This window comes from Sphaerodactylus townsendi, linkage group LG03 (genome assembly GCF_021028975.2).
Source record: "Sphaerodactylus townsendi isolate TG3544 linkage group LG03, MPM_Stown_v2.3, whole genome shotgun sequence".
In the NCBI taxonomy this organism is placed as follows: domain Eukaryota; kingdom Metazoa; phylum Chordata; class Lepidosauria; order Squamata; family Sphaerodactylidae; genus Sphaerodactylus; species Sphaerodactylus townsendi.
In genome coordinates, this window is record NC_059427.1 from 8,368,228 (window position 1) to 8,433,834 (window position 65,607).

General features: G+C 72.4%; 3 protein-coding genes across 3 annotated transcripts; all 3 read right to left on the reverse strand.

Annotated features, from left to right (window-relative positions):
* Nucleotides 1–2,285: 2,285 nt before the first annotated feature.
* LOC125429803 (zinc finger and SCAN domain-containing protein 23-like) lies at nucleotides 2,286–8,476 on the reverse strand. The gene is made up of 5 exons (XM_048491287.1): nucleotides 8,358–8,476; nucleotides 6,243–7,092; nucleotides 3,293–3,413; nucleotides 2,447–2,647; nucleotides 2,286–2,311 (listed from the first exon to the last, which is right to left on the reverse strand). Exons 2-5 carry the CDS (start codon nucleotides 6,903–6,905, stop codon nucleotides 2,286–2,288), a joined length of 1,011 nt encoding a protein of 336 aa, XP_048347244.1. The 5' UTR covers nucleotides 6,906–7,092; nucleotides 8,358–8,476.
* A 4,541-nt stretch (nucleotides 8,477–13,017) lies between these two features.
* Nucleotides 13,018–20,660, reverse strand: LOC125429808 (zinc finger protein 436-like). The gene is made up of 5 exons (XM_048491302.1): nucleotides 20,601–20,660; nucleotides 17,045–17,889; nucleotides 16,558–16,678; nucleotides 15,557–15,817; nucleotides 13,018–14,201 (listed from the first exon to the last, which is right to left on the reverse strand). Exons 2-5 carry the CDS (start codon nucleotides 17,840–17,842, stop codon nucleotides 13,018–13,020), a joined length of 2,364 nt encoding a protein of 787 aa, XP_048347259.1. The 5' UTR covers nucleotides 17,843–17,889; nucleotides 20,601–20,660.
* A 1,805-nt stretch (nucleotides 20,661–22,465) lies between these two features.
* On the reverse strand, nucleotides 22,466–28,722 carry LOC125428800 (zinc finger protein 239-like). The gene is made up of 2 exons (XM_048489463.1): nucleotides 28,602–28,722; nucleotides 22,466–24,712 (listed from the first exon to the last, which is right to left on the reverse strand). The coding sequence occupies exons 1-2, from the start codon at nucleotides 28,720–28,722 to the stop codon at nucleotides 23,739–23,741; spliced, it is 1,095 nt and encodes a 364-aa protein (XP_048345420.1). The 3' UTR covers nucleotides 22,466–23,738.
* Nucleotides 28,723–65,607: the final 36,885 nt, after the last annotated feature.

The window sequence follows — 65,607 nt, forward strand, 5'->3', positions numbered from 1 at the left end:
GTGGCCTGAACATCTGGAGAGCCGCAGGTTCCCTACCCCTGGGCCAGAGCAAACCAAAAAGAGCAAACTTAACTATTAGTGGCCAGATGAAAGGTTTTCACTCCCTTTCAGCCAGTGTGGTATAGTGATTAAGAGCAGCAGACTCTAATCTGGAGAACTGGGTTTGATTTCTCACTCCTATACATGTGAAGGAGATTCTAATCTGGTGAACCAGATTTGTTTCCCCATTCCTATACATGAAGCCTGCTGGGTGACCATGGGCTAGCCACAGTTCTTCAGAACTCTCTCTGGGCCTCACCTATCTGTTGTGGGGAGAGGGAGTTTGTAAGCTACTTTGAGATTCTTGACCAGAGAGAAAAGCAGGATATAAATCCAAATGCTTCTTCTTCTTCCAAAACCACTACAGTGATGGAGCCAGGTGGATTTCTTAAAGGGAAGCTTCATTTTATTTATTTATTGGATTTTTAACCCACTCTCCCCTGTTACGACAGGCTCAGAGCAGCTGACATCAGCAACATTAGTTCCAATAAAATAAAGATAAGAGCAGCACCAGGAGCCTTAAAACAATATCCCATGAAAGAATAAATTAAAATTACAGTACCCTTCTAGTATACCCACATTAAACAGAACCCAATAAACAATAAAACCAGAGCAAAAGGGGTGGGAGAGAGGCCAGCCAAGATGGATAAAACTATTGCTGCCTTCAACCATAGGCCTTGTGGAATGGCTCCATCTTAACAGGCCCTGGGGAACTGAGATAAATTCCACAGGGCCTTGGTCTTGCTGGAGCATTCCTCAGCATCCCACCAGGCCAGGCCTGACTCTGGTTGAGGGCAGGGATTACCTGCAAGTTGTTATTTGCAAAGTGCAATGCTCTTTGGGGGGCATACTGGGAGAGGCAGTTTCCTTATTCCTACACATGGCTTTATTTTGAGTGCTTCTAAATCACTTCTCTCCTCTCTCATCGTGGACTCAAAGTGTCTAAACTGTCCAGAACGCCCCACCCCCCAATCCTGACAAAATAAAACCTAGGAAAAAGAAAGCTGTCACATTTCACAGATATTGCTTGCTACCACCAAGCTAATTCACAAAGCATGTGAGGTGGCACAGAAGCATCTCTGCCTTCAATCAATCGCCTCTCAAGTGGGTGGAGAGAACCACAAAGGATTGCTAAGAGCTCCAAGCGGACCTTTGATAAATTAGATGAGTGGGCTCAGAAATGGTGTAATGCAGTTCAATGTAGCAAAATGTAAAGTGATGCACATAGGGCAAAAAAAATCCAAACTTCACATACACGCTTACAGCAGGGTCAGTGCCACTCAGTCACAGACCAGAAAGGGATTTTAATGCCTTAGTTGGATAGTTCCGTGGGAACAAGTCAACTCAATGCATGGCAGCTGTGAAAAAGGCAAACTCTATGCTGGGGATCATTAGAAAAGGAATTGATAATAAAACTGCAAAGATTGTCATGCCCTTATATAAAGCAGTGGTGTGACTTCAAGCATTCTGAGTACTCTCGTGTCCAGTCTCTGGTCACCGCATCTCAAAAAGGATATTGAGGAGATAGAAAAAGTGCAGAGAAGGGCAACAAGGATGATTTGAGGGACTGGAGCACCTTCCCCATGAGGAGAGGAGTTGCAGCGCTTTGGGGACTTCTTTTAGTTTGGGAGAGGAGGTGGCTGGAGGGGGGATATGGATTGAAGTCTATAAAATTATGCATGGGGTAGAAAATGCTGACAGAGAGACATTTTTCTCTCTTTCTCACAATACTAGAACCAGGGGCATACATTGAAAATGCTGGGGAAGAATTAGGACTAATAAAAAGGAAACACTTCTTCACTTAACGCAGGATTGGTGTTTGGAATATGCTGCCACAGGAGGTGGTGATGGCCACTAACCTGGATAGCTTTAAAAGGGGCTTGGACAGATTTATGGAGGAGAAGTCGATTTATGGCTACCAATCTTAATCCTCCTTGATCTGAGATTGCAAATGCCTCAACAGACCAGGTGATCGGGAGCAACAGCCGCAGAAGGCCATTGCGTTCACATCCTACATGTGAGCTCCCAAAGGCACCTGGTGGGCCACTGCGAGTAGCAGAGAGCTGGACTAGATGGACTTTGGTCTGATCCAGCTGGCTTGTTCTTATGTTCTTATGTTCAAGTAGGCAGGCACTCACAAGATAACAGTGTCAAGCTCCACACTCACACCAATACTTCTGTCTCTCTCTCCTCCCCTAGAACCCAGGACAAATGGATCTTTCCTTTCTTTCAACCAAGAGAGGGCATCATCTTTTGAGGATCAAAGATCCTTCTACAGGAAGAACAAAAGTCAGAGATTCCTAGTGTTTCCAACCACAGATAATAACTGGATTTCTGTTGCTGGTAGCTTCAATAATTTCTAAGCATCCTAAAGAGATTTCATATGCTTTACTGTTATGTGTCTTACCAGCTTCAACTCCTGTTTGGACTGTGGTTTCAAAGACAATATTGTAAATGTCCCCACAAAAAGCAGGAACATTTTCCTGCTCACGACACTGGGAAACATTCTTTTCTACTTTCCACATTGACATTCCACCTGATTCTACTGATCTGTAATCTTTTGGCGCATATTCCTCTCCATCCTCAGTGGTCATCCAACCTCTGGCTTCTGGAGAAATAATAAGAAAAACTCTGGATTAGAGAGCACACCTTTCCCCTTATAACCATGCAATGAAAAGGGCTAAATACTTTATTTTAAAAAAAAATGAGACTCAGTACATTGAGGCAGTGCATTATTATACTACATGATCTAGCTGTTATAGCTTTTTTTAATTTAAAAAAATCTGAAAAGCCCAAGCAATAAGTTTGGGCAGGGGTTGAGGAGCAATGGCATCTATGGGCATGAGGAAAGAAAAATGGCGGCAGAATAAGTGTGCATCTTCCCATTCCCACAGGGTTCCCAGGTGCCTTGATTGTAATTTTTCCAAAAAAGGCTGTACCAAACAGAGTTTAGGAAATAATGAAGCAACCTGGGGGAAAACATGGAATTGGGCAGAGGATGACTTCATGTGGCGGCTGCCCCCCCCCCCCCCCCAAAAAAAAGAGCTGCTATAAGGAACACAAGAGAAACATCCATGTGGAAACAGCCCAAGATAGACTACAGATTTATGCATTTATTTTCTACATCCCAACACTTTTTCTTAGAAGACCACAGTTGTTGGATACTGCAAGGACAGACAATCCCCAAAGAGAAGGCATCATAGCCTAGATCTTTCCAGGAAGGAGAGACACAGATGCATTCTTCCCTCCTTACCCAGTGGGCAGGCCTCTCCATCCTCTTCTTCCTTGACAATCATCGATGGCTGCCTCCGCTCGTTCTCAGATAGATCCTGGCCTGCCTCTGGGACACTTCCAGAGGTTTCCTCCAAGGGCACCTGCAACAGCAGAGAGGGATGTGGTCACTTACACCCATGAACACCCATGAAACTGCCTGATACAGGGACAGATCTTTAGTCCACCAAAATCAGTCTTGTCTACTTTGACTGGCAATGGCTCCCCAGGGCCTTAGGTTGGTCTTTTCAACAGAAGATACCCCAAGAACTTCCCTTTGGCTGAGTTAAACCCTAGGTCAGGTGTGTTGAACCTTCCATTTGTACAATGAGGCTGATATAACATAATTGTGGGACTCTTGGTCAGGGCTGTAGGGCCCCGGCTGGTGGTGGTGGTGGTGGTGGTGGTGGTGGTGGTGGTGGTGGTGGTGGGTGGGGGCTGCCTTGGCTGGCAAGCTCCCAGCAGACTCCTCAGCCCACACTGGCACTGGGGATTGGTACCTCAGCTTGAAAGGGTTTATCAGGCCTGCAAGCCAGTTGAGACAACCCTCCCCTTTGAGAACAAGGATTGCCTGAGCTGGCTCATGGGGATGACAAGCCCTCTCAAAAGACCAAATCTGGTCCCCAGGGCCCCAAGTTTGTAACCCCTACCCTAGGCCTTCCTCATCTTTCAACTGGAGACCCTAGGGATTGAACCGGGGACCTTTTGCACACCAAGCCAAAGATCTGCCATTGAGCCATGACACCTTTCTCAATGAACCTGCCTTCTGCAGAATTAAACTACCTCCCTCACCCTTCCTTGTTCTCTTGTTTCCTTCCCTTCCCACTGTCCATTTTTCCCTCTTAGGCCAGTACAAGTGAACAAGTTTGGGGATTGTTTATTTGATCACCTGCCCTTAATTGGATTTTATGAAACACGTACTGCTGAAAATGTATACGTTATTGGTTTTATTAGTATTTTATCATGTTGTATGATGCCCTGAGTCGATACGGCGAAGGGCATGTCATAAATCGAACGAAATAAATAAACAAACTGGAAATGACGGGAATTGAACCAGGAACCTTATCCATACCAAGCAGATGTTCTGCCATTGAGCCACGATCCCTTCTCTGCATGAACCTGCCTTTAGGCGCATTTAGGCCCTGGGACTACTTCATCCTTTCACCAGGAGATGCTGGAGATTGAAACTGGGACCTTCTGCATGCCACGCAGAAGCTCTACTATTGAGCCATGGATCCTTTCCCAAATGAACTACTGCCTTTCACTGTTCCTACTTTATCTTTTCCACAGGAAAAGATGGGGATCAAACCTGGGACCTTGTGCATGCCAAGCAGATACTTTACCACTGAGCCACAAGCGCTGCTCTTCTCTTCCTCTTACAGGGGAGAAGGTTAGAGAAGCACTGCCCTTTTGGAGGTCTTGGGGAACATCGTGTTACAGGGATGACAATGGTATAATGTCTCTTTCCCGCCACCACATCTTTACATGGTCAGAGATCTCAGTCCCTTCACGGTAACTGAGCCTTGTGAGTCTTGAGGGGGGGGGGGGCATGGTGAGGAGGATGCCAGCACTCAGAAAGTGCTCATAGAATCATAGAGTTGGAACAGACCCTAAGGGCCATCCAGACCAACCCCCCACCCCCGCCATGCAGGAACACACAGTCAAAGCACTCCTGACAGATGGCCATCCAGCCTTTGTTTAAAAACCTCAAAAGAAGAAGACTCCATCACACTCTGAGGGAGCATTCCACTGTCAAACAGCCCTTACCATCAGAAAGCTCTTCCTAACGTTTAGGTGGAATTTCTATTCCTGTAGTATGAATCCATTACTCCTTGTCCTAGTCTCTGGAGCAGCAGAAAACAAGCTTGCTCCCTCTTCAACGTGACATCCCTTCAAATATTTACACATGGGTATCATGCCATCCCTTAACTCTCCTGCAGACTAAACATACCCAGCTTCCTAAGTGTCTCCTCACAGGCGATGGATTCCAGACTTTTTACCATTTTGGTCGCCCTCCTCTGGACTTGTTCCAGCTTGTCAATATCCTTTTCAAACTGTGGTGTCCAAGTGAGGGTGACAAACGCAGACTACAGTAGTACTATTACTTCCCTTGAGCTAGACACTATACTCAGTGGTGGGATTCAAAAAAGTTAACAACCGGTTCCGGTGGTGAGATTCAAATAATTTAACAACTGATTGTTTACAAGCACCATTTTAACAACCGGTTCTGCCGAAGTGGTGCGAACCTGCTGAATCCCACCACTGACTATACTCCTATTGATGCAGCCCAGAATCGCATTGGCTTTCTTAGCTGCCACACCACACTGCCAACACATGTTCAGCTTGTGGTTAAGATTCCCAGATCCCTTTTACATGTACTGCTGTCAAGCCAGGTGTCGCCTATATTATATCTGTGTATTTCATTTTTTTCTGCCTAGGTTCAGTACCTTACATTTCTCCCTGTTGAAATCCATTTTGTTATACTCTATCCCACCGAAAGATCTCAGGAGATTTTTTAATTTTTCCTGAACCATCTATGTTCTAGAGTGCTCCACTTGGGTCCCAGTGCTTACCTAGTTTGTCCCCAAGGAACTGGGACCCAAGAGGAGCATTCTAGAACATAGATGGTCCAGGCAATGGCAGATCAATTCACACATCTCCTGAGATCTTTCAGTGGGAAAGAATATAGTTTTGGCCCAGCTCTCTAATCTATCCAGGTCATTTTGAATTTATACCCTGTCCTCTGGAGTATTAGCTCACCAAAGGAAGAGATGGCCAATACCCCCTTTTCTTGCATGGTTCCAGATGGCAGCAGCACAGGAAAAGGCAATAGGTATACATTACTTAGGCAACCAAAAGATCTTGCCTGATCCACCCCCAGCACCCATTCAAGCCACAAGTTGCCAAGAACAGTGCAATAAAAACACTCCCACCTGCTTTTCCTGTCTCACTGGCTGCAGCCGTCTCACCAGGAACTCCTCGGCTAGGGCCACTGCCTGGGAGCATGTGTCCGGGCCACATTCCCTGACCCACCTCTGGATCTCTGGTGGGAGGACAGTCAGGAACCGCTCCAGGATCAAGAGTTCCAGGATCTGCTCCTTGGAGGGCTGCTCAACCTTCAGCCACCGACAGCAAAGCTCCTGGAGCTGGCTGTACGTCCCCCGTGGCCCCTCAGCCTCCCGGTAGCAGAAACACCGGAAGCATCGACGCAGCTTCTCTCTGAAGATGGCATCCCCTTGCAAGACAGCTGCCTTCACCTTTCCATAGTTCTCTCTGTCTCGGGCCTCCAGGCTGAAAAAGGCCAGTTCAACTTCTCCACTGAGGGCTGGCCGGAGTCGGGTCACCCACTCTTCCTGGGGCCACTGACAGGCTTCCGCCACTTGCTCAAAGGAGGCCAGGAAGGCCTTGGCGTCATCCCATGGGGTGGACTTCTCTGGCAGTTGTGGGACTGCCCAGCTGGAGTGAGGCGACTCTCCAGTTCCAAGGAATTCCTGCCATCGGGCTTCCCATCGCTCAGCCAAACCCTCCTCTGGCTCCTCCTTTATCTGGTGTGGAGATGCTCTGCAGAGGTATCCCACCGTACCGGCACACCACATTGCTTCAGGGGGATGTCTGCCTCCTTCCAAAGCTGTGCCGAGTCCTCAACGTATCAGGAGATTACAAATTCCCTTTCCAGTTACTTTTAAGGCCTCCTGTTGCGTCGGACCCGTTTTGTCTTTCATGCAGATGATCTCACAAAGATGACATCACACAACAGAAAACTCCGGAACACTGGACAGTCATCTAAACAGGAGAATAGACACAAGCCACATACTTTAATCTGTTTAATGTTACTCTTCTGCAAATGTGAGTGTCAAGTGCAATCAAGTTGCATAAGGTTTCCAAGACAAGAGACACACAGAAATGGTTTAGCCATTGCCTGCCCCTCTGCATCATGGCCCTGGTATTCCTTAGAGGTCTCCTGTCCAAATACTAGGGTTGACTGCCTTGGCCTCTGGGTTCTGACAAGAGGTCAAGTCACACATGTTTAGGCCAGAATACATCAGCCAGTCTCTACAGCTCCATAAAGTTCTTCTTAAAAGAAACATTTACTATAGTTAGGTGTCCAGAGCTGGTAGCTGTTTGGAGATGTCCCCACCTTTCTGTTTCCCCTTTTTGGACTGTGTATCCCAGAGCAAGCGTGGTGTAGTGGTTAAGGTATTGGACTAAGATCTGGAAAACGCAGGTTCAAATCCTCACTCATGCAGTGGAAGCTTGCTGGGTGACCTTGAGACAATCATATACTCTCAGCCCTGACCCTGGCAAGTATTTGGATGGGAGAACTCCAAGGAATACCAGGGTCCTAACAAGGAACCAGGCACTGGCAAACCACCTCCGAATGCCTCTTGCCTTTAAAACCTTACAGGGTTGCCATAAATCAGTTGATTTGATGGCCAAATAAACAAATTAATTAAAATCCCAGAACTGTTGGTTTGCAGTGGTTAGAGCATCAGACTGGGATCTGGGAGAACCAGGTTCGAATCCACACCCAGCTATGGAAGTTTGCTGGGTGATCTTGAGCCAAAGTCAGAAAAATCGGAGGACTGTCTGTTTTCTCTCTAGGCACAGCATCTGTTGTACCACCTCCCCTAATCCCCAAACGAGTGGACACCCTTTAGGCATTGTCTTCTTAACTGAGTTACAAAAGATACACTGCTCCTGCACCTGGAAGTTCCATTCTTAGCTCCCATGACAGTTATCTGGTTAGAGTGCTCCATGTGAGATGCATTTCAGCCCCGGCAGTGCAAAAAGATGAAAAACTAATTCTGAATTTTTGGAGGTAGATTGCAAATCTCCCAAGCCGCTTGATTCAGTGACCACAATGTTGTATCTTAGAACGGAGAGAAAGAATACTTTCCCCGATGTGGAACGCATTGAGTGGGAGGGACCCTGCCGGGAGTAGAGCAAGGAGTAAGGAATGAGGGAAGAAGCTGGGGGGGTCCTCCCCTCCCGCGCCCACGTGCTGTGGTTCCTGCTATGTACCCCGAATATACCCCCCCACAACTCACATGCACACCAGCACTCTTCCTTCGCCTCGCAAAAATTGCACAAAATAAACCTTCTCCTCCAAACAGGAAAACCAGCCTCAACAGTTTCAATACGCACCCCCCACCCTTCGTTCTGACTGGTCTGTCTAGGAGACACGTCTCTCTTTCGTTTTAACCCTTTAAATGGTTAAGAATTAGCTTGTGCGGGGAGGGGGGGGGGTGTGCTGATGGAAGTACCCAAGAATTTACCCGAGTCTTGAGATGTCTCAACCGATGCAAGTTTAGCAAAACTAAGGCCCCTTCTGCACATGCAGGGTAATGCACTTTCAATCCACTTTCAATGCACTTTGCAGCTGGATTTTACTGTGCGGAATAGCAAAGCCCACTTGCAAACAATTGTGAAAGTGGGTTGACAGTGCAGTATTCTGCGTGTGCGGGAGGGACCTAAGAATGAACTCTCAAAAACGAATATGTCACCACCGAATATGCTATTACAGGGGTCAGCAACCTTTACCATCCAAAGAGTCATTTGGACCCGTTTTCCCCAGCCCCGAAGATCTACCGAGCCGAAAGCCTCCAGTTTGGCCCCTCCACTCACCTTTCCTGGAGGGACAACGCCCATGCTATGCTCGGACCTCCAGGTCATGTGGAGCCACAGTATAAGGCTGAAAGAGCCGCATGCGGCTCCGGAGCCACAGGTTGCAGACCCCTGTGCTATTATCAGTATCAGTATATATGGGCTTTGTTGTCATGAATGGGGGGATTCGTTGAAGACGGGGTATTTCAGAGTATGTAGATTGTTAGCTGCAGAAAAGCAAAAGCTCCACTCACAGCAACCTCCCAGGTGGTGAAACCTGGAGATCCTTCACGGAATTAAACTGATCGGCTGGGACTATATAGGATCAGGGGCTCTTGTCTGGATGAAACAACTGCTGTGCAGGAAGAACTTTGTGGTATTATATCTCACCGAGGTTTCTGCTCTTCCCTAACCCTCAGGCTCTGCCCGCAGCCCTCCAGGAAGTTCCCAACCAGCAGATGGCAACCTTAGAGAAAGCAGATTATGATCCCCCCCCCCTCATTTTTTTATTTTTTTGAGAAAGAGCATTATCATGGCATAGGTGTTAGGACAGAGATGTATTTTATCTCTCTGTCTCTCCAATAACATACGATAAGGAAAACTAGACTAGATTTAGATGAAGATAGAGGAATGTTTACAATTCGAGATGTGCTGATGAACCCATATAACTGTCAAAGGCCCCTTCCGCACATGCAAAATAATGCATTTTCAAACCACTTTCACAGCTGTTTGCAAGTGGATTTTGCCATTCCGCGCAGCTTCAAAGAGCACTGAAAGCAGTTTGAAAGTGCATTATTCTGCATGTGCGGAATGAGCCAGAGAGATTCCTAAAACAGATGCCCTTAAAATATTTTCTGTTCCTCTTCTGTTTATGACATTTGAATCTCTGGCAGTTCTCTCTTAAACGAATCTTAACAGCATGCAATCATTTAATTTTAATTTGTTCCTTAGGAAGCATGCTCAGGACTCAGCTCTCTGTGTTACCGAAGCAGGTGCCATGAGAGTGATATGATATGAGATATATTAAGTGGTTAGTGGCGCCTTTAAGCATTCATCCAAGCTGCCAGTTACAACTCTGTATGATTCACCACTCAGTGGGAGGTTAGTGAATGCCTGGACTCCAGACCAGATCAGGAGCAAGGGTGTGTGTGTGTGGGATGGTTGCCTCAGCAGGCCTGAAAAACCCTCTCAGGGGGTCAAATCTGACTCCTAGGCTGCTTGTTTGACACCCCTGATCTGGAAATGTGACTGCTAAGTTTCTGAAGGGATAACTTAGCAGTTCAAAATGTGACTGCTAAGTTTCTGAAGGGTTAAGCTGGTAGGAACATATTGCACTCACTTTGTTAAATCTACTTTGGTTGCTAGCTCCTCTCTATCCTCAAAAAAAGAGAAGTTATGATAAAGTTCCAGACCCCATGATTTCAGAAACCACCTCCTCCCATGTCAACTCCTCCCACATCAAGAAGTGCTTACACTGTTTTAAGGACAGAGGGTGGGAAACGAAGGGAGAACTTCTATATGGTCTATCTACAGATATCATTGAACATTAAGATAGGAGTATTTTCCAAAACAAATACCTACACAGTTGCATGCATTTTCTTTAAAGTCTCAGTGATGGAGCAACAAAAGAAACTCTCCAGACATTCTTTTCTCTCCCAATCTCTCTTTTTGCACAGATTCAAGTTTTCTCTGGGAGGGAAGATGGCATGGTACAGCTCAATCTTACCAAATCTTGGAAGCTAAGCAGGGTTGGAACTTGGAAGGGAAATTCCAAAGGAAGACATAGAAGAGACAGAAATGGCACAACAACTCTGCTTCTCAGTTACTCTGAAAGCTCTTTGCTAGGGTTGCAAGGAGTCGAGGACTGTGAGTTGACATGACAGCATTATATACAAGCAAGGACACAAGTTTATCCACTAGTGGATATGTTCAGTTCATAGTATGAACTTTTGTCCCAATCAGAACATTTTTTGTGACTTTTGTGTTGTGAGAATACCTCCAGCTCCAAAAAGGTAGATGCCATCATTATTACAGGGAGAATGCTGTGGAATATGTTTGTGAGTTAGTGACACCTCATAAGCACTATTTTTTTCTCTCCAGAGTAATGAAACATACCACATGATGGTATACAGTTACTCAAATCTTGTCAGGTTGTCACTGAAAACTGTGTGAATTGTTGTCAGCTATTAGAATACAGTGGAACCTCGGTTTTCATAGGTTTCGGTTTTCATCGATCTTTTCAGTGAAAATTTTGTCTCGGTTTTCATTGATTTGCCTCGGTTTTCATCGATTTGCAGTAAAGTGCAGGGGTTTGTGGAGAAAAATCACCCGGACAAAGCTGTTGCAGGCCGTGTCTGGAACTTGTTTAATGACAATGTCTTGTCCCGTTTCAGACAAATCTAAAAGAGGCGTCAGAAACATACCTCTTTGGACAGCTTTCTGGTGTGACATTGGTCCACTGGCTCTGAAGCTGGTCCTAGTGTTATTGTTAGTTACTGTTTTCAGCATTAAACACTATGTTTATTCACCCCCAAAAATTGTTTTTAGTATATTTTTTGGAGTGCCTAGAATGGATTAATTGGATTTACACTGATTCCTATGGAAAAATTTGCCTCGGTTTTCATCGGTTTCAGTTTTTATTGATTCTTTTCAGATGGATTACCAACGAAAACTGAGGTTCCACTGTACATTTACCCATTGTGAATTAACTATGCTTTAAAGCACTTTTTGACTTTGTATTTATCCTCGTCTTTCTATGATTATTTGGGGGGGGGGGCGTGTTAGTTATGTATTCTTTATTTATTTACAAAATGTATATCCTGCCTTTTTTGCCTCTACAATGACCACCAAGTTTTCTCCACATAAACAATTTCATATGGATTTAGATATTCAGTCTAATGGAAGCTCTTTCCACACTTCAAGCATTTGCAGAATTGATTTTATTTATGAAAATTCTGAAGGAAGGCCAGATCAGGGATCCCCAAACATTTTGAGCTAGTGGACACCTGTGGAAATCTGACACAAGGTGCTGGGCGCAGCCACAAAATGACCGATGCACAAGGAAGAGCTGATCAGAAAATGTCTGGGAGTGAGGCAATGCAGAACTCTGTAGGTCTTCACCATTTGTGGCAGAAGCTCTGTTTTAACAGGATGCTTTTAAAAATGAACATATTGTTCAAAAATATTTTCTTATGTGAAGAAGAAGAAGGAGTAGTAGTTTGGATTTATACCCCCACCTTTCTCTCCTGTAAGGAGACTTGAGGTGGCTTACAAGCTCCTTTCCCTTCCTCTCCCCACAACAGACACCTGGTGAGGTAGGTGGGGCTGAGGGAGTTCTGAGAGAGTTGTGACTAGCCCAAGGTCACCCAGCAGGAATGTAGGAGTGCAGAAACACATCTGGTTCACCACCACTCAGGGGAATCAAACCCAGTTCTCCAGATTAGAATCTACCTGCTCTTAACCACTACACCATGCTACACACAAATGTACATATTTATCTAAGGAATACTCATTTGTCAGTATCTGGCAGATCTCCAGTGGCCAATAAGAAGCTCTGCTAGCTTCAAGTAACCCCCAACTTTCTAAAAAATACCTGGCTGACAAGCAAAAGTGTCAATGAGTGCCCTGGTGCCCATGGACACCACACTGGGGACTCCTGGCCTAGATAAAAAAAAACCCTCTCTCCATCATTACAACTATTAATTGAAACCATGCCACCAAAATCACAAATGAGTCATTAGACAGGGTGTTCCACTGAGAAAATGTAATCACTGAAAATAACATCAGCTGTAAATCACAATTGTTTATGCCACAATAAATTAACTGTTATGTTGCCCAAAGATCATTTACGGTTTTTGCTCCTTTAGCATCTTGGATATTTTGTGATAAATGTCTAGGAAAGTTCATGGGTGAATTCTCCCTTTCCCCACATACCAATTTCTTGATATGAAATAATTTTAATTGCTGCAATTCAAGCTCTTTCTGCATTCCAAGCATTTACATTGTTTCTTCCATTGTCATTCTCACAAGACCTGACTGATCAACACATAAATTCTTGCATACAGCCCTGTGCATTTATACTTGTTCTTCTCTGTATGTATCTTTTCATCCAAACTGAGGTGAGTGCTCTGACCAAAGGTTCTTTCCACATTCTGTGCATTTATATGGCTTTCCCCCTCTGTGTGTTACTTTATGTTTTAAAAGACTTGATAGAGCAAAGAAGCTCTTGCTACAGTCTGAGCATGTGTAGGGTCTCTCCCCTGTGTGAAGTCTTTGATGTCCACGAAGGCTTCCTCTATGACTGAACCTCTTTCCACATTCTGAGCATTTAAATGGTTTTTCCCCAGTATGAACTCTTTGATGCTGAATAAGACTTGCTTTATCATAGAATCTCTTGACACAGTAGGAGCAGCTATAAGGCTTCTCCCCTGTGTGGATTCTCGTATGCCTGACAAAGTTGGTACTCTTGTTGAAACTCTTTCCACATTCTGAGCAGTTAAACGGCTTCTCACCTGTGTGGATTCTCTGATGTTGAAGAAGGCTTGATTTATCACACAAGTTCTTCCCACAGTCTGGGCAGCTATATGCTTTATCTCCTGTATGCATTCTTTGATGTCTAGTAAAGTTTGCCCTCTGATTGAAGCTTTTTCCACATTCCAAGCACTTATATGGTTTTTCCCCAGTGTGGATACGCTGATGTTGAATAAGGCTTGATTTATCACTGAAACTCTTGCTACAGTATGAACAGCTATGCACTTTTTCCCCTGTGTGCATTCTTCGATGTCTAGTTAACTTTGAGCTCTGAATAAAGCTCTTTCCACACTCCAAGCACTTATATGGTTTTTCCCCTGTGTGGATTCGTTGATGTTGAATAAGGCTTGACTTATCACACAAACTCTTCCCACACTCCAAGCATTCAAAAGGTTTGTCCCCTGTGTGGAGTCGCTGATGGGACCTAAGTGTTGCACTGCGATTGAAGCTCTTCCCACATTCCATGCACTGATATGGTTTTTCTCCTGTGTCAAGCATTTCACATTCTGTAAGGTCCGTGTGGATTCTCCACTGAGCACTAAGGCAGAGTTCTGTCTGTTCTGTTTGCTGGACTGGGATTTCATTGAAGTCTCCAACCAGACAAGGATTGGATTTCTCTGTCCTCTTCTCCACGTGGTTCTGTTCCTCGCTTACTGATCCGCCTTGATCCCAGAAGTTCTCTTTCAGCTCCTCACATTTGGCTTGTTCGGATGGTACTTCATATGGAACACTCTCATTTTCACTCTCCCTCCTACAACCTGCAGGAATAAAGCCAGAAATTTGGGAAATGCCCATTAGAGAAACAAAACTTCAAATCCATCCTCCTTCTTGGTACACTTAAGTGTGTAATGCTGCATCCTGTTTTCTTCTCTTTGGCCAGGTCCTGCTACAGAGTGATTCTCTCTGTCCCTTATCTTTCCTGTAACATTTTCATGTCAAATGTTACTAGTCCTTGTGTTGTGGAAAGAGGTGTGTTTACTAAACTGAGGTTACTGGTGATTCCTGTTACTGCTGAGTAAAAAGGGCACTGAGGTCTGATCTACTCATCTGGGTTGAAGTTTCTAGTTTAAATAAGAGAGGTAGGACACTAGAAATCCATTTCATGATTTTTTTTTTTGCCTAATGCTTGTTTTGCAGAGAAATGCTAAGCAGAGTTATCCTTTTTAATTTCCTTGATTTCAACAGGCTTAGAAGAATGAGATCCTGTTGTAAGGGCAAACACACCAGAAGTTTACACTGCAGCGACTGGAACCCTAAAAGAGCCAGTGGTAGGGATTCCAGTTGTTTATTTCACATTAAGGAGTCAAACTTGCACAACAGTTTCTCTCAAAGTTTAGACATCATTAGTATAAAGGGGTTCTTTGCCACTGAACTAATATATCAGAGGACCTTCAGGGGCCAAAAAAAGCAAGGCAGGTCTCGGAGCAGGGACTGAAGAATCAGTACACCCTTGCTGAGGGATCCCCACAATTCTCAAATATCAAAGGGATCCAGCACACACCTGCTGACCTTTACCCTTTCTCCATATCAAAATAAACCAGGAGAGGGGGTTGAATTTGGGAGCTGCAAGTCTTTTGGAAGGAACAAAAAACCCAGTTATGTCTCACAATTCTCCCTAAAAAAGCACACACACACATTCCTGCATGATTTCAGTCTTTCTTGGAAAGATACACAATTATGTCTTGTAGAGATCACACCAGAACATGGATGTCTTTGCAGACGTACAGTGAAAGAGAGATTGCTATTGTAAATCTTGTGGCAGCAATATCTTGAACCACCAAGTATCTGTCTGGTATCAGGTATGAGTTGAATCATGAGTGAATATCTTTCCACAACAGAGTTTTATATGGCTCCTCCTCAGGATGAGTTCTCCAATTTTAAGCTTTAAGCCACAACAGCTGGAACACTATTAATGCTTTCCTGGGAGCAAGCTGCACTGAATGAAATAGAACTTGCCTCTATGTTGACTTGCATAGGATTGCTCCCAAGGAAAAGTTTTTGCCACACACCAGCCAGTGTGTGTGTGTGTGTGTGTGTGTGTGTGTGTGTGTGTGTGTGTGTGTGTGTGTTTTCTTATACTGAGTTCTACTTAATTTTTCATTTTGTTTCTTACCTGTGTTAGCTCCTGTCTGGACTATGGTGTCATTAGGAACCCTACAATCTCCCCCACAAGGAAGGAATTCGTCCATCTCCTCCATTGGCTGGGTCTCCTGCTGATGCTCTGCCCTCTCCTGACTTGCTGAGGCATTTTCCTGCTTGCAACACAGAGAAACATTCTCTTCTTTCCAAGTTGATATCCTGTGGGGTGCCACTGATTCTGAATTTCTGGGCACATATTTCTTCCCATCACTGATGGCCAACCACCCTTGGGTTGCTGGAGAAATAATGAGAGAATCCTGGAAAATTTATTACTTGGACCAGAGGAAAATGGAAATGGACAAACAAGGTATAGAAACAATTATAATTATATAGAGGAAAAGGACAGAATATATTTGCCTCAAAAACTGTGTGGAGTGGAGCTCTGTTTGGACAGGAAGGTACATCGAAATAGAGGGCATTGAAATACATATCAGATTCATGATAATACTAGCTTTGGGCCTATAAAGAAAAGAAAACCCCGAAAGCATCTTATCCCTCTCATTTTATCACCCCTAAATAATGCTTTTAGACACAGACAAGATTTCTCTTACATAAATCTAAGCAAAAAATCTGTCCAATCAGATGCAAATCTAGATGTCACTGAATGCTCCTCAGATATCCCAGGTAGTGATGCTTTCTCTCTGTAAGAGGAAAACCATAAAGAAAATGGAATGAGACAAAAATGTCAAACAACAAAAACCCAAATTACCTAGCATTAGGTGGGTGAGCGAATCCCATGGTATCTTCCAGATGTTCATGGTCCATACTAATTCTCCATTTCAGCCCCCTGCCAGCATGGCCAATTGATCATGCTGGCAGGGGATGATGGGAATTGTAGTTCATGAACATCTGGAGTGCCGTAGGTTCACCACCACGGATCTATACCATCTTCAGCCTGTGGGCCCAAATCCCTCAGCTTGAGTCACAAGTCTCAGCTGAGTCATAAGTCTTTATCCCAAAGGCCCCTTCACTTACCCAACTGGCTGGCATTCCTGTTGCCTTCCCACTTGGTCTCTCTGCCCAGATGCTTCTGGCTGACATCAGATGGAGTCTGGCCAGCTTCAGTGTACTGTGTTGTCGCCTCCTGAAATGCCACCTGCTAGACCACGGAAAGGTTTTTAAGAGTAAAGTAGAAGACTAGGAAGGGGATTGACAGGTGTAAGGGATCAGAGGAAGAGGCACAACAGGAGCAAAATGATGGCTGAGTTATTTAGGTCTATGGCAAAGGAAAGGTAAGCTGGCTGCGAAGCAGAACACAAGTGCGTAAATGGCTTTTGTTCCAAGCAAGAAGACTTCTATAATATTACAAGGCCCTCAAGCCTGAACTAAAGATTTCAAAAGCCAAGAAACAGAGAAAGGCCAAGAAGGGACTGACAGGAGTAAGGGAACAGAGAAGAAAAGCATGGCAGGGGAGCAAATGATGGCTGAATTATCTAACCAGATCTTGATGACATGATCTCACCTGCTCTCCCCATCTCTGGGTCCCCCGCTGTTTCAGCAGGAAATCCTCAGCCAGGAACACTGCCTGAGAGCAGGTGTCTGGACTGTTTTCCCTCACCCAGCTCTGGATCTCTGGAGGCAGGATGGTCAGGAACTGTTCCAGGATCAGCAGCTCCAGAATCTGCTCCTTTGAGCGCCTCTCTGTTTTCAGCCATTGGTGACAAAGTTCTTGGAGTCGGCCGTAAGCCCCTCTCGGCCCCTCGGCCTCTTGGTAATGGAAACCTCTGAAGTGCTGGCGCCATTTCTCCCTGCTGATGACGTCCCCTCGTAAGATGGCTGTCTTCACCTTCCCAAAATCCTCTCTGTCAACAGCATTCAGGCCAATAAAGGCTTTCTTAGGTCCTCCGCTGAGGGCTGGCAAGAGTCTGGCCACCCATTGTTCTCTAGGCCATTGGCAGGCTTCGGCCACTTGCTCAAAGGAGGACAGAAAGCTCTTTGTGTCTTCCCATGGAGAGGGTTTCTCTTGATGTTGTGAGATTTCCCACCTTGAGTGAGGGGACTCCACCATCCTTAGGAACTCCTGCCATCGGGCTTCCCAGTTTTCAGCCAAACCCTCTGGTGGCTCCTCTTTCACCTGAAATGAAGGTGCTGATTGGAAGGATCCTTCATTGCTTGCAGACTGCGTAGCTTCCAAGAGCTTCCTTCCTCTCTCAAAGTCCATCAGAGACTTGCACTCTGGGCCGTTACAGCATTGTTCCCCTGTTGCCTCAGATGCCACACAACGTACGTCTCCTGTAGAGTCTAGTTCTTCCATTTTCATCAAATTAAATAATGCTAGTGAGCTAAACAATCGTGCTGAGATTTTCCCTGGGAGGGACAATGTAGAGAATTAACACAAATTGATATCCATCCACTGGTAAAGCTTCAACCATTTGTTTTTGATAATATTTGACATGATACGTAAATATCTATTCACTTTTCGAATGCACATTTGTAAAAAAAATGCATTTTCATACAAATGCTAGAATTATTCTGAAGTGCTCTTCTAGTGTTTTTTTCTGTCCCAATAGTGAAGTGTAGTACACTTTAGTCCATAATGAAGAAGTTATCACACAAGGAACTAAGGTAGTGTCAGGCCTGTGCCATCCTTGGCCTGGCAAATCTCACACATACACAGCTCTGCTGCAGATGGCCCAGCCATTTCCACCGCCCAAGGCCATGAGGCCTCTTTCCTTTGTTCGCATGTAACTGGTTCAATAGCGCTTGATGGTTTCTCCTTATCTGTCTTTCTAAGGGAGTAATCTGCCTGTCCCAAAACAATGTCTCTTTCTCATTGTTCTTTTACATGCTGATATTATTGGAATGCAAGGGTGGGGGGATTATGGATTGAACTAAACTGTAACCTTTAGGTATATACTGGGGCCAGAGAGCCAAACCCCCAGTTTCGGCTATCTAGCCGATGGGCTGACCTTCCAATCTCTGAATAAAGTCTCCTTTGAACCTACCTTTGAGTCTTATATTACTGACTGGAGTAAATTTTCAGACCCTTCTTCAGGTAGATACATGGGATTTCCCCAACCCACACACACACACACATTGCCAACCCTATTCCACACTTTGAAAATCTCATAATCTGTATCTGAGAGCAAACAGCCCAGAGCAGCCCAGGGAGAATTTTAAAAAGTCAAGCAGAGGCAGAGATTCTTTAATCATTCAAAACAAGATGTAGCTAAGCAATTCCAGATGGCTCAAGTAAGGAAGAAGATGAAGAGTTTGGATTCATGTCCTGCTTTTCTCACCCATAAGGAGTCTCAAAGCAGCTTACAAACTCCTCCCCTTCCTCTCCACACAACAGATACCTTTGGAGTAGGTGGGGCTGCGAGAGTACTCAGAGGACTGTGACTGGTCCAAGGTCACCCAGCAGGCTTCATGTGGAGGAGCAGGAAAAAACAAATTAGAGTCCACTGCTCTTAACCAGTAAACCAAGCTGACTTTCTCCAGGGGAAAGGATAGAAATCTGGAGGTTTCTGATCAGATGCATTCCCTTCCACGTGGGAAGATGAATTCATGCTGGATCCAGGAAGTCTATGGGACAGCCCATGTATACAGAGGGGAGTTGTGATCGGAGCAGGAATTGGCAGGGTGGTGTAGTGGTTAGATTGAGAGTAGGATCTGGGACAGCCAGGCTCAAATCTATTCTTTATCATAATAGTGAGTTACACATTTCCAGCCTAACCCATCTCAAAGGTTGTTGTGATGATAAAATGGGGAAGGGAAGAATGTTGTAAGTCTCTTTGGCTGATTCCGCACAGGCCAAAAACAGCAGTCTGAAAACGGTGTGAAAACTGTATAAACCCTTTTACACCATTTTAAACCCTTTTACACCATTTTCACACCATTTTCACACTGCTGTTTTGGGCCCATGCGGAATCAGCCTTTGAGTCTTTACTGGGGAGAAATGTGAAGTATAAAAACGATGCAAATAAATAAGTCCCATATAGATTTAACAGTTATACTTAAGAAGAAAAGAAAGGAAGAAAGACTGAAATATTGCTAGACAGATATCTGGGTTTTGATCCCTTCCTGAGAAGTGAGTAGAAAAGTAGCCTAACTTAAGCTTCCGCATTTTGGAGAGGAAAACATAGCATTCGGGAACAAGCCCCAAACCCAGGGCCCACTGATACAATTACACATCTTTCCCCAGAATGCAGAGATTTGAATCTAACTCCGACTGCAGTGGAACAAGGCCATGAGCATCTTTCTCAATTTTTGTAACTTCCACCTGATGAAGGGTTCTGATAGAACTCGAAATCTGGCGCTCTGTTTCTTGTCATCTCAGTTGGCCTGACTCCCGAAGGCATTACATAGCTTTAGTTTCTAGTTCTGGAAAAAAGAAAGATTGCCATGAAGATGCTCCTGAGCCCCACTGTAGAGCATGGCTCCCTTCTGGCGAATAACTGCTGGAGTTCCTGCATAGCTTAAAGAGAAGGGTCTTCCAGTTGAATCAGAGGACGCCTTTTACAGCAATTGTTCAGCTCCCAGCCAGTCTTTCCCTAGCCTAGACATTATGCCATGACTCAGGACCCACAGAGATAAGGAAGTCACAGGATCACTCGTGTGGAGATCCAGGAGCACTGATTTTCTGCCGCATCCTCACATGCAGGGATCAATCATGCTTTTTATTTATTTATTTATTTATTTTATTTATTTATACTTTTCCATCTTTAAGCACGCCTCGTCAAATCTCGGGCTCCTTTTAAGAGTTCCTGTTTACAGCTGCCCTGTGGTGCACTCCGTAAAGTGGATCCCCTCCCCGCCCCCAGTTCCAGAGCTATCCCTGAACAGCTCAATACAACCCATAAGAAAACATGACCCATTTGCAAAAGCATTTTCTCTCCACTGTTCCCTGGAGCTCAGCCTCAATGGTTGCTGGATCCCTCATCCCCCCTCCAGGCTTGGAATGGAGAAGACCACAAGCCCTAATTCTCTCTGTCCCAATCTGGGGTTTTTGCCTGCTTTCCAACGAGAGGTTCCCCTATTTTGATGCTTCTCTCCAGATATGCAAAATCTGCACTCACCCAGAGATTCTCAAGGCTTGTATTGACTGTGTGACTGCCAGTCTTGGGAAAATGATGTTCGGTAAGCCAGCTTCCTGGTGGAAAGAAAGTAATGAAGAAAGGGATTCCCCTCAATTCCGGGTAAAAAATTCCCTTCTAGGAATCTCAGCTCTATTCCCAAAGAAAGCCTAGAGTGGTTGCTGCACACAGATCCAGCTTCGCCGCAGGCTTCCACCCCCCACCAGCTCCTGAAGCTCTTAATGTAGGAGCTCCCTCTTCTGAACACTTGGCAAAAACCCACACAGTGAAGTCTTTGCAGGGATTCGTCACTTTTTGTTGATCTGGCAAAAGGCTTCTGGGGATTATATTTTCCTCTTGGCCTGAGCCACAATCCCCACAGAACCCCTCCACAAAGAGGAGTTGCCTTAAATTCCAGACAGGGAGCTATAGGAAACCCAATACCTACAAAATCAGCAAGACCAAACAACAAACAAGTAAACTCGCTCACAAAAAATAGAAGTAAACTCCCGGTATTTCCACACAAGCACTCTGGAACACCAGAATTTTATAAACACCAATTCCTCCTCACTAGCCAAAAACAGTGTCTCTCTGTTGCAGGCTGCCTGAGAGTTTGCTATTCTCTTTGAACCTTTCAGGGATGATACAGGCAACACAATGAACATAAGAACAAGCCAGCTGGATCAGACCAGAGTCCATCTAGTCCAGCTCTCTGCTACTCGCAGTGGCCCACCAGGTGCCTTTGGGAGCTCACATGCAGGATGTGAAAGCAATGGCCTTCTGCGGCTGTTGCACCCGAGCACCTGGACTGTTAAGGGATTTGCAATCTCAGATCAAAGAATGCTGGCAAGCAATTCTGCATTTATTACTAAACTTAAATGTGATCTTCAAAACATTTGGAGCTGCTGTCCTGTTTCTGTTGCTGATGAACAACACAGAAACAAACGGCTTTGAGTCAACACTTCTAGAAATATGAGACAAAGGTGCTGTGCTCTCTGTTGCACCTCCTGGGGGACTGTGAGGGTGCCTGTGCCACAGTCAGTACAAGTCTCAAGCAGCTACTCCTGGAAAAGACTCCTTATCCATTTCTCCCAAGGTAGCAACACTCCCACCAGCAGACCAATTTGCAGCAGTTTTGTCTGACCCAAGGATTTGCACTTTCCCCTCGCATTTAATCTCCTAAAAGAGCTCTGCACCAGTTGGACATCTCCCTCTTTCGCTCAATTGCTACAAAGGAGACCAGCCTCTCTCAGGTGAGCTCTCCAAGTAGGAATACCACCTGTAGGTGGGACCACCTAGGATCCTCAGGAATTCCAGCTCATCTCCAAAATACGGAGAACGTTTCCCCTAGAGAAAATGGGTGCTTTGGAGAGTGAACTGTGGCAACCAGCAGGAGGGTTGTAGGTGCAGGAAATGGGGGGCTGGGATGCTGCCTGTGGCACTACATCACTGCCAGTAAAAAAATAGAAGTCACACTGTGTAGCTGTTCATGATTTTGCCACAGAGTTTCTGATCATTCCTAGAGCAACCCAATGTCACTTCCAGATTTTTACTGGACATAACATACCACTGTTTGTAACGCTGGTGGGTTTTTAAAAAATCTTTTCTCACCACTGCTGTGGTCAGGGCATCCCCTTGATATGTCCAGGGGTTATATCACTTATTAAACTCCAAAGTCCCGAAACCCCACCCTTCCCCCCCATGAAGGGCCTGACAGCCCAAACTTTATGGCATTATACCTTGCTATGGTTCCTCCCCTCCCTCTAAACTCTCCCTAAGTTCCACCTAATCTGGAGCTTGGAACTGCTATTGCAACGTGTGTGTGGACTAAACTGGGCTTCATGTCGTTTCCTGTGATCAGCTGATTGTACATAAAATGAAAAGTTGTTTAATGAACAAATTAAAAGCACACACACACATACTGCACTGGTAAACACAACTGAGCAAGGGTACAAGAAATTGGAATAAAGGCGCATCCTTTCCCCCTTATCTCTGAAGATGGAAATTAAGTTGCATTTATTCTGGCTCATTCACTACTTTGGTTTCAGTATTTAGAGATACTTCCTTGCTTTCTCAGGACCAAGTGCTCCTCACTGCTGTTTTCCTGAGCTGTGAAGGTGCCTTCCTCCCCGTAAAGATATATGTAGAAAATGGCCTCCTTCCTCAACCAAGTTTTCATGACCTGTTTTTCCCCAACCCCAGCAAACTTCCCTTCTCATCCTGTCTGGAATAAGGTCCACTCTGCTCTTGGCCTCTTGAGGCTCTATGGTCCAGGGATAACTCGGGACTTTCCACTATGCCAGGGTCATCTGAATTTCTAGAGTACTGTTTGGCTGCGCACAAGGGAGGTGATCCATACCCACTTGTTCCTCAACCTTCCTTCTGCTAACCAGAAAAGAGCAGAGTGCAAATTCAACAATTTCATTAATCATTTATAGTCTGTCTTTCTCACTGAGAATCAAGATGGATCACCAAGAAGATCAATGCAATCAACAGAATAGGACATCCAATAAGTAATGTAATAGAATCAGAAATGCAGAAATCTCACCCCAGACAGAAAACAATGACCCTGTGGGTCTGTAATTTTTGGTACTTGATTCCTGGGATGGAGTGGATTTCATCTCACTCTGCTTCCTTCTCTCTCATGTTTTGATACAAGTTTCTGCCAGTTTATTTTCCTTCTTATGTACTGACTTATTTTGCACTACGTTTCTCTAACAAGACACTTGCTGCACGGGAAAGAGCTTTATTGATTTCATTTTTCCTGCACTGGTTCTCATATGCAAATTTAGACACCTGCTCCAACTGAAATACTTTCAACAGCCAGTAAAATGTAAACAGTTTAATTATTTTATATTTTATTATGCCTTGGGTTTCAATCCAAAAGCAACTCCAAGAAAGTTTACCTTCCAAATTACAATTAAACTATTAAAATTTACAAAACGAAAACTACCTCAAAGCTTTAGTCAGGCAGTTCTACACAGAATAGGGAAACACAGAAAGGGCTCTGTTTCACAGAAATTCTTTCCTAGCCTCAAATACCAAGTAAACTTGATGCAGGGCCGATTTATTCAACCATGCATATGTACCTGGTTAAAGGGACTCTAATTCCTGACAGTACAATAGTTTTCAAAGTCGTTTTCAAAGGTGCCACAAGGCTAACACAGCTATCTCACTGGTAAGTGGATGGGGAGGATCATGGGGCAGTTCCTCCCCACCCCTGGCATGCATTCTTTGATGTAAAGTAAGGTTTGTGCTCTGGCTGAAACTCTTGCCACACTCTGTGCATTTATATGGCTTCTCCCCTGTGTGGATTCTCTTGTGCCTAATAAGACTGGACTGATCACAGAAGCTCTTGCTGCAGTCTGAGCACGTATAGGGTCGTTCCCCTGTGTGGAGTCTCTGATGTGCACGAAGGCTTCCCCTGTGACTGAACCTCTTTCCACATTCCAAGCACTTAAATGGTTTCTCGCCTGTATGCACTCTCTGATGCTGAATAAGGCTTGATTTATCTGAGAAGTGGTTGCCACAGTCTGAACAGCTATGCGGCTTCTCTCCCGTGTGCATCCTCTGGTGCCTAATCAGGTTGGTGCTCTTGTTGAAACTTTTCCCACATTCGGAACATTTATATGGTTTCTCTCCTGTGTGGATTATTTGATGGGAAGTTAAGTGTGCGCTCTGATTGAAGGTCTTTCCACATTCGGAGCATTTGTATCCTCTCTCCCCAGTGTGCATGATTTGATGTCTAATCAGGTGTGTGCTCTTGCTAAAACTCTTTCCACATTCTGAGCATTTATAACGTTTCTCTCCTTTCCAGAGTGTTTCACTTTCTGAACACAACCCCTGATTTTGGTCCAATGTCTCCTCTGGGGGGAGTTCCCAATTAACATCGAGATATTGGTTCCTTATCTTGTCTGCTTGCTTTGCTGGTTGCACGGTGAATTCATGAAAGCCCTCATCCTGACAAGGAAAGGATTCATCCATCCTGTTTTCTGTGAGGTTTTCTTCCTGGTTTTCTGGTACATCTGGATTCCAGAAATTCTCTTTCAGCTCCTCACTCTCAGCTCTTTCTGATAAGGTCTGTCTGGTGGCCTCCTCATTCAGATGACCTTCCTCTGTTGGAAAAGGGAGAGAAAACCCAATGAGAGTCCAAATGCAACTACCAATCAGCTTCTCTTGGATTTATTGTAACAGGAAGAGGAATTCCACCTTTTGGTGGCTTTGGCTAAGGGTCACCACTAATGTAGTTTCATGGGGAAAGAAGTCTAGTACCCAGTTCCTCTTGCCAGCTTGGAGAACAAAGCAGGAGAGCTCATTGGCTCCTTTAAAGTCCATTTGAAGGCCATGTTACAACTTGCATCTTTCTTGTGGGAGGCATGTAGCTTAGCGATAGAACATCTACTTGGAGCAGCAGTGGCGTAGTGGCTAAGAGCAGTGGCCAAGAGCAGGTGCACTCTGATCTGGAGGAACCAGGTTTGATTCCCAGCTCTGCCGCTTGAATTGTGGAGGCTTATCTGGGGAATTCAGATTAGCCTGTGCATTCCTACACACGCCAGCTGGGTGACCTTGGGCTAGTCACAGCTTCTCGGAGCTCTCTCAGCCCCACCCACCTCGCAGGGTGTTTGTTGTGAGGGGGGAAAGGCAAGGAGATTGTCAGCCCCTTTGAGTCTCCTGCAGGAGAGAAAGAGGGGATAGAAAACCAAACTCTTCTTCTCTTCTTGATATACAGAAGATCCCACATTCAATCCCTGCATTTCCAGTTAAAGGGATTGGGTAGGAGAATCTCAAATGGTTAACCAGATGCACTGCTGGGCAAAATCTCACCCACGTGTCAGTGGGTGCCATAGTGTCCATGGACACCACGTTGGGAACTCTGTGACATAGAGGTGCTGCCCAAAATTTGGTTGGCCTACCAACCAAGTGGTCACTCCATCTTGGACTTGCTGAGATGTCTCAGCCAATGGACTTTTTTGGGAAATCCATCTGTTTTCCAGCTCTGCTTGGGAATCAGATAGAAGAGCAGAGAAGAAATGAGTCATCTGAAAAGGTCTTCTCATGCTCTAACCTTACTGCCTTCTCTAACATGATGTAAGAGCTAGTCTGTGGATTTCAGACATACATTCAGCCAAGAAGTCAAGATATTTCCTCTTGGCTTCTTGCTTTCATAGGAAGGAGATTTTGCATGGAGAGCAACATAAACAAAAAGGGAAATGTGGCTAGCCAACTTCAGCAAGTGGCTTTTGAAAATGCAGAAATGGCTGCCATTGACGCCACAGATAATTTCAGATAATTCTGATATTATTATTATTATTATTATTATTATTATTATTTATTATTATACAAAACAGTTACACACAGCAAGCAAGATCAATATGCTGGATTTTGTATTACATCACACGTCGGACACTTCCCAAGCATCTAGGACTGTGTGATGTATCGACGAATAATGCGTACAGAGCCGAGTAGGGTGGCCTTTTGCAGCTGACATATGGGGTCGCTCCCCACTTACCTCTTCGTGTGCAACTCCGCAGCGTCCCCGCGCCGAAAAGCCTCCGCGGCTTATGACCACGGAGACTATTTGCTCCCCACTCATTTGCCATTAAGGAGCTAACGCGGGCAGCCAAGAACGGGAGTTTCATGGGAATAGAGGCAATGAAGTGTTTTCATTGGCTGGCACAGGTGTGCGTCATGGAGGGAGGGCGGGCCTCCATTTTCATTGGCTGGGACGAGGTCGTTTTTGATAGGCTCGGATGTCTGCACGTCATCAGAAACGCGCTGGAAGCTTTGGAAGCATTTGTTTGAGACGTCTGCACATGCTGACGTCAGCATAAAAATAAAGTGAAAATCAGTTCTTGCCGCCGCCACCGACTACTCGTCTGGTCTGGTCTGCAGCACCTCGCTGTGTGAATTCGCAAACTAAATTCGCTGTGAATTTGCAGCAATAAACCGCGAACAAAGGGAACAATATCGTCACGTCACGTTGTGCACACGTCTCAACGTCTTCATGTGGCTTCATTCCGCGCACTGACGGTGACGCCCTCCCCAAACAAAATGGAGGATTCTTTCCCCTGATTGGCCGGAAAGCTCTGCGCCCCAGCGAATCAACCGCGCGTCATCTTCCGGGTTCCCCACCACCCCACCACCCCGCGCCAAGCTCGGGGTTTGGGAAAATGTTGCTGTTTTTTGAAGAGCAGATTTGACGCGCGCCAGGGAGGAGGAAGAGCGGCAATTTCTGCGCAGCCACGCAGTGGACGCTGGGGATGTGGGGAACGTCCTGGCTCCCCGCGTCTGAACAAGAGAAAACCCCGCGGCTAATGGTGAGTGGGGAGCGACCCATGGTGATTTTGTCAGCGCCAATTGTTTTTAAGTGCCGTTCAAGATCTTTAGGCACTGCACCCAGCGAACATGGCTGCACCATGAGCCGCCTCCCCGAGGCTCGCCGCCGCCGCCGCTGCCTCCTCCTCCAGCCGCCCCAGCGCGCCCGCCAGGCCGCGGCTTGAGCCCAGGCCCAGCGGCGGCCGAGTTATTATTATTATTATTATTATTATTATTATTATTATTATTATTATTTTAAATTTTTTGGGGGGTTTATAAACCGCCCTCCCCCGAAGGGCTCAGGGCGGTGAACAGCATAGATAGAGCACAGCATCGAATAAGATACAATAAATATGGGTTAAAACAGCTCTAATAAAAATAAACCCTGCCCCATTTAAAATGCAGCATTAATTAACTCCAGATGGCGCCTGCTATCAATTCCCATAAGAACCCCAAAAGGGAAGGGGTGGCAGGATCTCCATGATGTCATAAAGGAGGGAGAGGAAAAGGAGGGCCCCTCATCAACGGCTGGTCTCCCCAAAGGCCCGGTGGAACAGCTCAGTCTTGCAGGCCCTGCAGAACTCAGCAAGATCCTGCAGGGCCCGGACAGCTGATGGAAGAGCGTTCCACCAGGCAGGGGCCAGAGCTGTGAAGGCTCTGGCCCGGGTGGAGGCCAGCCGTATCATCGAGGGGCTAGGGATCACCAGTAAGTTGGCCTCTGCCGAACGCAGAGACCTATTTGGGACATATGGGGTAAGACGGTCCCGCAGGTACGGAGGTCCCAGGCCGCGCAAGGCCTTAAAGGTTAACACCAACACCTTGAAAATGATTCGGAATTCGATTGGTAACCAGTGCAAGCGGCGGAGCACAGGGGTAATATGTTCTCTCATGGCACCCCCTGTGAGCATACGGGCCGCTGCATTCTGGACCATTTTCAATCTCCGAACCAGATGCAAGGGAAGGCCCGCGTAGAGCGAGTTGCAATAGTCTAGCCTGGAGGTGACTGTTGCATGGACCACAGTGGCCAGGTCAGCTTGGGAAAGGAAGGGGGCCAGCCGTCGTAGATGGTAAAACTATATTGATATCATACAATTTTTTTAAGAACATGAAGAGAGATATTTTACAGTTTGTGTGGGAGAGAAAGAACCAGAATTAAATATAAGAACTTATGTGATTGCCAGGAACACGGAGGTTTAGGATTACCAAATTTCAAACTTTTCTACCAAGCTGCAACATTAGGATGCTGCTTCAAAATAAGGATCTATTAAACTTGGAAGGTCATGACCTGATGTACGTACGGCATGGTACAAGAAAGACAAGGTGCATAAAGAGTTTAATGATCATTATATATGATGGTCTATAGGTAAAGGTTGGGGGAAATGTAGGAAGATGACGATTATAAAAATACCCTGGTGGATCTCCCCACATGAAGTGGTACTATTGAAAGATAGAGGGAGCATAGATTATTTGGGGTTGAAGGATATAGTAAAGAAATGTGAAGGAAAAGTGTGAATGGAGATCAATGTCACAGATTTTTATATCATCAACTGAAATAAAAATTTAAACAAGATGAGAAGGTTGGATTTGAGCCACACAGTTCTCAACTGTGGGAGGCTTTATGTACAGAAGATAATTTTTTAGCTAAAAATGTAAAAACTCTCAGGGAGGAAAAAGGCCTCCCCTTCTTACCTAGCAGACTTGCATCTCCCTCCTCTTCTTCCTTGACATCTATTGAGAGCTGCATCTGGTCATTCTCAGATGGAACCCGGCCTGCCTCAAAGATGCTCCCAACTGCCTCCTCCAAGGGCATCTGCAACAGCAGAGAGGGATCCTTTCAGAGCGGATCCTCTAATTTCAGCTCAGCATGCATGCAACTGACCAAGGCCAGGGAGGCATTAGGACTGCAGAATCATGGAAACATAGGCCCCTTCCGCACACGCAAAATAATGCATTTTCAAACCACTTTCACAACTGTTTGCAAGTGGATTTTGCCATTCCGCACAGCTTCAAAGAGCACTGAAAGAAGTTTGAAAGTGCATTATTCTGCGGGGGGGGGGGGGGTGGGGGGGGGGGGTTGTGTTGGGGGCGGGGGGGGGGGGGGGGGGTGGGGGTTGTGGTGGGTGGGGGAGGAGGGGGGGTGGGGGTGGCGGTGGGGGGGGGGTGGGGGGGGGGGGGGGGGGGGGGGGGGTGGGGGGGGGGGGTGGGGGGGGGGGGGGGTGGGGGGGGTGGGGGGGTGGGGGGTGGGGGGGGGTGGGGGGGGGGGGGGGTGGGGGGGGGGGGGGGGGGGGGGGGGGGGTGGGCGGGGGGTGTGGTGGGGGGGGGGGGGGGTGGGGGGGGGGGGGGGTGGGGGGGGGGGGGGGTGGGGGGGGGGGGGGGTGGGGGGGGGGGGGGGTGGGGGGGGGGGGGGGTGGGGGGGGGGGGGGGTGGGGGGGGGGGGGGGTGGGGGGGGGGGGGGGTGGGGGGGGGGGGGGGTGGGGGGGGGGGGGGGTGGGGGGGGGGGGGGGTGGGGGGGGGGGGGGGTGGGGGGGGGGGGGGGTGGGGGGGGGGGGGGGTGGGGGGGGGGGGGGGTGGGGGGGGGGGGGGGTGGGGGGGGGGGGGGGTGGGGGGGGGGGGGGGTGGGGGGGGGGGGGGGTGGGGGGGGGGGGGGGTGGGGGGGGGGGGGGGTGGGGGGGGGGGGGGGTGGGGGGGGGGGGGGGTGGGGGGGGGGGGGGGTGGGGGGGGGGGGGGGTGGGGGGGGGGGGGGGTGGGGGGGGGGGGGGGTGGGGGGGGGGGGGGGTGGGGGGGGGGGGGGGTGGGGGGGGGGGGGGGTGGGGGGGGGGGGGGGTGGGGGGGGGGGGGGGTGGGGGGGGGGGGGGGTGGGGGGGGGGGGGGGTGGGGGGGGGGGGGGGTGGGGGGGGGGGGGGGTGGGGGGGGGGGGGGGTGGGGGGGGGGGGGGGTGGGGGGGGGGGGGGGTGGGGGGGGGGGGGGGTGGGGGGGGGGGGGGGTGGGGGGGGGGGGGGGTGGGGGGGGGGGGGGGTGGGGGGGGGGGGGGGTGGGGGGGGGGGGGGGTGGGGGGGGGGGGGGGTGGGGGGGGGGGGGGGTGGGGGGGGGGGGGGGTGGGGGGGGGGGGGGGTGGGGGGGGGGGGGGGTGGGGGGGGGGGGGGGTGGGGGGGGGGGGGGGTGGGGGGGGGGGGGGGTGGGGGGGGGGGGGGGTGGGGGGGGGGGGGGGTGGGGGGGGGGGGGGGTGGGGGGGGGGGGGGGTGGGGGGGGGGGGGGGTGGGGGGGGGGGGGGGTGGGGGGGGGGGGGGGTGGGGGGGGGGGGGGGTGGGGGGGGGGGGGGGTGGGGGGGGGGGGGGGTGGGGGGGGGGGGGGGTGGGGGGGGGGGGGGGTGGGGGGGGGGGGGGGTGGGGGGGGGGGGGGGTGGGGGGGGGGGGGGGTGGGGGGGGGGGGGGGTGGGGGGGGGGGGGGGTGGGGGGGGGGGGGGGTGGGGGGGGGGGGGGGTGGGGGGGGGGGGGGGTGGGGGGGGGGGGGGGTGGGGGGGGGGGGGGGTGGGGGGGGGGGGGGGTGGGGGGGGGGGGGGGTGGGGGGGGGGGGGGGTGGGGGGGGGGGGGGGTGGGGGGGGGGGGGGGTGGGGGGGGGGGGGGGTGGGGGGGGGGGGGGGTGGGGGGGGGGGGGGGTGGGGGGGGGGGGGGGTGGGGGGGGGGGGGGGTGGGGGGGGGGGGGGGTGGGGGGGGGGGGGGGTGGGGGGGGGGGGGGGTGGGGGGGGGGGGGGGTGGGGGGGGGGGGGGGTGGGGGGGGGGGGGGGTGGGGGGGGGGGGGGGTGGGGGGGGGGGGGGGTGGGGGGGGGGGGGGGTGGGGGGGGGGGGGGGTGGGGGGGGGGGGGGGTGGGGGGGGGGGGGGGTGGGGGGGGGGGGGGGTGGGGGGGGGGGGGGGTGGGGGGGGGGGGGGGTGGGGGGGGGGGGGGGTGGGGGGGGGGGGGGGTGGGGGGGGGGGGGGGTGGGGGGGGGGGGGGGTGGGGGGGGGGGGGGGTGGGGGGGGGGGGGGGTGGGGGGGGGGGGGGGTGGGGGGGGGGGGGGGTGGGGGGGGGGGGGGGTGGGGGGGGGGGGGGGTGGGGGGGGGGGGGGGTGGGGGGGGGGGGGGGTGGGGGGGGGGGGGGGTGGGGGGGGGGGGGGGTGGGGGGGGGGGGGGGTGGGGGGGGGGGGGGGTGGGGGGGGGGGGGGGTGGGGGGGGGGGGGGGTGGGGGGGGGGGGGGGTGGGGGGGGGGGGGGGTGGGGGGGGGGGGGGGTGGGGGGGGGGGGGGGTGGGGGGGGGGGGGGGTGGGGGGGGGGGGGGGTGGGGGGGGGGGGGGGTGGGGGGGGGGGGGGGTGGGGGGGGGGGGGGGTGGGGGGGGGGGGGGGTGGGGGGGGGGGGGGGTGGGGGGGGGGGGGGGTGGGGGGGGGGGGGGGTGGGGGGGGGGGGGGGTGGGGGGGGGGGGGGGTGGGGGGGGGGGGGGGTGGGGGGGGGGGGGGGTGGGGGGGGGGGGGGGTGGGGGGGGGGGGGGGTGGGGGGGGGGGGGGGTGGGGGGGGGGGGGGGTGGGGGGGGGGGGGGGTGGGGGGGGGGGGGGGTGGGGGGGGGGGGGGGTGGGGGGGGGGGGGGGTGGGGGGGGGGGGGGGTGGGGGGGGGGGGGGGTGGGGGGGGGGGGGGGTGGGGGGGGGGGGGGGTGGGGGGGGGGGGGGGTGGGGGGGGGGGGGGGTGGGGGGGGGGGGGGGTGGGGGGGGGGGGGGGTGGGGGGGGGGGGGGGTGGGGGGGGGGGGGGGTGGGGGGGGGGGGGGGTGGGGGGGGGGGGGGGTGGGGGGGGGGGGGGGTGGGGGGGGGGGGGGGTGGGGGGGGGGGGGGGTGGGGGGGGGGGGGGGTGGGGGGGGGGGGGGGTGGGGGGGGGGGGGGGTGGGGGGGGGGGGGGGTGGGGGGGGGGGGGGGTGGGGGGGGGGGGGGGTGGGGGGGGGGGGGGGTGGGGGGGGGGGGGGGTGGGGGGGGGGGGGGGTGGGGGGGGGGGGGGGTGGGGGGGGGGGGGGGTGGGGGGGGGGGGGGGTGGGGGGGGGGGGGGGTGGGGGGGGGGGGGGGTGGGGGGGGGGGGGGGTGGGGGGGGGGGGGGGTGGGGGGGGGGGGGGGTGGGGGGGGGGGGGGGTGGGGGGGGGGGGGGGTGGGGGGGGGGGGGGGTGGGGGGGGGGGGGGGTGGGGGGGGGGGGGGGTGGGGGGGGGGGGGGGTGGGGGGGGGGGGGGGTGGGGGGGGGGGGGGGTGGGGGGGGGGGGGGGTGGGGGGGGGGGGGGGTGGGGGGGGGGGGGGGTGGGGGGGGGGGGGGGTGGGGGGGGGGGGGGGTGGGGGGGGGGGGGGGTGGGGGGGGGGGGGGGTGGGGGGGGGGGGGGGTGGGGGGGGGGGGGGGTGGGGGGGGGGGGGGGTGGGGGGGGGGGGGGGTGGGGGGGGGGGGGGGTGGGGGGGGGGGGGGGTGGGGGGGGGGGGGGGTGGGGGGGGGGGGGGGTGGGGGGGGGGGGGGGTGGGGGGGGGGGGGGGTGGGGGGGGGGGGGGGTGGGGGGGGGGGGGGGTGGGGGGGGGGGGGGGTGGGGGGGGGGGGGGGTGGGGGGGGGGGGGGGTGGGGGGGGGGGGGGGTGGGGGGGGGGGGGGGTGGGGGGGGGGGGGGGTGGGGGGGGGGGGGGGTGGGGGGGGGGGGGGGTGGGGGGGGGGGGGGGTGGGGGGGGGGGGGGGTGGGGGGGGGGGGGGGTGGGGGGGGGGGGGGGTGGGGGGGGGGGGGGGTGGGGGGGGGGGGGGGTGGGGGGGGGGGGGGGTGGGGGGGGGGGGGGGTGGGGGGGGGGGGGGGTGGGGGGGGGGGGGGGTGGGGGGGGGGGGGGGTGGGGGGGGGGGGGGGTGGGGGGGGGGGGGGGTGGGGGGGGGGGGGGGTGGGGGGGGGGGGGGGTGGGGGGGGGGGGGGGTGGGGGGGGGGGGGGGTGGGGGGGGGGGGGGGTGGGGGGGGGGGGGGGTGGGGGGGGGGGGGGGTGGGGGGGGGGGGGGGTGGGGGGGGGGGGGGGTGGGGGGGGGGGGGGGTGGGGGGGGGGGGGGGTGGGGGGGGGGGGGGGTGGGGGGGGGGGGGGGTGGGGGGGGGGGGGGGTGGGGGGGGGGGGGGGTGGGGGGGGGGGGGGGTGGGGGGGGGGGGGGGTGGGGGGGGGGGGGGGTGGGGGGGGGGGGGGGTGGGGGGGGGGGGGGGTGGGGGGGGGGGGGGGTGGGGGGGGGGGGGGGTGGGGGGGGGGGGGGGTGGGGGGGGGGGGGGGTGGGGGGGGGGGGGGGTGGGGGGGGGGGGGGGTGGGGGGGGGGGGGGGTGGGGGGGGGGGGGGGTGGGGGGGGGGGGGGGTGGGGGGGGGGGGGGGTGGGGGGGGGGGGGGGTGGGGGGGGGGGGGGGTGGGGGGGGGGGGGGGTGGGGGGGGGGGGGGGTGGGGGGGGGGGGGGGTGGGGGGGGGGGGGGGTGGGGGGGGGGGGGGGTGGGGGGGGGGGGGGGTGGGGGGGGGGGGGGGTGGGGGGGGGGGGGGGTGGGGGGGGGGGGGGGTGGGGGGGGGGGGGGGTGGGGGGGGGGGGGGGTGGGGGGGGGGGGGGGTGGGGGGGGGGGGGGGTGGGGGGGGGGGGGGGTGGGGGGGGGGGGGGGTGGGGGGGGGGGGGGGTGGGGGGGGGGGGGGGTGGGGGGGGGGGGGGGTGGGGGGGGGGGGGGGTGGGGGGGGGGGGGGGTGGGGGGGGGGGGGGGTGGGGGGGGGGGGGGGTGGGGGGGGGGGGGGGTGGGGGGGGGGGGGGGTGGGGGGGGGGGGGGGTGGGGGGGGGGGGGGGTGGGGGGGGGGGGGGGTGGGGGGGGGGGGGGGTGGGGGGGGGGGGGGGTGGGGGGGGGGGGGGGTGGGGGGGGGGGGGGGTGGGGGGGGGGGGGGGTGGGGGGGGGGGGGGGTGGGGGGGGGGGGGGGTGGGGGGGGGGGGGGGTGGGGGGGGGGGGGGGTGGGGGGGGGGGGGGGTGGGGGGGGGGGGGGGTGGGGGGGGGGGGGGGTGGGGGGGGGGGGGGGTGGGGGGGGGGGGGGGTGGGGGGGGGGGGGGGTGGGGGGGGGGGGGGGTGGGGGGGGGGGGGGGTGGGGGGGGGGGGGGGTGGGGGGGGGGGGGGGTGGGGGGGGGGGGGGGTGGGGGGGGGGGGGGGTGGGGGGGGGGGGGGGTGGGGGGGGGGGGGGGTGGGGGGGGGGGGGGGTGGGGGGGGGGGGGGGTGGGGGGGGGGGGGGGTGGGGGGGGGGGGGGGTGGGGGGGGGGGGGGGTGGGGGGGGGGGGGGGTGGGGGGGGGGGGGGGTGGGGGGGGGGGGGGGTGGGGGGGGGGGGGGGTGGGGGGGGGGGGGGGTGGGGGGGGGGGGGGGTGGGGGGGGGGGGGGGTGGGGGGGGGGGGGGGTGGGGGGGGGGGGGGGTGGGGGGGGGGGGGGGTGGGGGGGGGGGGGGGTGGGGGGGGGGGGGGGTGGGGGGGGGGGGGGGTGGGGGGGGGGGGGGGTGGGGGGGGGGGGGGGTGGGGGGGGGGGGGGGTGGGGGGGGGGGGGGGTGGGGGGGGGGGGGGGTGGGGGGGGGGGGGGGTGGGGGGGGGGGGGGGTGGGGGGGGGGGGGGGTGGGGGGGGGGGGGGGTGGGGGGGGGGGGGGGTGGGGGGGGGGGGGGGTGGGGGGGGGGGGGGGTGGGGGGGGGGGGGGGTGGGGGGGGGGGGGGGTGGGGGGGGGGGGGGGTGGGGGGGGGGGGGGGTGGGGGGGGGGGGGGGTGGGGGGGGGGGGGGGTGGGGGGGGGGGGGGGTGGGGGGGGGGGGGGGTGGGGGGGGGGGGGGGTGGGGGGGGGGGGGGGTGGGGGGGGGGGGGGGTGGGGGGGGGGGGGGGTGGGGGGGGGGGGGGGTGGGGGGGGGGGGGGGTGGGGGGGGGGGGGGGTGGGGGGGGGGGGGGGTGGGGGGGGGGGGGGGTGGGGGGGGGGGGGGGTGGGGGGGGGGGGGGGTGGGGGGGGGGGGGGGTGGGGGGGGGGGGGGGTGGGGGGGGGGGGGGGTGGGGGGGGGGGGGGGTGGGGGGGGGGGGGGGTGGGGGGGGGGGGGGGTGGGGGGGGGGGGGGGTGGGGGGGGGGGGGGGTGGGGGGGGGGGGGGGTGGGGGGGGGGGGGGGTGGGGGGGGGGGGGGGTGGGGGGGGGGGGGGGTGGGGGGGGGGGGGGGTGGGGGGGGGGGGGGGTGGGGGGGGGGGGGGGTGGGGGGGGGGGGGGGTGGGGGGGGGGGGGGGTGGGGGGGGGGGGGGGTGGGGGGGGGGGGGGGTGGGGGGGGGGGGGGGTGGGGGGGGGGGGGGGTGGGGGGGGGGGGGGGTGGGGGGGGGGGGGGGTGGGGGGGGGGGGGGGTGGGGGGGGGGGGGGGTGGGGGGGGGGGGGGGTGGGGGGGGGGGGGGGTGGGGGGGGGGGGGGGTGGGGGGGGGGGGGGGTGGGGGGGGGGGGGGGTGGGGGGGGGGGGGGGTGGGGGGGGGGGGGGGTGGGGGGGGGGGGGGGTGGGGGGGGGGGGGGGTGGGGGGGGGGGGGGGTGGGGGGGGGGGGGGGTGGGGGGGGGGGGGGGTGGGGGGGGGGGGGGGTGGGGGGGGGGGGGGGTGGGGGGGGGGGGGGGTGGGGGGGGGGGGGGGTGGGGGGGGGGGGGGGTGGGGGGGGGGGGGGGTGGGGGGGGGGGGGGGTGGGGGGGGGGGGGGGTGGGGGGGGGGGGGGGTGGGGGGGGGGGGGGGTGGGGGGGGGGGGGGGTGGGGGGGGGGGGGGGTGGGGGGGGGGGGGGGTGGGGGGGGGGGGGGGTGGGGGGGGGGGGGGGTGGGGGGGGGGGGGGGTGGGGGGGGGGGGGGGTGGGGGGGGGGGGGGGTGGGGGGGGGGGGGGGTGGGGGGGGGGGGGGGTGGGGGGGGGGGGGGGTGGGGGGGGGGGGGGGTGGGGGGGGGGGGGGGTGGGGGGGGGGGGGGGTGGGGGGGGGGGGGGGTGGGGGGGGGGGGGGGTGGGGGGGGGGGGGGGTGGGGGGGGGGGGGGGTGGGGGGGGGGGGGGGTGGGGGGGGGGGGGGGTGGGGGGGGGGGGGGGTGGGGGGGGGGGGGGGTGGGGGGGGGGGGGGGTGGGGGGGGGGGGGGGTGGGGGGGGGGGGGGGTGGGGGGGGGGGGGGGTGGGGGGGGGGGGGGGTGGGGGGGGGGGGGGGTGGGGGGGGGGGGGGGTGGGGGGGGGGGGGGGTGGGGGGGGGGGGGGGTGGGGGGGGGGGGGGGTGGGGGGGGGGGGGGGTGGGGGGGGGGGGGGGTGGGGGGGGGGGGGGGTGGGGGGGGGGGGGGGTGGGGGGGGGGGGGGGTGGGGGGGGGGGGGGGTGGGGGGGGGGGGGGGTGGGGGGGGGGGGGGGTGGGGGGGGGGGGGGGTGGGGGGGGGGGGGGGTGGGGGGGGGGGGGGGTGGGGGGGGGGGGGGGTGGGGGGGGGGGGGGGTGGGGGGGGGGGGGGGTGGGGGGGGGGGGGGGTGGGGGGGGGGGGGGGTGGGGGGGGGGGGGGGTGGGGGGGGGGGGGGGTGGGGGGGGGGGGGGGTGGGGGGGGGGGGGGGTGGGGGGGGGGGGGGGTGGGGGGGGGGGGGGGTGGGGGGGGGGGGGGGTGGGGGGGGGGGGGGGTGGGGGGGGGGGGGGGTGGGGGGGGGGGGGGGTGGGGGGGGGGGGGGGTGGGGGGGGGGGGGGGTGGGGGGGGGGGGGGGTGGGGGGGGGGGGGGGTGGGGGGGGGGGGGGGTGGGGGGGGGGGGGGGTGGGGGGGGGGGGGGGTGGGGGGGGGGGGGGGTGGGGGGGGGGGGGGGTGGGGGGGGGGGGGGGTGGGGGGGGGGGGGGGTGGGGGGGGGGGGGGGTGGGGGGGGGGGGGGGTGGGGGGGGGGGGGGGTGGGGGGGGGGGGGGGTGGGGGGGGGGGGGGGTGGGGGGGGGGGGGGGTGGGGGGGGGGGGGGGTGGGGGGGGGGGGGGGTGGGGGGGGGGGGGGGTGGGGGGGGGGGGGGGTGGGGGGGGGGGGGGGTGGGGGGGGGGGGGGGTGGGGGGGGGGGGGGGTGGGGGGGGGGGGGGGTGGGGGGGGGGGGGGGTGGGGGGGGGGGGGGGTGGGGGGGGGGGGGGGTGGGGGGGGGGGGGGGTGGGGGGGGGGGGGGGTGGGGGGGGGGGGGGGTGGGGGGGGGGGGGGGTGGGGGGGGGGGGGGGTGGGGGGGGGGGGGGGTGGGGGGGGGGGGGGGTGGGGGGGGGGGGGGGTGGGGGGGGGGGGGGGTGGGGGGGGGGGGGGGTGGGGGGGGGGGGGGGTGGGGGGGGGGGGGGGTGGGGGGGGGGGGGGGTGGGGGGGGGGGGGGGTGGGGGGGGGGGGGGGTGGGGGGGGGGGGGGGTGGGGGGGGGGGGGGGTGGGGGGGGGGGGGGGTGGGGGGGGGGGGGGGTGGGGGGGGGGGGGGGTGGGGGGGGGGGGGGGTGGGGGGGGGGGGGGGTGGGGGGGGGGGGGGGTGGGGGGGGGGGGGGGTGGGGGGGGGGGGGGGTGGGGGGGGGGGGGGGTGGGGGGGGGGGGGGGTGGGGGGGGGGGGGGGTGGGGGGGGGGGGGGGTGGGGGGGGGGGGGGGTGGGGGGGGGGGGGGGTGGGGGGGGGGGGGGGTGGGGGGGGGGGGGGGTGGGGGGGGGGGGGGGTGGGGGGGGGGGGGGGTGGGGGGGGGGGGGGGTGGGGGGGGGGGGGGGTGGGGGGGGGGGGGGGTGGGGGGGGGGGGGGGTGGGGGGGGGGGGGGGTGGGGGGGGGGGGGGGTGGGGGGGGGGGGGGGTGGGGGGGGGGGGGGGTGGGGGGGGGGGGGGGTGGGGGGGGGGGGGGGTGGGGGGGGGGGGGGGTGGGGGGGGGGGGGGGTGGGGGGGGGGGGGGGTGGGGGGGGGGGGGGGTGGGGGGGGGGGGGGGTGGGGGGGGGGGGGGGTGGGGGGGGGGGGGGGTGGGGGGGGGGGGGGGTGGGGGGGGGGGGGGGTGGGGGGGGGGGGGGGTGGGGGGGGGGGGGGGTGGGGGGGGGGGGGGGTGGGGGGGGGGGGGGGTGGGGGGGGGGGGGGGTGGGGGGGGGGGGGGGTGGGGGGGGGGGGGGGTGGGGGGGGGGGGGGGTGGGGGGGGGGGGGGGTGGGGGGGGGGGGGGGTGGGGGGGGGGGGGGGTGGGGGGGGGGGGGGGTGGGGGGGGGGGGGGGTGGGGGGGGGGGGGGGTGGGGGGGGGGGGGGGTGGGGGGGGGGGGGGGTGGGGGGGGGGGGGGGTGGGGGGGGGGGGGGGTGGGGGGGGGGGGGGGTGGGGGGGGGGGGGGGTGGGGGGGGGGGGGGGTGGGGGGGGGGGGGGGTGGGGGGGGGGGGGGGTGGGGGGGGGGGGGGGTGGGGGGGGGGGGGGGTGGGGGGGGGGGGGGGTGGGGGGGGGGGGGGGTGGGGGGGGGGGGGGGTGGGGGGGGGGGGGGGTGGGGGGGGGGGGGGGTGGGGGGGGGGGGGGGTGGGGGGGGGGGGGGGTGGGGGGGGGGGGGGGTGGGGGGGGGGGGGGGTGGGGGGGGGGGGGGGTGGGGGGGGGGGGGGGTGGGGGGGGGGGGGGGTGGGGGGGGGGGGGGGTGGGGGGGGGGGGGGGTGGGGGGGGGGGGGGGTGGGGGGGGGGGGGGGTGGGGGGGGGGGGGGGTGGGGGGGGGGGGGGGTGGGGGGGGGGGGGGGTGGGGGGGGGGGGGGGTGGGGGGGGGGGGGGGTGGGGGGGGGGGGGGGTGGGGGGGGGGGGGGGTGGGGGGGGGGGGGGGTGGGGGGGGGGGGGGGTGGGGGGGGGGGGGGGTGGGGGGGGGGGGGGGTGGGGGGGGGGGGGGGTGGGGGGGGGGGGGGGTGGGGGGGGGGGGGGGTGGGGGGGGGGGGGGGTGGGGGGGGGGGGGGGTGGGGGGGGGGGGGGGTGGGGGGGGGGGGGGGTGGGGGGGGGGGGGGGTGGGGGGGGGGGGGGGTGGGGGGGGGGGGGGGTGGGGGGGGGGGGGGGTGGGGGGGGGGGGGGGTGGGGGGGGGGGGGGGTGGGGGGGGGGGGGGGTGGGGGGGGGGGGGGGTGGGGGGGGGGGGGGGTGGGGGGGGGGGGGGGTGGGGGGGGGGGGGGGTGGGGGGGGGGGGGGGTGGGGGGGGGGGGGGGTGGGGGGGGGGGGGGGTGGGGGGGGGGGGGGGTGGGGGGGGGGGGGGGTGGGGGGGGGGGGGGGTGGGGGGGGGGGGGGGTGGGGGGGGGGGGGGGTGGGGGGGGGGGGGGGTGGGGGGGGGGGGGGGTGGGGGGGGGGGGGGGTGGGGGGGGGGGGGGGTGGGGGGGGGGGGGGGTGGGGGGGGGGGGGGGTGGGGGGGGGGGGGGGTGGGGGGGGGGGGGGGTGGGGGGGGGGGGGGGTGGGGGGGGGGGGGGGTGGGGGGGGGGGGGGGTGGGGGGGGGGGGGGGTGGGGGGGGGGGGGGGTGGGGGGGGGGGGGGGTGGGGGGGGGGGGGGGTGGGGGGGGGGGGGGGTGGGGGGGGGGGGGGGTGGGGGGGGGGGGGGGTGGGGGGGGGGGGGGGTGGGGGGGGGGGGGGGTGGGGGGGGGGGGGGGTGGGGGGGGGGGGGGGTGGGGGGGGGGGGGGGTGGGGGGGGGGGGGGGTGGGGGGGGGGGGGGGTGGGGGGGGGGGGGGGTGGGGGGGGGGGGGGGTGGGGGGGGGGGGGGGTGGGGGGGGGGGGGGGTGGGGGGGGGGGGGGGTGGGGGGGGGGGGGGGTGGGGGGGGGGGGGGGTGGGGGGGGGGGGGGGTGGGGGGGGGGGGGGGTGGGGGGGGGGGGGGGTGGGGGGGGGGGGGGGTGGGGGGGGGGGGGGGTGGGGGGGGGGGGGGGTGGGGGGGGGGGGGGGTGGGGGGGGGGGGGGGTGGGGGGGGGGGGGGGTGGGGGGGGGGGGGGGTGGGGGGGGGGGGGGGTGGGGGGGGGGGGGGGTGGGGGGGGGGGGGGGTGGGGGGGGGGGGGGGTGGGGGGGGGGGGGGGTGGGGGGGGGGGGGGGTGGGGGGGGGGGGGGGTGGGGGGGGGGGGGGGTGGGGGGGGGGGGGGGTGGGGGGGGGGGGGGGTGGGGGGGGGGGGGGGTGGGGGGGGGGGGGGGTGGGGGGGGGGGGGGGTGGGGGGGGGGGGGGGTGGGGGGGGGGGGGGGTGGGGGGGGGGGGGGGTGGGGGGGGGGGGGGGTGGGGGGGGGGGGGGGTGGGGGGGGGGGGGGGTGGGGGGGGGGGGGGGTGGGGGGGGGGGGGGGTGGGGGGGGGGGGGGGTGGGGGGGGGGGGGGGTGGGGGGGGGGGGGGGTGGGGGGGGGGGGGGGTGGGGGGGGGGGGGGGTGGGGGGGGGGGGGGGTGGGGGGGGGGGGGGGTGGGGGGGGGGGGGGGTGGGGGGGGGGGGGGGTGGGGGGGGGGGGGGGTGGGGGGGGGGGGGGGTGGGGGGGGGGGGGGGTGGGGGGGGGGGGGGGTGGGGGGGGGGGGGGGTGGGGGGGGGGGGGGGTGGGGGGGGGGGGGGGTGGGGGGGGGGGGGGGTGGGGGGGGGGGGGGGTGGGGGGGGGGGGGGGTGGGGGGGGGGGGGGGTGGGGGGGGGGGGGGGTGGGGGGGGGGGGGGGTGGGGGGGGGGGGGGGTGGGGGGGGGGGGGGGTGGGGGGGGGGGGGGGTGGGGGGGGGGGGGGGTGGGGGGGGGGGGGGGTGGGGGGGGGGGGGGGTGGGGGGGGGGGGGGGTGGGGGGGGGGGGGGGTGGGGGGGGGGGGGGGTGGGGGGGGGGGGGGGTGGGGGGGGGGGGGGGTGGGGGGGGGGGGGGGTGGGGGGGGGGGGGGGTGGGGGGGGGGGGGGGTGGGGGGGGGGGGGGGTGGGGGGGGGGGGGGGTGGGGGGGGGGGGGGGTGGGGGGGGGGGGGGGTGGGGGGGGGGGGGGGTGGGGGGGGGGGGGGGTGGGGGGGGGGGGGGGTGGGGGGGGGGGGGGGTGGGGGGGGGGGGGGGTGGGGGGGGGGGGGGGTGGGGGGGGGGGGGGGTGGGGGGGGGGGGGGGTGGGGGGGGGGGGGGGTGGGGGGGGGGGGGGGTGGGGGGGGGGGGGGGTGGGGGGGGGGGGGGGTGGGGGGGGGGGGGGGTGGGGGGGGGGGGGGGTGGGGGGGGGGGGGGGTGGGGGGGGGGGGGGGTGGGGGGGGGGGGGGGTGGGGGGGGGGGGGGGTGGGGGGGGGGGGGGGTGGGGGGGGGGGGGGGTGGGGGGGGGGGGGGGTGGGGGGGGGGGGGGGTGGGGGGGGGGGGGGGTGGGGGGGGGGGGGGGTGGGGGGGGGGGGGGGTGGGGGGGGGGGGGGGTGGGGGGGGGGGGGGGTGGGGGGGGGGGGGGGTGGGGGGGGGGGGGGGTGGGGGGGGGGGGGGGTGGGGGGGGGGGGGGGTGGGGGGGGGGGGGGGTGGGGGGGGGGGGGGGTGGGGGGGGGGGGGGGTGGGGGGGGGGGGGGGTGGGGGGGGGGGGGGGTGGGGGGGGGGGGGGGTGGGGGGGGGGGGGGGTGGGGGGGGGGGGGGGTGGGGGGGGGGGGGGGTGGGGGGGGGGGGGGGTGGGGGGGGGGGGGGGTGGGGGGGGGGGGGGGTGGGGGGGGGGGGGGGTGGGGGGGGGGGGGGGTGGGGGGGGGGGGGGGTGGGGGGGGGGGGGGGTGGGGGGGGGGGGGGGTGGGGGGGGGGGGGGGTGGGGGGGGGGGGGGGTGGGGGGGGGGGGGGGTGGGGGGGGGGGGGGGTGGGGGGGGGGGGGGGTGGGGGGGGGGGGGGGTGGGGGGGGGGGGGGGTGGGGGGGGGGGGGGGTGGGGGGGGGGGGGGGTGGGGGGGGGGGGGGGTGGGGGGGGGGGGGGGTGGGGGGGGGGGGGGGTGGGGGGGGGGGGGGGTGGGGGGGGGGGGGGGTGGGGGGGGGGGGGGGTGGGGGGGGGGGGGGGTGGGGGGGGGGGGGGGTGGGGGGGGGGGGGGGTGGGGGGGGGGGGGGGTGGGGGGGGGGGGGGGTGGGGGGGGGGGGGGGTGGGGGGGGGGGGGGGTGGGGGGGGGGGGGGGTGGGGGGGGGGGGGGGTGGGGGGGGGGGGGGGTGGGGGGGGGGGGGGGTGGGGGGGGGGGGGGGTGGGGGGGGGGGGGGGTGGGGGGGGGGGGGGGTGGGGGGGGGGGGGGGTGGGGGGGGGGGGGGGTGGGGGGGGGGGGGGGTGGGGGGGGGGGGGGGTGGGGGGGGGGGGGGGTGGGGGGGGGGGGGGGTGGGGGGGGGGGGGGGTGGGGGGGGGGGGGGGTGGGGGGGGGGGGGGGTGGGGGGGGGGGGGGGTGGGGGGGGGGGGGGGTGGGGGGGGGGGGGGGTGGGGGGGGGGGGGGGTGGGGGGGGGGGGGGGTGGGGGGGGGGGGGGGTGGGGGGGGGGGGGGGTGGGGGGGGGGGGGGGTGGGGGGGGGGGGGGGTGGGGGGGGGGGGGGGTGGGGGGGGGGGGGGGTGGGGGGGGGGGGGGGTGGGGGGGGGGGGGGGTGGGGGGGGGGGGGGGTGGGGGGGGGGGGGGGTGGGGGGGGGGGGGGGTGGGGGGGGGGGGGGGTGGGGGGGGGGGGGGGTGGGGGGGGGGGGGGGTGGGGGGGGGGGGGGGTGGGGGGGGGGGGGGGTGGGGGGGGGGGGGGGTGGGGGGGGGGGGGGGTGGGGGGGGGGGGGGGTGGGGGGGGGGGGGGGTGGGGGGGGGGGGGGGTGGGGGGGGGGGGGGGTGGGGGGGGGGGGGGGTGGGGGGGGGGGGGGGTGGGGGGGGGGGGGGGTGGGGGGGGGGGGGGGTGGGGGGGGGGGGGGGTGGGGGGGGGGGGGGGTGGGGGGGGGGGGGGGTGGGGGGGGGGGGGGGTGGGGGGGGGGGGGGGTGGGGGGGGGGGGGGGTGGGGGGGGGGGGGGGTGGGGGGGGGGGGGGGTGGGGGGGGGGGGGGGTGGGGGGGGGGGGGGGTGGGGGGGGGGGGGGGTGGGGGGGGGGGGGGGTGGGGGGGGGGGGGGGTGGGGGGGGGGGGGGGTGGGGGGGGGGGGGGGTGGGGGGGGGGGGGGGTGGGGGGGGGGGGGGGTGGGGGGGGGGGGGGGTGGGGGGGGGGGGGGGTGGGGGGGGGGGGGGGTGGGGGGGGGGGGGGGTGGGGGGGGGGGGGGGTGGGGGGGGGGGGGGGTGGGGGGGGGGGGGGGTGGGGGGGGGGGGGGGTGGGGGGGGGGGGGGGTGGGGGGGGGGGGGGGTGGGGGGGGGGGGGGGTGGGGGGGGGGGGGGGTGGGGGGGGGGGGGGGTGGGGGGGGGGGGGGGTGGGGGGGGGGGGGGGTGGGGGGGGGGGGGGGTGGGGGGGGGGGGGGGTGGGGGGGGGGGGGGGTGGGGGGGGGGGGGGGTGGGGGGGGGGGGGGGTGGGGGGGGGGGGGGGTGGGGGGGGGGGGGGGTGGGGGGGGGGGGGGGTGGGGGGGGGGGGGGGTGGGGGGGGGGGGGGGTGGGGGGGGGGGGGGGTGGGGGGGGGGGGGGGTGGGGGGGGGGGGGGGTGGGGGGGGGGGGGGGTGGGGGGGGGGGGGGGTGGGGGGGGGGGGGGGTGGGGGGGGGGGGGGGTGGGGGGGGGGGGGGGTGGGGGGGGGGGGGGGTGGGGGGGGGGGGGGGTGGGGGGGGGGGGGGGTGGGGGGGGGGGGGGGTGGGGGGGGGGGGGGGTGGGGGGGGGGGGGGGTGGGGGGGGGGGGGGGTGGGGGGGGGGGGGGGTGGGGGGGGGGGGGGGTGGGGGGGGGGGGGGGTGGGGGGGGGGGGGGGTGGGGGGGGGGGGGGGTGGGGGGGGGGGGGGGTGGGGGGGGGGGGGGGTGGGGGGGGGGGGGGGTGGGGGGGGGGGGGGGTGGGGGGGGGGGGGGGTGGGGGGGGGGGGGGGTGGGGGGGGGGGGGGGTGGGGGGGGGGGGGGGTGGGGGGGGGGGGGGGTGGGGGGGGGGGGGGGTGGGGGGGGGGGGGGGTGGGGGGGGGGGGGGGTGGGGGGGGGGGGGGGTGGGGGGGGGGGGGGGTGGGGGGGGGGGGGGGTGGGGGGGGGGGGGGGTGGGGGGGGGGGGGGGTGGGGGGGGGGGGGGGTGGGGGGGGGGGGGGGTGGGGGGGGGGGGGGGTGGGGGGGGGGGGGGGTGGGGGGGGGGGGGGGTGGGGGGGGGGGGGGGTGGGGGGGGGGGGGGGTGGGGGGGGGGGGGGGTGGGGGGGGGGGGGGGTGGGGGGGGGGGGGGGTGGGGGGGGGGGGGGGTGGGGGGGGGGGGGGGTGGGGGGGGGGGGGGGTGGGGGGGGGGGGGGGTGGGGGGGGGGGGGGGTGGGGGGGGGGGGGGGTGGGGGGGGGGGGGGGTGGGGGGGGGGGGGGGTGGGGGGGGGGGGGGGTGGGGGGGGGGGGGGGTGGGGGGGGGGGGGGGTGGGGGGGGGGGGGGGTGGGGGGGGGGGGGGGTGGGGGGGGGGGGGGGTGGGGGGGGGGGGGGGTGGGGGGGGGGGGGGGTGGGGGGGGGGGGGGGTGGGGGGGGGGGGGGGTGGGGGGGGGGGGGGGTGGGGGGGGGGGGGGGTGGGGGGGGGGGGGGGTGGGGGGGGGGGGGGGTGGGGGGGGGGGGGGGTGGGGGGGGGGGGGGGTGGGGGGGGGGGGGGGTGGGGGGGGGGGGGGGTGGGGGGGGGGGGGGGTGGGGGGGGGGGGGGGTGGGGGGGGGGGGGGGTGGGGGGGGGGGGGGGTGGGGGGGGGGGGGGGTGGGGGGGGGGGGGGGTGGGGGGGGGGGGGGGTGGGGGGGGGGGGGGGTGGGGGGGGGGGGGGGTGGGGGGGGGGGGGGGTGGGGGGGGGGGGGGGTGGGGGGGGGGGGGGGTGGGGGGGGGGGGGGGTGGGGGGGGGGGGGGGTGGGGGGGGGGGGGGGTGGGGGGGGGGGGGGGTGGGGGGGGGGGGGGGTGGGGGGGGGGGGGGGTGGGGGGGGGGGGGGGTGGGGGGGGGGGGGGGTGGGGGGGGGGGGGGGTGGGGGGGGGGGGGGGTGGGGGGGGGGGGGGGTGGGGGGGGGGGGGGGTGGGGGGGGGGGGGGGTGGGGGGGGGGGGGGGTGGGGGGGGGGGGGGGTGGGGGGGGGGGGGGGTGGGGGGGGGGGGGGGTGGGGGGGGGGGGGGGTGGGGGGGGGGGGGGGTGGGGGGGGGGGGGGGTGGGGGGGGGGGGGGGTGGGGGGGGGGGGGGGTGGGGGGGGGGGGGGGTGGGGGGGGGGGGGGGTGGGGGGGGGGGGGGGTGGGGGGGGGGGGGGGTGGGGGGGGGGGGGGGTGGGGGGGGGGGGGGGTGGGGGGGGGGGGGGGTGGGGGGGGGGGGGGGTGGGGGGGGGGGGGGGTGGGGGGGGGGGGGGGTGGGGGGGGGGGGGGGTGGGGGGGGGGGGGGGTGGGGGGGGGGGGGGGTGGGGGGGGGGGGGGGTGGGGGGGGGGGGGGGTGGGGGGGGGGGGGGGTGGGGGGGGGGGGGGGTGGGGGGGGGGGGGGGTGGGGGGGGGGGGGGGTGGGGGGGGGGGGGGGTGGGGGGGGGGGGGGGTGGGGGGGGGGGGGGGTGGGGGGGGGGGGGGGTGGGGGGGGGGGGGGGTGGGGGGGGGGGGGGGTGGGGGGGGGGGGGGGTGGGGGGGGGGGGGGGTGGGGGGGGGGGGGGGTGGGGGGGGGGGGGGGTGGGGGGGGGGGGGGGTGGGGGGGGGGGGGGGTGGGGGGGGGGGGGGGTGGGGGGGGGGGGGGGTGGGGGGGGGGGGGGGTGGGGGGGGGGGGGGGTGGGGGGGGGGGGGGGTGGGGGGGGGGGGGGGTGGGGGGGGGGGGGGGTGGGGGGGGGGGGGGGTGGGGGGGGGGGGGGGTGGGGGGGGGGGGGGGTGGGGGGGGGGGGGGGTGGGGGGGGGGGGGGGTGGGGGGGGGGGGGGGTGGGGGGGGGGGGGGGTGGGGGGGGGGGGGGGTGGGGGGGGGGGGGGGTGGGGGGGGGGGGGGGTGGGGGGGGGGGGGGGTGGGGGGGGGGGGGGGTGGGGGGGGGGGGGGGTGGGGGGGGGGGGGGGTGGGGGGGGGGGGGGGTGGGGGGGGGGGGGGGTGGGGGGGGGGGGGGGTGGGGGGGGGGGGGGGTGGGGGGGGGGGGGGGTGGGGGGGGGGGGGGGTGGGGGGGGGGGGGGGTGGGGGGGGGGGGGGGTGGGGGGGGGGGGGGGTGGGGGGGGGGGGGGGTGGGGGGGGGGGGGGGTGGGGGGGGGGGGGGGTGGGGGGGGGGGGGGGTGGGGGGGGGGGGGGGTGGGGGGGGGGGGGGGTGGGGGGGGGGGGGGGTGGGGGGGGGGGGGGGTGGGGGGGGGGGGGGGTGGGGGGGGGGGGGGGTGGGGGGGGGGGGGGGTGGGGGGGGGGGGGGGTGGGGGGGGGGGGGGGTGGGGGGGGGGGGGGGTGGGGGGGGGGGGGGGTGGGGGGGGGGGGGGGTGGGGGGGGGGGGGGGTGGGGGGGGGGGGGGGTGGGGGGGGGGGGGGGTGGGGGGGGGGGGGGGTGGGGGGGGGGGGGGGTGGGGGGGGGGGGGGGTGGGGGGGGGGGGGGGTGGGGGGGGGGGGGGGTGGGGGGGGGGGGGGGTGGGGGGGGGGGGGGGTGGGGGGGGGGGGGGGTGGGGGGGGGGGGGGGTGGGGGGGGGGGGGGGTGGGGGGGGGGGGGGGTGGGGGGGGGGGGGGGTGGGGGGGGGGGGGGGTGGGGGGGGGGGGGGGTGGGGGGGGGGGGGGGTGGGGGGGGGGGGGGGTGGGGGGGGGGGGGGGTGGGGGGGGGGGGGGGTGGGGGGGGGGGGGGGTGGGGGGGGGGGGGGGTGGGGGGGGGGGGGGGTGGGGGGGGGGGGGGGTGGGGGGGGGGGGGGGTGGGGGGGGGGGGGGGTGGGGGGGGGGGGGGGTGGGGGGGGGGGGGGGTGGGGGGGGGGGGGGGTGGGGGGGGGGGGGGGTGGGGGGGGGGGGGGGTGGGGGGGGGGGGGGGTGGGGGGGGGGGGGGGTGGGGGGGGGGGGGGGTGGGGGGGGGGGGGGGTGGGGGGGGGGGGGGGTGGGGGGGGGGGGGGGTGGGGGGGGGGGGGGGTGGGGGGGGGGGGGGGTGGGGGGGGGGGGGGGTGGGGGGGGGGGGGGGTGGGGGGGGGGGGGGGTGGGGGGGGGGGGGGGTGGGGGGGGGGGGGGGTGGGGGGGGGGGGGGGTGGGGGGGGGGGGGGGTGGGGGGGGGGGGGGGTGGGGGGGGGGGGGGGTGGGGGGGGGGGGGGGTGGGGGGGGGGGGGGGTGGGGGGGGGGGGGGGTGGGGGGGGGGGGGGGTGGGGGGGGGGGGGGGTGGGGGGGGGGGGGGGTGGGGGGGGGGGGGGGTGGGGGGGGGGGGGGGTGGGGGGGGGGGGGGGTGGGGGGGGGGGGGGGTGGGGGGGGGGGGGGGTGGGGGGGGGGGGGGGTGGGGGGGGGGGGGGGTGGGGGGGGGGGGGGGTGGGGGGGGGGGGGGGTGGGGGGGGGGGGGGGTGGGGGGGGGGGGGGGTGGGGGGGGGGGGGGGTGGGGGGGGGGGGGGGTGGGGGGGGGGGGGGGTGGGGGGGGGGGGGGGTGGGGGGGGGGGGGGGTGGGGGGGGGGGGGGGTGGGGGGGGGGGGGGGTGGGGGGGGGGGGGGGTGGGGGGGGGGGGGGGTGGGGGGGGGGGGGGGTGGGGGGGGGGGGGGGTGGGGGGGGGGGGGGGTGGGGGGGGGGGGGGGTGGGGGGGGGGGGGGGTGGGGGGGGGGGGGGGTGGGGGGGGGGGGGGGTGGGGGGGGGGGGGGGTGGGGGGGGGGGGGGGTGGGGGGGGGGGGGGGTGGGGGGGGGGGGGGGTGGGGGGGGGGGGGGGTGGGGGGGGGGGGGGGTGGGGGGGGGGGGGGGTGGGGGGGGGGGGGGGTGGGGGGGGGGGGGGGTGGGGGGGGGGGGGGGTGGGGGGGGGGGGGGGTGGGGGGGGGGGGGGGTGGGGGGGGGGGGGGGTGGGGGGGGGGGGGGGTGGGGGGGGGGGGGGGTGGGGGGGGGGGGGGGTGGGGGGGGGGGGGGGTGGGGGGGGGGGGGGGTGGGGGGGGGGGGGGGTGGGGGGGGGGGGGGGTGGGGGGGGGGGGGGGTGGGGGGGGGGGGGGGTGGGGGGGGGGGGGGGTGGGGGGGGGGGGGGGTGGGGGGGGGGGGGGGTGGGGGGGGGGGGGGGTGGGGGGGGGGGGGGGTGGGGGGGGGGGGGGGTGGGGGGGGGGGGGGGTGGGGGGGGGGGGGGGTGGGGGGGGGGGGGGGTGGGGGGGGGGGGGGGTGGGGGGGGGGGGGGGTGGGGGGGGGGGGGGGTGGGGGGGGGGGGGGGTGGGGGGGGGGGGGGGTGGGGGGGGGGGGGGGTGGGGGGGGGGGGGGGTGGGGGGGGGGGGGGGTGGGGGGGGGGGGGGGTGGGGGGGGGGGGGGGTGGGGGGGGGGGGGGGTGGGGGGGGGGGGGGGTGGGGGGGGGGGGGGGTGGGGGGGGGGGGGGGTGGGGGGGGGGGGGGGTGGGGGGGGGGGGGGGTGGGGGGGGGGGGGGGTGGGGGGGGGGGGGGGTGGGGGGGGGGGGGGGTGGGGGGGGGGGGGGGTGGGGGGGGGGGGGGGTGGGGGGGGGGGGGGGTGGGGGGGGGGGGGGGTGGGGGGGGGGGGGGGTGGGGGGGGGGGGGGGTGGGGGGGGGGGGGGGTGGGGGGGGGGGGGGGTGGGGGGGGGGGGGGGTGGGGGGGGGGGGGGGTGGGGGGGGGGGGGGGTGGGGGGGGGGGGGGGTGGGGGGGGGGGGGGGTGGGGGGGGGGGGGGGTGGGGGGGGGGGGGGGTGGGGGGGGGGGGGGGTGGGGGGGGGGGGGGGTGGGGGGGGGGGGGGGTGGGGGGGGGGGGGGGTGGGGGGGGGGGGGGGTGGGGGGGGGGGGGGGTGGGGGGGGGGGGGGGTGGGGGGGGGGGGGGGTGGGGGGGGGGGGGGGTGGGGGGGGGGGGGGGTGGGGGGGGGGGGGGGTGGGGGGGGGGGGGGGTGGGGGGGGGGGGGGGTGGGGGGGGGGGGGGGTGGGGGGGGGGGGGGGTGGGGGGGGGGGGGGGTGGGGGGGGGGGGGGGTGGGGGGGGGGGGGGGTGGGGGGGGGGGGGGGTGGGGGGGGGGGGGGGTGGGGGGGGGGGGGGGTGGGGGGGGGGGGGGGTGGGGGGGGGGGGGGGTGGGGGGGGGGGGGGGTGGGGGGGGGGGGGGGTGGGGGGGGGGGGGGGTGGGGGGGGGGGGGGGTGGGGGGGGGGGGGGGTGGGGGGGGGGGGGGGTGGGGGGGGGGGGGGGTGGGGGGGGGGGGGGGTGGGGGGGGGGGGGGGTGGGGGGGGGGGGGGGTGGGGGGGGGGGGGGGTGGGGGGGGGGGGGGGTGGGGGGGGGGGGGGGTGGGGGGGGGGGGGGGTGGGGGGGGGGGGGGGTGGGGGGGGGGGGGGGTGGGGGGGGGGGGGGGTGGGGGGGGGGGGGGGTGGGGGGGGGGGGGGGTGGGGGGGGGGGGGGGTGGGGGGGGGGGGGGGTGGGGGGGGGGGGGGGTGGGGGGGGGGGGGGGTGGGGGGGGGGGGGGGTGGGGGGGGGGGGGGGTGGGGGGGGGGGGGGGTGGGGGGGGGGGGGGGTGGGGGGGGGGGGGGGTGGGGGGGGGGGGGGGTGGGGGGGGGGGGGGGTGGGGGGGGGGGGGGGTGGGGGGGGGGGGGGGTGGGGGGGGGGGGGGGTGGGGGGGGGGGGGGGTGGGGGGGGGGGGGGGTGGGGGGGGGGGGGGGTGGGGGGGGGGGGGGGTGGGGGGGGGGGGGGGTGGGGGGGGGGGGGGGTGGGGGGGGGGGGGGGTGGGGGGGGGGGGGGGTGGGGGGGGGGGGGGGTGGGGGGGGGGGGGGGTGGGGGGGGGGGGGGGTGGGGGGGGGGGGGGGTGGGGGGGGGGGGGGGTGGGGGGGGGGGGGGGTGGGGGGGGGGGGGGGTGGGGGGGGGGGGGGGTGGGGGGGGGGGGGGGTGGGGGGGGGGGGGGGTGGGGGGGGGGGGGGGTGGGGGGGGGGGGGGGTGGGGGGGGGGGGGGGTGGGGGGGGGGGGGGGTGGGGGGGGGGGGGGGTGGGGGGGGGGGGGGGTGGGGGGGGGGGGGGGTGGGGGGGGGGGGGGGTGGGGGGGGGGGGGGGTGGGGGGGGGGGGGGGTGGGGGGGGGGGGGGGTGGGGGGGGGGGGGGGTGGGGGGGGGGGGGGGTGGGGGGGGGGGGGGGTGGGGGGGGGGGGGGGTGGGGGGGGGGGGGGGTGGGGGGGGGGGGGGGTGGGGGGGGGGGGGGGTGGGGGGGGGGGGGGGTGGGGGGGGGGGGGGGTGGGGGGGGGGGGGGGTGGGGGGGGGGGGGGGTGGGGGGGGGGGGGGGTGGGGGGGGGGGGGGGTGGGGGGGGGGGGGGGTGGGGGGGGGGGGGGGTGGGGGGGGGGGGGGGTGGGGGGGGGGGGGGGTGGGGGGGGGGGGGGGTGGGGGGGGGGGGGGGTGGGGGGGGGGGGGGGTGGGGGGGGGGGGGGGTGGGGGGGGGGGGGGGTGGGGGGGGGGGGGGGTGGGGGGGGGGGGGGGTGGGGGGGGGGGGGGGTGGGGGGGGGGGGGGGTGGGGGGGGGGGGGGGTGGGGGGGGGGGGGGGTGGGGGGGGGGGGGGGTGGGGGGGGGGGGGGGTGGGGGGGGGGGGGGGTGGGGGGGGGGGGGGGTGGGGGGGGGGGGGGGTGGGGGGGGGGGGGGGTGGGGGGGGGGGGGGGTGGGGGGGGGGGGGGGTGGGGGGGGGGGGGGGTGGGGGGGGGGGGGGGTGGGGGGGGGGGGGGGTGGGGGGGGGGGGGGGTGGGGGGGGGGGGGGGTGGGGGGGGGGGGGGGTGGGGGGGGGGGGGGGTGGGGGGGGGGGGGGGTGGGGGGGGGGGGGGGTGGGGGGGGGGGGGGGTGGGGGGGGGGGGGGGTGGGGGGGGGGGGGGGTGGGGGGGGGGGGGGGTGGGGGGGGGGGGGGGTGGGGGGGGGGGGGGGTGGGGGGGGGGGGGGGTGGGGGGGGGGGGGGGTGGGGGGGGGGGGGGGTGGGGGGGGGGGGGGGTGGGGGGGGGGGGGGGTGGGGGGGGGGGGGGGTGGGGGGGGGGGGGGGTGGGGGGGGGGGGGGGTGGGGGGGGGGGGGGGTGGGGGGGGGGGGGGGTGGGGGGGGGGGGGGGTGGGGGGGGGGGGGGGTGGGGGGGGGGGGGGGTGGGGGGGGGGGGGGGTGGGGGGGGGGGGGGGTGGGGGGGGGGGGGGGTGGGGGGGGGGGGGGGTGGGGGGGGGGGGGGGTGGGGGGGGGGGGGGGTGGGGGGGGGGGGGGGTGGGGGGGGGGGGGGGTGGGGGGGGGGGGGGGTGGGGGGGGGGGGGGGTGGGGGGGGGGGGGGGTGGGGGGGGGGGGGGGTGGGGGGGGGGGGGGGTGGGGGGGGGGGGGGGTGGGGGGGGGGGGGGGTGGGGGGGGGGGGGGGTGGGGGGGGGGGGGGGTGGGGGGGGGGGGGGGTGGGGGGGGGGGGGGGTGGGGGGGGGGGGGGGTGGGGGGGGGGGGGGGTGGGGGGGGGGGGGGGTGGGGGGGGGGGGGGGTGGGGGGGGGGGGGGGTGGGGGGGGGGGGGGGTGGGGGGGGGGGGGGGTGGGGGGGGGGGGGGGTGGGGGGGGGGGGGGGTGGGGGGGGGGGGGGGTGGGGGGGGGGGGGGGTGGGGGGGGGGGGGGGTGGGGGGGGGGGGGGGTGGGGGGGGGGGGGGGTGGGGGGGGGGGGGGGTGGGGGGGGGGGGGGGTGGGGGGGGGGGGGGGTGGGGGGGGGGGGGGGTGGGGGGGGGGGGGGGTGGGGGGGGGGGGGGGTGGGGGGGGGGGGGGGTGGGGGGGGGGGGGGGTGGGGGGGGGGGGGGGTGGGGGGGGGGGGGGGTGGGGGGGGGGGGGGGTGGGGGGGGGGGGGGGTGGGGGGGGGGGGGGGTGGGGGGGGGGGGGGGTGGGGGGGGGGGGGGGTGGGGGGGGGGGGGGGTGGGGGGGGGGGGGGGTGGGGGGGGGGGGGGGTGGGGGGGGGGGGGGGTGGGGGGGGGGGGGGGTGGGGGGGGGGGGGGGTGGGGGGGGGGGGGGGTGGGGGGGGGGGGGGGTGGGGGGGGGGGGGGGTGGGGGGGGGGGGGGGTGGGGGGGGGGGGGGGTGGGGGGGGGGGGGGGTGGGGGGGGGGGGGGGTGGGGGGGGGGGGGGGTGGGGGGGGGGGGGGGTGGGGGGGGGGGGGGGTGGGGGGGGGGGGGGGTGGGGGGGGGGGGGGGTGGGGGGGGGGGGGGGTGGGGGGGGGGGGGGGTGGGGGGGGGGGGGGGTGGGGGGGGGGGGGGGTGGGGGGGGGGGGGGGTGGGGGGGGGGGGGGGTGGGGGGGGGGGGGGGTGGGGGGGGGGGGGGGTGGGGGGGGGGGGGGGTGGGGGGGGGGGGGGGTGGGGGGGGGGGGGGGTGGGGGGGGGGGGGGGTGGGGGGGGGGGGGGGTGGGGGGGGGGGGGGGTGGGGGGGGGGGGGGGTGGGGGGGGGGGGGGGTGGGGGGGGGGGGGGGTGGGGGGGGGGGGGGGTGGGGGGGGGGGGGGGTGGGGGGGGGGGGGGGTGGGGGGGGGGGGGGGTGGGGGGGGGGGGGGGTGGGGGGGGGGGGGGGTGGGGGGGGGGGGGGGTGGGGGGGGGGGGGGGTGGGGGGGGGGGGGGGTGGGGGGGGGGGGGGGTGGGGGGGGGGGGGGGTGGGGGGGGGGGGGGGTGGGGGGGGGGGGGGGTGGGGGGGGGGGGGGGTGGGGGGGGGGGGGGGTGGGGGGGGGGGGGGGTGGGGGGGGGGGGGGGTGGGGGGGGGGGGGGGTGGGGGGGGGGGGGGGTGGGGGGGGGGGGGGGTGGGGGGGGGGGGGGGTGGGGGGGGGGGGGGGTGGGGGGGGGGGGGGGTGGGGGGGGGGGGGGGTGGGGGGGGGGGGGGGTGGGGGGGGGGGGGGGTGGGGGGGGGGGGGGGTGGGGGGGGGGGGGGGTGGGGGGGGGGGGGGGTGGGGGGGGGGGGGGGTGGGGGGGGGGGGGGGTGGGGGGGGGGGGGGGTGGGGGGGGGGGGGGGTGGGGGGGGGGGGGGGTGGGGGGGGGGGGGGGTGGGGGGGGGGGGGGGTGGGGGGGGGGGGGGGTGGGGGGGGGGGGGGGTGGGGGGGGGGGGGGGTGGGGGGGGGGGGGGGTGGGGGGGGGGGGGGGTGGGGGGGGGGGGGGGTGGGGGGGGGGGGGGGTGGGGGGGGGGGGGGGTGGGGGGGGGGGGGGGTGGGGGGGGGGGGGGGTGGGGGGGGGGGGGGGTGGGGGGGGGGGGGGGTGGGGGGGGGGGGGGGTGGGGGGGGGGGGGGGTGGGGGGGGGGGGGGGTGGGGGGGGGGGGGGGTGGGGGGGGGGGGGGGTGGGGGGGGGGGGGGGTGGGGGGGGGGGGGGGTGGGGGGGGGGGGGGGTGGGGGGGGGGGGGGGTGGGGGGGGGGGGGGGTGGGGGGGGGGGGGGGTGGGGGGGGGGGGGGGTGGGGGGGGGGGGGGGTGGGGGGGGGGGGGGGTGGGGGGGGGGGGGGGTGGGGGGGGGGGGGGGTGGGGGGGGGGGGGGGTGGGGGGGGGGGGGGGTGGGGGGGGGGGGGGGTGGGGGGGGGGGGGGGTGGGGGGGGGGGGGGGTGGGGGGGGGGGGGGGTGGGGGGGGGGGGGGGTGGGGGGGGGGGGGGGTGGGGGGGGGGGGGGGTGGGGGGGGGGGGGGGTGGGGGGGGGGGGGGGTGGGGGGGGGGGGGGGTGGGGGGGGGGGGGGGTGGGGGGGGGGGGGGGTGGGGGGGGGGGGGGGTGGGGGGGGGGGGGGGTGGGGGGGGGGGGGGGTGGGGGGGGGGGGGGGTGGGGGGGGGGGGGGGTGGGGGGGGGGGGGGGTGGGGGGGGGGGGGGGTGGGGGGGGGGGGGGGTGGGGGGGGGGGGGGGTGGGGGGGGGGGGGGGTGGGGGGGGGGGGGGGTGGGGGGGGGGGGGGGTGGGGGGGGGGGGGGGTGGGGGGGGGGGGGGGTGGGGGGGGGGGGGGGTGGGGGGGGGGGGGGGTGGGGGGGGGGGGGGGTGGGGGGGGGGGGGGGTGGGGGGGGGGGGGGGTGGGGGGGGGGGGGGGTGGGGGGGGGGGGGGGTGGGGGGGGGGGGGGGTGGGGGGGGGGGGGGGTGGGGGGGGGGGGGGGTGGGGGGGGGGGGGGGTGGGGGGGGGGGGGGGTGGGGGGGGGGGGGGGTGGGGGGGGGGGGGGGTGGGGGGGGGGGGGGGTGGGGGGGGGGGGGGGTGGGGGGGGGGGGGGGTGGGGGGGGGGGGGGGTGGGGGGGGGGGGGGGTGGGGGGGGGGGGGGGTGGGGGGGGGGGGGGGTGGGGGGGGGGGGGGGTGGGGGGGGGGGGGGGTGGGGGGGGGGGGGGGTGGGGGGGGGGGGGGGTGGGGGGGGGGGGGGGTGGGGGGGGGGGGGGGTGGGGGGGGGGGGGGGTGGGGGGGGGGGGGGGTGGGGGGGGGGGGGGGTGGGGGGGGGGGGGGGTGGGGGGGGGGGGGGGTGGGGGGGGGGGGGGGTGGGGGGGGGGGGGGGTGGGGGGGGGGGGGGGTGGGGGGGGGGGGGGGTGGGGGGGGGGGGGGGTGGGGGGGGGGGGGGGTGGGGGGGGGGGGGGGTGGGGGGGGGGGGGGGTGGGGGGGGGGGGGGGTGGGGGGGGGGGGGGGTGGGGGGGGGGGGGGGTGGGGGGGGGGGGGGGTGGGGGGGGGGGGGGGTGGGGGGGGGGGGGGGTGGGGGGGGGGGGGGGTGGGGGGGGGGGGGGGTGGGGGGGGGGGGGGGTGGGGGGGGGGGGGGGTGGGGGGGGGGGGGGGTGGGGGGGGGGGGGGGTGGGGGGGGGGGGGGGTGGGGGGGGGGGGGGGTGGGGGGGGGGGGGGGTGGGGGGGGGGGGGGGTGGGGGGGGGGGGGGGTGGGGGGGGGGGGGGGTGGGGGGGGGGGGGGGTGGGGGGGGGGGGGGGTGGGGGGGGGGGGGGGTGGGGGGGGGGGGGGGTGGGGGGGGGGGGGGGTGGGGGGGGGGGGGGGTGGGGGGGGGGGGGGGTGGGGGGGGGGGGGGGTGGGGGGGGGGGGGGGTGGGGGGGGGGGGGGGTGGGGGGGGGGGGGGGTGGGGGGGGGGGGGGGTGGGGGGGGGGGGGGGTGGGGGGGGGGGGGGGTGGGGGGGGGGGGGGGTGGGGGGGGGGGGGGGTGGGGGGGGGGGGGGGTGGGGGGGGGGGGGGGTGGGGGGGGGGGGGGGTGGGGGGGGGGGGGGGTGGGGGGGGGGGGGGGTGGGGGGGGGGGGGGGTGGGGGGGGGGGGGGGTGGGGGGGGGGGGGGGTGGGGGGGGGGGGGGGTGGGGGGGGGGGGGGGTGGGGGGGGGGGGGGGTGGGGGGGGGGGGGGGTGGGGGGGGGGGGGGGTGGGGGGGGGGGGGGGTGGGGGGGGGGGGGGGTGGGGGGGGGGGGGGGTGGGGGGGGGGGGGGGTGGGGGGGGGGGGGGGTGGGGGGGGGGGGGGGTGGGGGGGGGGGGGGGTGGGGGGGGGGGGGGGTGGGGGGGGGGGGGGGTGGGGGGGGGGGGGGGTGGGGGGGGGGGGGGGTGGGGGGGGGGGGGGGTGGGGGGGGGGGGGGGTGGGGGGGGGGGGGGGTGGGGGGGGGGGGGGGTGGGGGGGGGGGGGGGTGGGGGGGGGGGGGGGTGGGGGGGGGGGGGGGTGGGGGGGGGGGGGGGTGGGGGGGGGGGGGGGTGGGGGGGGGGGGGGGTGGGGGGGGGGGGGGGTGGGGGGGGGGGGGGGTGGGGGGGGGGGGGGGTGGGGGGGGGGGGGGGTGGGGGGGGGGGGGGGTGGGGGGGGGGGGGGGTGGGGGGGGGGGGGGGTGGGGGGGGGGGGGGGTGGGGGGGGGGGGGGGTGGGGGGGGGGGGGGGTGGGGGGGGGGGGGGGTGGGGGGGGGGGGGGGTGGGGGGGGGGGGGGGTGGGGGGGGGGGGGGGTGGGGGGGGGGGGGGGTGGGGGGGGGGGGGGGTGGGGGGGGGGGGGGGTGGGGGGGGGGGGGGGTGGGGGGGGGGGGGGGTGGGGGGGGGGGGGGGTGGGGGGGGGGGGGGGTGGGGGGGGGGGGGGGTGGGGGGGGGGGGGGGTGGGGGGGGGGGGGGGTGGGGGGGGGGGGGGGTGGGGGGGGGGGGGGGTGGGGGGGGGGGGGGGTGGGGGGGGGGGGGGGTGGGGGGGGGGGGGGGTGGGGGGGGGGGGGGGTGGGGGGGGGGGGGGGTGGGGGGGGGGGGGGGTGGGGGGGGGGGGGGGTGGGGGGGGGGGGGGGTGGGGGGGGGGGGGGGTGGGGGGGGGGGGGGGTGGGGGGGGGGGGGGGTGGGGGGGGGGGGGGGTGGGGGGGGGGGGGGGTGGGGGGGGGGGGGGGTGGGGGGGGGGGGGGGTGGGGGGGGGGGGGGGTGGGGGGGGGGGGGGGTGGGGGGGGGGGGGGGTGGGGGGGGGGGGGGGTGGGGGGGGGGGGGGGTGGGGGGGGGGGGGGGTGGGGGGGGGGGGGGGTGGGGGGGGGGGGGGGTGGGGGGGGGGGGGGGTGGGGGGGGGGGGGGGTGGGGGGGGGGGGGGGTGGGGGGGGGGGGGGGTGGGGGGGGGGGGGGGTGGGGGGGGGGGGGGGTGGGGGGGGGGGGGGGTGGGGGGGGGGGGGGGTGGGGGGGGGGGGGGGTGGGGGGGGGGGGGGGTGGGGGGGGGGGGGGGTGGGGGGGGGGGGGGGTGGGGGGGGGGGGGGGTGGGGGGGGGGGGGGGTGGGGGGGGGGGGGGGTGGGGGGGGGGGGGGGTGGGGGGGGGGGGGGGTGGGGGGGGGGGGGGGTGGGGGGGGGGGGGGGTGGGGGGGGGGGGGGGTGGGGGGGGGGGGGGGTGGGGGGGGGGGGGGGTGGGGGGGGGGGGGGGTGGGGGGGGGGGGGGGTGGGGGGGGGGGGGGGTGGGGGGGGGGGGGGGTGGGGGGGGGGGGGGGTGGGGGGGGGGGGGGGTGGGGGGGGGGGGGGGTGGGGGGGGGGGGGGGTGGGGGGGGGGGGGGGTGGGGGGGGGGGGGGGTGGGGGGGGGGGGGGGTGGGGGGGGGGGGGGGTGGGGGGGGGGGGGGGTGGGGGGGGGGGGGGGTGGGGGGGGGGGGGGGTGGGGGGGGGGGGGGGTGGGGGGGGGGGGGGGTGGGGGGGGGGGGGGGTGGGGGGGGGGGGGGGTGGGGGGGGGGGGGGGTGGGGGGGGGGGGGGGTGGGGGGGGGGGGGGGTGGGGGGGGGGGGGGGTGGGGGGGGGGGGGGGTGGGGGGGGGGGGGGGTGGGGGGGGGGGGGGGTGGGGGGGGGGGGGGGTGGGGGGGGGGGGGGGTGGGGGGGGGGGGGGGTGGGGGGGGGGGGGGGTGGGGGGGGGGGGGGGTGGGGGGGGGGGGGGGTGGGGGGGGGGGGGGGTGGGGGGGGGGGGGGGTGGGGGGGGGGGGGGGTGGGGGGGGGGGGGGGTGGGGGGGGGGGGGGGTGGGGGGGGGGGGGGGTGGGGGGGGGGGGGGGTGGGGGGGGGGGGGGGTGGGGGGGGGGGGGGGTGGGGGGGGGGGGGGGTGGGGGGGGGGGGGGGTGGGGGGGGGGGGGGGTGGGGGGGGGGGGGGGTGGGGGGGGGGGGGGGTGGGGGGGGGGGGGGGTGGGGGGGGGGGGGGGTGGGGGGGGGGGGGGGTGGGGGGGGGGGGGGGTGGGGGGGGGGGGGGGTGGGGGGGGGGGGGGGTGGGGGGGGGGGGGGGTGGGGGGGGGGGGGGGTGGGGGGGGGGGGGGGTGGGGGGGGGGGGGGGTGGGGGGGGGGGGGGGTGGGGGGGGGGGGGGGTGGGGGGGGGGGGGGGTGGGGGGGGGGGGGGGTGGGGGGGGGGGGGGGTGGGGGGGGGGGGGGGTGGGGGGGGGGGGGGGTGGGGGGGGGGGGGGGTGGGGGGGGGGGGGGGTGGGGGGGGGGGGGGGTGGGGGGGGGGGGGGGTGGGGGGGGGGGGGGGTGGGGGGGGGGGGGGGTGGGGGGGGGGGGGGGTGGGGGGGGGGGGGGGTGGGGGGGGGGGGGGGTGGGGGGGGGGGGGGGTGGGGGGGGGGGGGGGTGGGGGGGGGGGGGGGTGGGGGGGGGGGGGGGTGGGGGGGGGGGGGGGTGGGGGGGGGGGGGGGTGGGGGGGGGGGGGGGTGGGGGGGGGGGGGGGTGGGGGGGGGGGGGGGTGGGGGGGGGGGGGGGTGGGGGGGGGGGGGGGTGGGGGGGGGGGGGGGTGGGGGGGGGGGGGGGTGGGGGGGGGGGGGGGTGGGGGGGGGGGGGGGTGGGGGGGGGGGGGGGTGGGGGGGGGGGGGGGTGGGGGGGGGGGGGGGTGGGGGGGGGGGGGGGTGGGGGGGGGGGGGGGTGGGGGGGGGGGGGGGTGGGGGGGGGGGGGGGTGGGGGGGGGGGGGGGTGGGGGGGGGGGGGGGTGGGGGGGGGGGGGGGTGGGGGGGGGGGGGGGTGGGGGGGGGGGGGGGTGGGGGGGGGGGGGGGTGGGGGGGGGGGGGGGTGGGGGGGGGGGGGGGTGGGGGGGGGGGGGGGTGGGGGGGGGGGGGGGTGGGGGGGGGGGGGGGTGGGGGGGGGGGGGGGTGGGGGGGGGGGGGGGTGGGGGGGGGGGGGGGTGGGGGGGGGGGGGGGTGGGGGGGGGGGGGGGTGGGGGGGGGGGGGGGTGGGGGGGGGGGGGGGTGGGGGGGGGGGGGGGTGGGGGGGGGGGGGGGTGGGGGGGGGGGGGGGTGGGGGGGGGGGGGGGTGGGGGGGGGGGGGGGTGGGGGGGGGGGGGGGTGGGGGGGGGGGGGGGTGGGGGGGGGGGGGGGTGGGGGGGGGGGGGGGTGGGGGGGGGGGGGGGTGGGGGGGGGGGGGGGTGGGGGGGGGGGGGGGTGGGGGGGGGGGGGGGTGGGGGGGGGGGGGGGTGGGGGGGGGGGGGGGTGGGGGGGGGGGGGGGTGGGGGGGGGGGGGGGTGGGGGGGGGGGGGGGTGGGGGGGGGGGGGGGTGGGGGGGGGGGGGGGTGGGGGGGGGGGGGGGTGGGGGGGGGGGGGGGTGGGGGGGGGGGGGGGTGGGGGGGGGGGGGGGTGGGGGGGGGGGGGGGTGGGGGGGGGGGGGGGTGGGGGGGGGGGGGGGTGGGGGGGGGGGGGGGTGGGGGGGGGGGGGGGTGGGGGGGGGGGGGGGTGGGGGGGGGGGGGGGTGGGGGGGGGGGGGGGTGGGGGGGGGGGGGGGTGGGGGGGGGGGGGGGTGGGGGGGGGGGGGGGTGGGGGGGGGGGGGGGTGGGGGGGGGGGGGGGTGGGGGGGGGGGGGGGTGGGGGGGGGGGGGGGTGGGGGGGGGGGGGGGTGGGGGGGGGGGGGGGTGGGGGGGGGGGGGGGTGGGGGGGGGGGGGGGTGGGGGGGGGGGGGGGTGGGGGGGGGGGGGGGTGGGGGGGGGGGGGGGTGGGGGGGGGGGGGGGTGGGGGGGGGGGGGGGTGGGGGGGGGGGGGGGTGGGGGGGGGGGGGGGTGGGGGGGGGGGGGGGTGGGGGGGGGGGGGGGTGGGGGGGGGGGGGGGTGGGGGGGGGGGGGGGTGGGGGGGGGGGGGGGTGGGGGGGGGGGGGGGTGGGGGGGGGGGGGGGTGGGGGGGGGGGGGGGTGGGGGGGGGGGGGGGTGGGGGGGGGGGGGGGTGGGGGGGGGGGGGGGTGGGGGGGGGGGGGGGTGGGGGGGGGGGGGGGTGGGGGGGGGGGGGGGTGGGGGGGGGGGGGGGTGGGGGGGGGGGGGGGTGGGGGGGGGGGGGGGTGGGGGGGGGGGGGGGTGGGGGGGGGGGGGGGTGGGGGGGGGGGGGGGTGGGGGGGGGGGGGGGTGGGGGGGGGGGGGGGTGGGGGGGGGGGGGGGTGGGGGGGGGGGGGGGTGGGGGGGGGGGGGGGTGGGGGGGGGGGGGGGTGGGGGGGGGGGGGGGTGGGGGGGGGGGGGGGTGGGGGGGGGGGGGGGTGGGGGGGGGGGGGGGTGGGGGGGGGGGGGGGTGGGGGGGGGGGGGGGTGGGGGGGGGGGGGGGTGGGGGGGGGGGGGGGTGGGGGGGGGGGGGGGTGGGGGGGGGGGGGGGTGGGGGGGGGGGGGGGTGGGGGGGGGGGGGGGTGGGGGGGGGGGGGGGTGGGGGGGGGGGGGGGTGGGGGGGGGGGGGGGTGGGGGGGGGGGGGGGTGGGGGGGGGGGGGGGTGGGGGGGGGGGGGGGTGGGGGGGGGGGGGGGTGGGGGGGGGGGGGGGTGGGGGGGGGGGGGGGTGGGGGGGGGGGGGGGTGGGGGGGGGGGGGGGTGGGGGGGGGGGGGGGTGGGGGGGGGGGGGGGTGGGGGGGGGGGGGGGTGGGGGGGGGGGGGGGTGGGGGGGGGGGGGGGTGGGGGGGGGGGGGGGTGGGGGGGGGGGGGGGTGGGGGGGGGGGGGGGTGGGGGGGGGGGGGGGTGGGGGGGGGGGGGGGTGGGGGGGGGGGGGGGTGGGGGGGGGGGGGGGTGGGGGGGGGGGGGGGTGGGGGGGGGGGGGGGTGGGGGGGGGGGGGGGTGGGGGGGGGGGGGGGTGGGGGGGGGGGGGGGTGGGGGGGGGGGGGGGTGGGGGGGGGGGGGGGTGGGGGGGGGGGGGGGTGGGGGGGGGGGGGGGTGGGGGGGGGGGGGGGTGGGGGGGGGGGGGGGTGGGGGGGGGGGGGGGTGGGGGGGGGGGGGGGTGGGGGGGGGGGGGGGTGGGGGGGGGGGGGGGTGGGGGGGGGGGGGGGTGGGGGGGGGGGGGGGTGGGGGGGGGGGGGGGTGGGGGGGGGGGGGGGTGGGGGGGGGGGGGGGTGGGGGGGGGGGGGGGTGGGGGGGGGGGGGGGTGGGGGGGGGGGGGGGTGGGGGGGGGGGGGGGTGGGGGGGGGGGGGGGTGGGGGGGGGGGGGGGTGGGGGGGGGGGGGGGTGGGGGGGGGGGGGGGTGGGGGGGGGGGGGGGTGGGGGGGGGGGGGGGTGGGGGGGGGGGGGGGTGGGGGGGGGGGGGGGTGGGGGGGGGGGGGGGTGGGGGGGGGGGGGGGTGGGGGGGGGGGGGGGTGGGGGGGGGGGGGGGTGGGGGGGGGGGGGGGTGGGGGGGGGGGGGGGTGGGGGGGGGGGGGGGTGGGGGGGGGGGGGGGTGGGGGGGGGGGGGGGTGGGGGGGGGGGGGGGTGGGGGGGGGGGGGGGTGGGGGGGGGGGGGGGTGGGGGGGGGGGGGGGTGGGGGGGGGGGGGGGTGGGGGGGGGGGGGGGTGGGGGGGGGGGGGGGTGGGGGGGGGGGGGGGTGGGGGGGGGGGGGGGTGGGGGGGGGGGGGGGTGGGGGGGGGGGGGGGTGGGGGGGGGGGGGGGTGGGGGGGGGGGGGGGTGGGGGGGGGGGGGGGTGGGGGGGGGGGGGGGTGGGGGGGGGGGGGGGTGGGGGGGGGGGGGGGTGGGGGGGGGGGGGGGTGGGGGGGGGGGGGGGTGGGGGGGGGGGGGGGTGGGGGGGGGGGGGGGTGGGGGGGGGGGGGGGTGGGGGGGGGGGGGGGTGGGGGGGGGGGGGGGTGGGGGGGGGGGGGGGTGGGGGGGGGGGGGGGTGGGGGGGGGGGGGGGTGGGGGGGGGGGGGGGTGGGGGGGGGGGGGGGTGGGGGGGGGGGGGGGTGGGGGGGGGGGGGGGTGGGGGGGGGGGGGGGTGGGGGGGGGGGGGGGTGGGGGGGGGGGGGGGTGGGGGGGGGGGGGGGTGGGGGGGGGGGGGGGTGGGGGGGGGGGGGGGTGGGGGGGGGGGGGGGTGGGGGGGGGGGGGGGTGGGGGGGGGGGGGGGTGGGGGGGGGGGGGGGTGGGGGGGGGGGGGGGTGGGGGGGGGGGGGGGTGGGGGGGGGGGGGGGTGGGGGGGGGGGGGGGTGGGGGGGGGGGGGGGTGGGGGGGGGGGGGGGTGGGGGGGGGGGGGGGTGGGGGGGGGGGGGGGTGGGGGGGGGGGGGGGTGGGGGGGGGGGGGGGTGGGGGGGGGGGGGGGTGGGGGGGGGGGGGGGTGGGGGGGGGGGGGGGTGGGGGGGGGGGGGGGTGGGGGGGGGGGGGGGTGGGGGGGGGGGGGGGTGGGGGGGGGGGGGGGTGGGGGGGGGGGGGGGTGGGGGGGGGGGGGGGTGGGGGGGGGGGGGGGTGGGGGGGGGGGGGGGTGGGGGGGGGGGGGGGTGGGGGGGGGGGGGGGTGGGGGGGGGGGGGGGTGGGGGGGGGGGGGGGTGGGGGGGGGGGGGGGTGGGGGGGGGGGGGGGTGGGGGGGGGGGGGGGTGGGGGGGGGGGGGGGTGGGGGGGGGGGGGGGTGGGGGGGGGGGGGGGTGGGGGGGGGGGGGGGTGGGGGGGGGGGGGGGTGGGGGGGGGGGGGGGTGGGGGGGGGGGGGGGTGGGGGGGGGGGGGGGTGGGGGGGGGGGGGGGTGGGGGGGGGGGGGGGTGGGGGGGGGGGGGGGTGGGGGGGGGGGGGGGTGGGGGGGGGGGGGGGTGGGGGGGGGGGGGGGTGGGGGGGGGGGGGGGTGGGGGGGGGGGGGGGTGGGGGGGGGGGGGGGTGGGGGGGGGGGGGGGTGGGGGGGGGGGGGGGTGGGGGGGGGGGGGGGTGGGGGGGGGGGGGGGTGGGGGGGGGGGGGGGTGGGGGGGGGGGGGGGTGGGGGGGGGGGGGGGTGGGGGGGGGGGGGGGTGGGGGGGGGGGGGGGTGGGGGGGGGGGGGGGTGGGGGGGGGGGGGGGTGGGGGGGGGGGGGGGTGGGGGGGGGGGGGGGTGGGGGGGGGGGGGGGTGGGGGGGGGGGGGGGTGGGGGGGGGGGGGGGTGGGGGGGGGGGGGGGTGGGGGGGGGGGGGGGTGGGGGGGGGGGGGGGTGGGGGGGGGGGGGGGTGGGGGGGGGGGGGGGTGGGGGGGGGGGGGGGTGGGGGGGGGGGGGGGTGGGGGGGGGGGGGGGTGGGGGGGGGGGGGGGTGGGGGGGGGGGGGGGTGGGGGGGGGGGGGGGTGGGGGGGGGGGGGGGTGGGGGGGGGGGGGGGTGGGGGGGGGGGGGGGTGGGGGGGGGGGGGGGTGGGGGGGGGGGGGGGTGGGGGGGGGGGGGGGTGGGGGGGGGGGGGGGTGGGGGGGGGGGGGGGTGGGGGGGGGGGGGGGTGGGGGGGGGGGGGGGTGGGGGGGGGGGGGGGTGGGGGGGGGGGGGGGTGGGGGGGGGGGGGGGTGGGGGGGGGGGGGGGTGGGGGGGGGGGGGGGTGGGGGGGGGGGGGGGTGGGGGGGGGGGGGGGTGGGGGGGGGGGGGGGTGGGGGGGGGGGGGGGTGGGGGGGGGGGGGGGTGGGGGGGGGGGGGGGTGGGGGGGGGGGGGGGTGGGGGGGGGGGGGGGTGGGGGGGGGGGGGGGTGGGGGGGGGGGGGGGTGGGGGGGGGGGGGGGTGGGGGGGGGGGGGGGTGGGGGGGGGGGGGGGTGGGGGGGGGGGGGGGTGGGGGGGGGGGGGGGTGGGGGGGGGGGGGGGTGGGGGGGGGGGGGGGTGGGGGGGGGGGGGGGTGGGGGGGGGGGGGGGTGGGGGGGGGGGGGGGTGGGGGGGGGGGGGGGTGGGGGGGGGGGGGGGTGGGGGGGGGGGGGGGTGGGGGGGGGGGGGGGTGGGGGGGGGGGGGGGTGGGGGGGGGGGGGGGTGGGGGGGGGGGGGGGTGGGGGGGGGGGGGGGTGGGGGGGGGGGGGGGTGGGGGGGGGGGGGGGTGGGGGGGGGGGGGGGTGGGGGGGGGGGGGGGTGGGGGGGGGGGGGGGTGGGGGGGGGGGGGGGTGGGGGGGGGGGGGGGTGGGGGGGGGGGGGGGTGGGGGGGGGGGGGGGTGGGGGGGGGGGGGGGTGGGGGGGGGGGGGGGTGGGGGGGGGGGGGGGTGGGGGGGGGGGGGGGTGGGGGGGGGGGGGGGTGGGGGGGGGGGGGGGTGGGGGGGGGGGGGGGTGGGGGGGGGGGGGGGTGGGGGGGGGGGGGGGTGGGGGGGGGGGGGGGTGGGGGGGGGGGGGGGTGGGGGGGGGGGGGGGTGGGGGGGGGGGGGGGTGGGGGGGGGGGGGGGTGGGGGGGGGGGGGGGTGGGGGGGGGGGGGGGTGGGGGGGGGGGGGGGTGGGGGGGGGGGGGGGTGGGGGGGGGGGGGGGTGGGGGGGGGGGGGGGTGGGGGGGGGGGGGGGTGGGGGGGGGGGGGGGTGGGGGGGGGGGGGGGTGGGGGGGGGGGGGGGTGGGGGGGGGGGGGGGTGGGGGGGGGGGGGGGTGGGGGGGGGGGGGGGTGGGGGGGGGGGGGGGTGGGGGGGGGGGGGGGTGGGGGGGGGGGGGGGTGGGGGGGGGGGGGGGTGGGGGGGGGGGGGGGTGGGGGGGGGGGGGGGTGGGGGGGGGGGGGGGTGGGGGGGGGGGGGGGTGGGGGGGGGGGGGGGTGGGGGGGGGGGGGGGTGGGGGGGGGGGGGGGTGGGGGGGGGGGGGGGTGGGGGGGGGGGGGGGTGGGGGGGGGGGGGGGTGGGGGGGGGGGGGGGTGGGGGGGGGGGGGGGTGGGGGGGGGGGGGGGTGGGGGGGGGGGGGGGTGGGGGGGGGGGGGGGTGGGGGGGGGGGGGGGTGGGGGGGGGGGGGGGTGGGGGGGGGGGGGGGTGGGGGGGGGGGGGGGTGGGGGGGGGGGGGGGTGGGGGGGGGGGGGGGTGGGGGGGGGGGGGGGTGGGGGGGGGGGGGGGTGGGGGGGGGGGGGGGTGGGGGGGGGGGGGGGTGGGGGGGGGGGGGGGTGGGGGGGGGGGGGGGTGGGGGGGGGGGGGGGTGGGGGGGGGGGGGGGTGGGGGGGGGGGGGGGTGGGGGGGGGGGGGGGTGGGGGGGGGGGGGGGTGGGGGGGGGGGGGGGTGGGGGGGGGGGGGGGTGGGGGGGGGGGGGGGTGGGGGGGGGGGGGGGTGGGGGGGGGGGGGGGTGGGGGGGGGGGGGGGTGGGGGGGGGGGGGGGTGGGGGGGGGGGGGGGTGGGGGGGGGGGGGGGTGGGGGGGGGGGGGGGTGGGGGGGGGGGGGGGTGGGGGGGGGGGGGGGTGGGGGGGGGGGGGGGTGGGGGGGGGGGGGGGTGGGGGGGGGGGGGGGTGGGGGGGGGGGGGGGTGGGGGGGGGGGGGGGTGGGGGGGGGGGGGGGTGGGGGGGGGGGGGGGTGGGGGGGGGGGGGGGTGGGGGGGGGGGGGGGTGGGGGGGGGGGGGGGTGGGGGGGGGGGGGGGTGGGGGGGGGGGGGGGTGGGGGGGGGGGGGGGTGGGGGGGGGGGGGGGTGGGGGGGGGGGGGGGTGGGGGGGGGGGGGGGTGGGGGGGGGGGGGGGTGGGGGGGGGGGGGGGTGGGGGGGGGGGGGGGTGGGGGGGGGGGGGGGTGGGGGGGGGGGGGGGTGGGGGGGGGGGGGGGTGGGGGGGGGGGGGGGTGGGGGGGGGGGGGGGTGGGGGGGGGGGGGGGTGGGGGGGGGGGGGGGTGGGGGGGGGGGGGGGTGGGGGGGGGGGGGGGTGGGGGGGGGGGGGGGTGGGGGGGGGGGGGGGTGGGGGGGGGGGGGGGTGGGGGGGGGGGGGGGTGGGGGGGGGGGGGGGTGGGGGGGGGGGGGGGTGGGGGGGGGGGGGGGTGGGGGGGGGGGGGGGTGGGGGGGGGGGGGGGTGGGGGGGGGGGGGGGTGGGGGGGGGGGGGGGTGGGGGGGGGGGGGGGTGGGGGGGGGGGGGGGTGGGGGGGGGGGGGGGTGGGGGGGGGGGGGGGTGGGGGGGGGGGGGGGTGGGGGGGGGGGGGGGTGGGGGGGGGGGGGGGTGGGGGGGGGGGGGGGTGGGGGGGGGGGGGGGTGGGGGGGGGGGGGGGTGGGGGGGGGGGGGGGTGGGGGGGGGGGGGGGTGGGGGGGGGGGGGGGTGGGGGGGGGGGGGGGTGGGGGGGGGGGGGG

Bases quoted from the DNA above. Each gene is read 5' to 3' on its own strand.
- LOC125429803 (XM_048491287.1), bottom strand. From the start codon at position 6,905: ATGTGGTGTGCCGGTACGGTGGGATACCTCTGCAGAGCATCTCCACAC. The intron at 3,414-6,242 runs GTGGGAGTGTTT...CTGCTGTTGCAG, and splicing joins CAGTGAGACAGGAAAAGCAG to GTGCCCTTGGAGGAAACCTC. The intron at 2,648-3,292 runs GTAAGGAGGGAA...TTATTTCTCCAG, and splicing joins TGGAGAGGCCTGCCCACTGG to AAGCCAGAGGTTGGATGACC.
- LOC125429808 (XM_048491302.1), bottom strand. From the start codon at position 17,842: ATGAAAATGGAAGAACTAGACTCTACAGGAGACGTACGTTGTGTGGCA. The intron at 15,818-16,557 runs GTAAGTGAAGGG...TTATTTCTCCAG, and splicing joins CAGGAATGCCAGCCAGTTGG to CAACCCAAGGGTGGTTGGCC. The intron at 14,202-15,556 runs GTAAGAAACAAA...TTATTCCTGCAG, and splicing joins CCAGACAGGAGCTAACACAG to GTTGTAGGAGGGAGAGTGAA.
- LOC125428800 (XM_048489463.1), bottom strand. From the start codon at position 28,722: ATGCCCTTGGAGGAGGCAGTTGGGAGCATCTTTGAGGCAGGCCGGGTT. The intron at 24,713-28,601 runs GTAAGAAGGGGA...CTTTTCCAACAG, and splicing joins GGGAGATGCAAGTCTGCTAG to AGGAAGGTCATCTGAATGAG.